Here is a 67,887-nt window from a genome sequence, read left to right on the forward strand (position 1 = left end):
GACACAGGGAGGATTACCACAATCATTGCTACTGCCTATACACAACTATTGGGTGAAGCTTACCATGTAACATTCCTTTGCTGCTGTATGAACTACTCCCATTATCTATTCATGAAAAAGAGACTGTAGTTATTGCAACCAAACGGGTCTGGTCATTGACTTCACCATCTATCTGCTGGCCCCTACATCTGCCCTCCTGCCTTGCACCCTGCCAACTGTTCACCATCAAGGGCACCCAACTACCATAAGGCAGGAACCCCCCAAGGGGCCCAGGGTGTGCCATGAGAGAAGAACGGGTGCGCGCTCCAATCACTGCATGGTCCCAGAGTGTGTTGGAGTGGACAGTTACCGTGGACCACCATCACTCCTCTCAATGTCACACCTACCACTCCCCTTCTTCTACCCCCCCCCCCCCCCCCAGGTCCCTGCACATATGTGTCACAAACCAGTCGTTCTGGCTATTTATCCAAGGCAAGCATGCAAGTTAATGGGGCAGTCAGAACTGATAGAGCGCAAATGTCTATGGCCAACTCTAATCTGCTAATGTCCAGGAGACATACTTAATTAAAGGAACACTCCATTAAGATATCACTGATCTCCAGAGACAGCAGAGAGGAACTTTAGTCTCCATGCTATTTCACTTTTTCAAAAAGTGACAGCTCAAACTTTTTTGCAAAGAACATTGATTGAAATCACCACAGCTGCATCATGTGTATGATAACCAAAGTCCCCCGGAAACCATGATAACAGACGACGAGAGGGAAGTCTGATTTGTGTACTGGCAGGAATGCGGATTTCGCTCTGATGTCATCAAGGAATGTACTTATTTCTGCCCGTAGACAAATTAATGAAACAAGAAGAAAACCCAGAGCAGCAATGACGAGCAGCACCTGCACCTTCATGTCTCATTAGCATCCATACTTCCATCATTTCATTAGTATCTAAGTGCAGAATTATCTGTAACCAGGAGATGAAGCATCCATTAGCCGGACTAATAAGGTGGGCTAGTAAATTATTAGACAGATTAAATGGAGATGTACATGTGTCTACATATCACCTCTGATGCTCTGGTGTGATACCCCCTGCATTTCACACACTGGCCCACATTTACTAACGTGAGTGCACCTAAATTTTGAGGCGAAAGTTTCTGTGACAAAAAGGGGTGTGACTTAAAGGGGTTTTCCAAGTATTTGTTACTGATGACCTATCTCTGGATAGGTCATCAGTTTGCGATTGATGGGGGTCCGAATTTGCGCATTTCTGGCGATCAGCTGTTTCAAAAGGCCATGGTGCCCACCAAAGCACTGCGGCCTCCTCTCAACTTACCCAGTGTCTATCCCTGCACCAGCTTAAGCCACTGTGATAAATCTGGTGCTGGTCTGGACAAGCTGTCTAATTCTATGCCATGTATACTTGTAAATCTGGCCCACTCTTTTTAAAGTGACCCTCTGATTTCACCAATCTTCTCATAGAGACTTGTAGAAGGTAGCACCAGGTCCACAGGACGGGGCACAGGAGCGATATCTCCCTGTCTCAACGTTCCCTCTGATAGGATTCAGGCCTAGTGCCTATAGCCTATCAGAGGCCGGCACAGGTGGCACGATGATGTCATCATTGTGCCGGTTGAGCTGGGCAACATACAGCTCAGGAAGCAGACCAGAAGAAGCCCGTTGGCACACATTATAAAGTGTGGGGAGCACTATGGAGACATTGGTTCTACTGGGGGCACTAAAGGGGGTATTTTTGTACTGGCACACATTATAAGGGTTCATTTTTGTACTGGCACACGTTATAAGGGGGCATTTTTGTACTGGCACAAATAAGTGGGTATTTTTTCACTGGCACACATTACAAGGGGGTATTTTTTTTCTAATGGCACATATTATAAGGGATATTTTCCTGCTGGCACACATTATAGGGGCATTTTACATTACATTGTAGTATTTTTTGTACTAGCACACATTATAAGGGGGTATTTTTTGTATTGGCACACATTTATCTACTGCCGAACATTAAAAAAGGGAATTATTACTACTGGGAGCATTATGGTGGACTTTATTACTACTAGGAAACATGATTACTACTATGGGCACTATAGTTATTATTACTTCTGAGACACAATGGGGGACATTATTAATACTGGGGACACTGTTAACACTAAGTGCCCTCTGGCAGAGAATTTTAACTATTGGTGGGACTTTTGGAAGCACTATTACTGTGGGGGCCACCTGGCACAGTACCAGCTTAGCACAATTCATTTTGGGGGACACTATGTTTACAGCACTATCAATATCAGGGGCGCTACTTGCTGGGTACAGTTATTTTTCAGGGAACTGTGTGGAAATAATTATTTCCAAGGGGCAATGATGAAAAAACCTTAATTGAAAAAAAATTACAGTAGCAAAAAAATCCACGTGTGTCCCACATTTCATATTTCCCTCAGATTTTCAACTAAGGCCTCTTTCACACGAGCGTGACGGATTGGCTCCGGATTCGTTCAGGGTGCGTTCAGTGAAAGTCGCACTATTTTGCAAGCAAGTTCAGTCAGTTTTGTCTGCGATTGCGTTCAGTTGCTCAGTTTTTCCCGCACGGGTGCAATGCGTTTTGATGCGTTTTTCATGCACGTGATAAAAAACTGAAGGTTTACAAACAACATCTCCTAGCAACCATCAGTGAAAAACGCATTGCATCCGCACTTGCTTCCGTTTTTCACTGAAGCCCCATTCACTTCTATGGGGCCAGGGCTGCGTGAAAAACGCAGAATATAGAACATGATGCGTTTTCACGCAACACAGAACTGATGCGTGAAAATAAAAATGCTCATATACACAGACCCATTGAAATGAATGGCTCAGGATTCAGTGCGGGTGCTGTGCGTTCATGTAACTCATTGCACCCGCACGGAAAACCCGCTCGTGTGAAAGGGGCCGAGTGTTTTTCTGCAAAAGCACACCAAAACAAAAGTGCGAAAATGTGTAAAAAAAAATGTGCTGGTTTTAACCCGGACAAAAAAACTTTGCATGCAGCGGTTTTGGAATTCATCCCGGAAAGCGGCCATATCCCATTATAGTCTCTGGGGTCCAGTGGTGTGCAGCACTATCTGGCCATGGCAGATCCAGAGAACTTCAGTCGGCTTTTATTGGCCAGAACAGCCTGCCAAATCCGGGATGCCGCAGATCGCACCGTTAGCTCCCATTTTGAAGAGGGAAGTGTGTTACATTAGTGAGATAGACATCTTTGAAGATGGGAATACCCCTTTACTTTTGTTTATCCTATTTATCTAAATTACTTACAAATGCAATTATTTGTCCTCTTTTTTTTATCACTTTACAAATGTCACTTTTAAATCCAGGCAGTGATCACTTTAACCACTTCACATCCGCCCGTTGGCTATAAACGTCCTATGGGTGGATGTTTATCTCTGAATGGACCTTCTGGATGGCAGCTGCATGCTAATCGTGCAGCTGCCGAGTGGGGGGCCGGCTGTCAGTGACAGCAGGGCAACCCAGAGAGAAGGCAGGGACAGTGCCCAGGTGTCTCTGCCTTCTAGATTGACCGAGCGCTGTGTATACAGAGCAGGAAGCGCTATGCGCTTCCTGTCCCGGCCCGGTGGTTATGTGACCGCCGGTAGCGGAAGAGTTCAGGAGCTGACAGGTCTTCTACAGACCTTGATCAGCCCTGCACTGAGGCTGTACAGTACAGTATACCGCTGTACAGCCTCTCTGGGGGGTGTATTTCCCCTGTAACTGGGGCTGCTATGTAAAAAAAATATATATGAGAGCGCCAAACATCACATAAAGTGCAACACCAAGCGATCAAAAAGGCGTATACCCTCCAAAATAGTAGCGATCAAACCGTCACCTCATCCTGCAAAAAATGAGACCCTAACTAAGGCAATCGGTCAAAGAATAAAAAAGCTATGGCTCTCAGACTATGGAGACACTATGGGGTCATTTATGGGGGGTTTCTACAAAGTGACTTTAGACCTGAACCTGGTCCATAAAAAGTGGGTTTTGGAAATTTTCTTAAAAATTTTATGAATTGCTTCTAAACTTCTTCTAAGCCTTCTGATATCCTAAAAAAAATTAATTATATTTCCAAAATGATGCTAACATAATGGCACATGGGGAATGTTAAGTAATAATTATTTTATGAGGTATCACTTTCTGTTTTAAAAGCAGAGAAATTTAAATTTAGAAAATTTCAAATTTTCCAAAATTTTTGATTATTTTAGAAATAAAGGTGAACTATATTGACTGAAATTTATGACTGTCATGAAGTACAATGTGTCATGAGAAAACAATCTAAGGATGGCTTGGATAGGTAAAAGCGTTCCAAAGTTATTACCACAAAGGCCTTGTTCACACTTCAGTGTTGGGTCAGTGATTTCCATCAGTGATTTGTGAGCTAAAACCAGGTGCAACTCTAAACACAGAACAGGAGCAGATCTTTCCCTTCTACCTCATGTCTGTGGAGGCTCCATTTCTGGTTTTGGCTCACAAATCACTGATGGAAATCACTGACCAAACACTGAAGTGTGAACGAGGCCATAAAGTGACACATGTCAGATTTGCAAAATTAGGTCTGGTCAGGAAGAGGAAAATGGCCCGGATGTGAAGTGGTTAACCTACAAAGAAGCCAAAACCATAACCAGCTAAGCACTTTCTGCAAATATTTTCCTGTATAGTGATGACAACTATTCGCCCTGTTCCTAAAATGCTTTTTAGTGCACCTGATTTTGTTTTTATTGTTGCCTTTTTTTGCGGTCCGCAAATTGTAGATCCGCAAAACACAGATACCGGAAGGGAACGTCCGGCCCATAATAAAACTGTCCCATCCTTGTCCGTAATATGGACCATAATAGGACATGTTGTACTACTTTTTGCGAATGGCCATGTGGACATACAGAACCAGAATGCACATGGAGTACATTATGTTTTTTTTTATTGGGGACCCATTAAAGTCCCCAATAAAAAATAAATAAATATTGCACGGAAACGGGAAAAAAATACGTTAATGTGCACGAGCCTTTAGTCTTTGTAGCATGTAATAGGACACTGTTGCAGTTCTTTGTTGAGAGAAATTGGGGCGAGGTCCCTTTAAGAGTTGCCTGCCTCTCCCTGAGACCTTGCTGCAGCTGTTCCTGGGAAAGTTTCTGATCTCTCACTGTCACTCTCTCTTTTCTGCATTGTGGACACAGACACCTGGATTCCTTCTTCCCCGCTGCAGCCTGACTCCCTCCAGCAAGAGCAGGTAAGTCCCAGGCCCCTTTGATTGTTACCCAGCAGGTGCTTATATATTGCAGAGCAGGGTGTCCAAACTTTTGCAGGCAGCTACCTGTCCCCTGAGCTGCTGCCACCTGTTTCCTGGTCTCCCTGTCTAGCCCTTTGTGCATGGGCTGCTTCCTTCATCGTCCACTCTGTTGTATTGTGTTTCTCTAGTCCGCAGTCACGTTTGTGCTGTTTTTGCTGGTGTTGCGGTCTTGTAGGTGATTATAAAGCTGCATTTGTGCATTCAACTGGCCAGACCTCATTTGATAGATTTAGTACTCTCATTAACCGAATGGATCCTGATGTTGCTGCCTTTGTGCTATGTGGCAGTGTTGACCCCCCCCCCTTTGAACCTACAGTACAGTGATCGGAGTGGTTGTCATGCATATGGATAAATGCAGGGACCATGTCTCTGCACTGGAGATATGTAAGATGAAGTTGTAACAAATGGAGCAAATAATATTCTAAATCTCTTTTGTCAGTCGTCGCATTAGAAACACAGTAGGCAGCCTCTCTCGTGGCCTGAAATGGCCGAGCGAAACAATAGTGCGTTCAGTTGCACATCAGACTTTAAATGGGCGCTTTCTGACGTCAAAAGGGGCCCATGAGGAATCAAAAGCAGTGTCTGACATTGGTGTTGAGCGAACCAGTGTTTATGTTCGGCGTCTAAAGTTCGGGTTATCGAAGAATCCCGTTATGGATTTCGCTACCTTGGACCATAACAGAATTTAGAATCCATAACGCGATTCTTCGATGAACCGAACTTTAGACGCCGAACTTGAACAAGTTCGCTCAACACTATCCATAACTGGTGTTGAGCGAACACTATCCATAACTGTGTTTTAAGTTCGGCGTCTAAAGTTCGGGTTATCGAAGAATCGCGTTATGGATTCCGCTACCACGGACCATAACAGAATTTAGAATCCAAAACGCGATTCTTCGATGAACCGAACTTTAGACGCCGAACTTGAACAAGTTCGCTCAACACTATCCATAACTGGTGTTGAGCGAACTTGTGTTTTATGTTCGGCGTCTAAAGTTCGGGTTTGGGTTATCGAAGTATCCCGTTATGGATTCTAAATTCCGTTATGGTCCATGGTAGCGGAATCCATAACTCGATTCTTCGATAACCCGAACTTTAAACGCCGAACTTAAAACACAAGTTCGCTCAACACTATCTGACATGTTTGGGTGGGAGGGGGTCCTGCTTTAGGAAGATCCTCTCTAGTCTTTATTTAAAGCTCTTATATGGCGCTGACATATTCTTATAGCGCTGAAATTTCCCCCGGGATCAATAAAATGTATCGTATTGTATTCCCCAGGGCTTTACAGACATGATCATCAAGCTGTCCCCAATGGGGCTCACAATTAGTGTTGAGCGAGTCGAATCCGTCGAAGGGGAATTTGATTCACCACAAAGCCGAATTTGCTCTTGCTTTGTTGTAGTGAATCGATTTAATCTGAAATAGTGTAAAAAAAAAAAAACGAAAAAATTTCTCATCCGAAATCACGTGGCGTGGTGACGTCATCTCGGGCCGTGCGAGATTTCCAGCCAGATCTTCAAGCAAGATGGTGGCCGAATAAATGGAGTCCGTAAGTATGATTTAATCTTTTTTTTTTTTTTCTGAAATTTTTTCACTGCATTCTTACTATCAGACGCCGCAGTCATGCATGATCGCAGGCCTCTGAGTGGTGCAATGACGGGGGGGGGGCGGCGCAGTCGCAATTTTTTCTGTTATTGCACCCACTACTTACAAAGAAATGCGCTTCGTGACAAAGTTATTCGTCACAAATGTTTATTTTTTTGTAAAATTTGGTGAAGCAGCCGAATTGAATTTTTAAGAACTTCGCTCATCTCTACTCACAAACTAAGTTCCCTATCAGTATGTCTATACCGCACTATTCCCTATAAGGGCATTTCAAGGAGTTGTCTATACTATCCAATCCCCTCTAAGTGCATTTAGGAAAAAAGCTATTTTAGCCCTCAGAAGGCAAACTGAAAAAAATCCTATAGCGGATAAATACAGCCTGAGACAGTCAACTTTATGTAGGATCTTAAAGGGGTTTTACCATCGCACACAATGGGGGCATATCGCTAGGATATTCACCCTTTGTCTGATAGCGGTGGGACTATCGCCTACAATGAGAATGCAGCTGGAAAATGAACGGAGGGCGCACTGCGCATGCGCAGCCGCCCTCCATTCATTACTATGGGGCCGAGCACGGCTATTTCAGTCTGCCCCATAGAAATTAATTGGAACAGGTGCCGCGCATGCGCGTTGCGCTCCCATTCACTTCTATGGGAGCAGCGCTTGGTGGTGGATGGACCCCGGGAAATCCGGGGTCATCCAGCCACAGCTCTCCCCGGCTCCGTTCTCCTTCTAGGTGCGGGTCCCAGAGGTGGGACTCGCACCTATTAGACAACGGGGGCATATCCTAGCGATATGCCCCCAGTGCATGTAGATTGTAAGCCCTCACGGGCAGGGCCCTCTCTCCTTCTGTACCAGTTTGTAACTCATCTTGTTTATGATTAGTACAATTGTCTGTTATGTATGTGCACCGCTTATCATATGTACAGCGCTATGGAATGAATGGGGCTTTAATAATAAATAATAATAATAAAATTGTATGTGATGGGAATACTCCTTTAAGTCCTAGCTATCTAATAGACTTCCTGGAACATTGAAAGCTTTATATAGCAATTCTATTTACGGCTTCTCCGCAATCCATTGATCTACAGAAGCGAGTAATAACTGGATGTTTGCAAAAAATATATAAATATGTATTTATTTTATTTTTATTAACTCAATCTGTTTCTTTGCAATTGTTTAGACTTTATTTTTTATTTGTTTTCATAGTAAATTTTATTTGCAGCATTGGTTTTACAGGTAATGGGTGTTCAGTTAGAAGGGCGTGTAGTCAGTGTCAGGGTGTTTTTCTTGAACTGACGAGCCAGGATTAACTCTACCGACACTTCCTGTGCAGTAATGTAAACACGTCTGTGCTCTTACTGGATGATTCAGTGTGTTTCTGCTCATGTAGTGGTTTTTATCTTGTGTTTTATTTTATTTTTTTTAGTACTTTTTACATATGAAACAGTCATGATACATTAAAGGGGTTACAGAAAGTTATCTTCTATCATGTCGATCTAACCATTAGATCAGTGGGGAGAGTGGGGTTCCATAGAGCCCCATAGAGGCCCCCTGAAATGGACAGAGTGAGCGGTTGGAAATGTGCACCACAGCTTCATTCATTTCTATGGGAGCACCTTAGATAGCGGAGTACAGCGCTTGGCTAGCTCGCATAGAAATTAACTGAGCGGCAGCGCGCAAGTCCATTTAAGGGGGGCTCCACAGATCTAATCATTTATCCCCTATCCTGTAAAGAGGGGATAACGTTCTCTAACTGAAATACCCCTTTAAAAGTTTATTTTGACACTCTTGCTATAACACAGGCACAAATATGCGCTCACCAGTATATTATGCTTTAACTGGGCTTAAAGGGGCCTGCACCTGGTGCAGAATTTGTTGCAGAAATTTCCATGACTAAAAATTAGTTCCGCTCATTTGAATGGGGCAGCAAACACATGGATTTCTGCAAGTCTCATTAAGGGCTCGTTCACACGACCGTGGTTTTGGTCCGCATCCGAGCCGCAGTTTTGGCGGCTCAGATGCGGACCCGTTAACTTCTATAGGGCTGCAAAAGATGCGGACAGCACTCCGATCCGTGGCCCGGCTAAAGTTATGAGTCCTGTCCTATTCTTATTTTGCAGACAAGAATAGGCATTTGTATAAAGGGCTATCTGTTCCATTCCGCAAATTGCCGACCGCAAAACATGGCATGGTTGTGTGAACATGCCCTAAGGTGAATAAAAATGATGAATGCACCCTAAGGCCACATGCGCACACACAGGCCACGTTTTTTTGTGTGGAAAAACCTCCGCACAGTACAGTACCAGCAAAGTGTATGAGATTACACAAGTCTCGTGTACACTTTGCAGATTTTTCTCTGTGCGGATTTTCCAAATCCCCAACATGTCAATTATAGTCCAGCAATTTATGTCCTGTACCCATGGCATTCTGTTGTGGCCTCATTCACACGACCGTTGTTTTGGCGGCTCGGATGCGGACCTATTCACTTCAATGGGGCCGCAAAAGATGCGGACAGCACTGGCAATATAAATGCCTATTCTTGTCCACGCTTTGTGGACAAGGATAGGCATTTATATTGCCAGCGCCCGTTCTGTTCCGCAAAATTTGCGGACCACAAAAAACGTCACGGACATGTGTATGAGGCCTGTTTCAGAGTAGCTCTGACGCCAGAATTACACCGCTCCATATTGGACATAACTGCTAACTACAGTGCTGCTCCCATTACCTTCAATGGGAGCAGTGCAGCGGTTACCAGCTGTGTGATTCCAGCTCTGACTTCTAGGACAGCTGATCAGCAGCATGGGTGCAGGATGTTGAACACCTGCTGAACAGATATTGATGGCCTATCTGATCAAAATCCTGGAATAAACCATGAAGAGTGCTGTGGATATTTACCCAGCACTGGGGTCGGGTTTTGTGTCAATAAATTGTTTGAGATGAGGAAATCTCCCGACTTTCATGATGTAATATCACTTTATGGCCTTATGCACACGGCCGCAGTTTTGGCGACTCGGATGCGGACCCTTTCACTTCAATGGGGCCGCAAAAGATGCGGATAGCACTCTGTGTGCTGTCCGCATCCGTTGCTCCATTCCGTGGTCCGACAAAAAAATATAACCTGTCCTATTCTTGTCCGCACGGCTATGGTCGAAAGAAAAGAAGCAGTGAAGAGCGTGGAGCTCCCTAAAAACATAGACCCCATAAACATAGACCCAGATAAACTCTATGACGAGGATAAATCCTTGCAGACAAAATGGCACTATTATAATCTTCTTACCAGGGTTTGTGTTGAAACGTGGGCTGCTCCATGATATAGAATGCAGGTGATGGTAAACATTTTCGGGCACTTTATTAAGGAATTCTAACTTAAACAGAACCTAAAATTTTTAAAAAAAATTCTGGCATGTCGGAAGTTTTAACTGGTGGTGGTCCAGGCACTGAGACTAAAATTGCTAAAATGAAGTAGTAAAAGCTCTTGGCTGATCTCACTGAGCACCTTCTTCTCTGATTCACTCAACTTGGCTTTCTTTGGAGAGCAGAGCAAGTAGTATATGGGTTCATGAAAAATCTATATTCTTTCTATGAATCCACGCTAATGCTTACTTACCTCTTTGGTGGCACTCCAGACAAATTGAACAATTTCTGTAGAGTCCTCACAGATTACAGTTGATCGCTTATGGTCCCAGGTGGTGGATACTTTATGATTAGATCAAGGTGACCCGTCTAACAAAATAGGACTGTCTTAGGGCTTTATAAGGACTCGTGCCCACGAGGGTAAGGGCCCCGTTCTCGTGCTGGGACCGCAAATTGCGGTTCGCAATACATGGGCACTGGCCACTTTGCTGATGTGGACCCATTGACTTGAATGGCTCTGCGATCCTCAACATACGGCCAAAGACAGAACGTGTTCTATCTTTTTGCATTGCAGAGGCACAGATGGGAAGCCCACGGAGGCACTTCATAGTGCTTCCGTGGGCATTTCGATCCGTGCCTCCGCTCTGCAAAAGATGGGTGAAGTCCTATCTTCAGTCATGTGGTCGTAGGTTGCGGATTGCAGACTCATTCAAGTCAACGGGTCCACATCAGCACCACAGAGTGCACCCGGACAGTGCCCGTATATTGCAGAATGGCCGTTTACAGGCCGTGATACGGGCACTGAGCCAGTACACTCATGGGCATGAGCCTAACGACTGGCAGATAAGGCTGACGATTGTCGGGAAGGAAGTGATCTGCTACCGGCAAATGATGATTTTTTTGTGAATGCATAAAACATGCGATTACCCCATGAATGTGCATTTGATAGTTCACTGGGTAATCGGCGACACCTTTATGTTGGCCGGTCATCGCTAACAAGTGTTCCTACAAACGCCTGTTAGCAATGATCTGGCCGTCCCTCGGCCAGTGTAACGCAGCCCTTATTGTCTATAATTCCAAGGATAATCTATATTTTTTATTACTTACAAGCTACTGGTCTGCAGAGACATGAAATGAAGCAAAACAATAGCGCTGATGGTCCTGTGGTTTCTTTCCCCCTCCCCCGCCAGTCTCTGTTTGCGCCTCTGTGGCAATGCTGTGATTGGAAGATGTGATCATGTGTCAGTTCTGCAAATCTGTGTGTAAGGCCATAACTGTATTATGCATTTCTGAATCTAAACTAATGGGGTCAGTTGCATGACGGCGAACACACTTCCTCACTGCAAACCTTTTCCTGTGTTCTTTGGCTTTAATTTACTGGTTTTGTTCAACATTTTTTATTTTTTATTTTGTTTTGTTTTCCGCACTTACACTAGTTCCAACTTTACATATGAAAGTTTCACTACTTTTTCTTAGGGCTCATGCACACGAATTTATCTTTTTTCCGTGTCCGTTTTGTTTTGCAGACCGTATATGGAACTATTCATTTCAATAGGTCCGCAAAAAAAAAAAACGGAAGGTACTCCGTGTGCATTCCGTTTCCATATTTCCGTTCTGCAAAAAAATAGAACAAGTCCTATTACTGTCGCATTATGGACAAGGATAGGACTGTTCTATCAGGGGCCAGCTGTTCCGTTCTGCAAAATACGGAATGCACACAGACGTCATCTGTACTTTTTGCGGATCCGTTTTTTTGCGGACCTCAAAATACATATGGTCGTGTGCATGAGGCCTTTTACTGAACCTGAGTTACAGCCTGTATAAAGCCTCATTCACACATCAGTGTTCGGTCAGTGATTTCCATCAGTGATTGGGGCCTCCACAGACATAAGATATAAGGGAAAGATCTGCTCCTGTTCTGTGTTTGTGGAAATCACTGACCGAACACTGACGTGTGAATGAGGAATAATACTTCATAGCTGCATTCACAATTCTCCAGGATTCAGAGGTGAAATCTCCCATCATTCTTTGCTTGTTCTCCTGGGTCTTGTTCTGATGATTTTTTTTTTTTTTTTTCTGAGAATTGGCTGCAGTCTCTTCACCGTAATCTCATATTGGAAACTCTAACTTCCCTCTACATTATAGGAGCCCAACTGACCTGTTAGTGACATCTCTGTCAACAATTATAATGGCTGTTTCCACTGGCAACTAGGAATATTTTTTAAGCTGCATTTTTCTATAGAAAATGAGGCCTTAGGTAATAAGCAAAGTAGAACAGCCTCCACGTCGGGCAGTTTTTTCATATGGATATGCCATACAATAATGCTGCCATATATTACATACTTAATACCACATTACTGTGCCCATATAACATGCAGCATCCCCCCCAAAAAAATCCCTTAGGTTAAATAATGCTGCAGCATAGTCTCCTAATAATACTACAATGTACTGTAATCTTCCCCACCCAAAAAATAATAAATCGGCACCATACAATACTATGCAGTATTGGGTGATTTTAGTTTGCTTCTGGGCTGTCCTTCTTTGAGGACTCACAGGATATCTACAGAACACGTAATAAATGTCCAATAGTAGTAGATCCCAGCTCTGGGGCATGCTTCTGTCTCAAGAATGAGACCCAGTAGTGCCCTGCTTCACTGTAGCACACTTTAAGGAGACCTGCACCTATTGGTGGGCATTTGCCGGTTTTTGGAAGTCTCATAGCAGTGCATGGAGAGAGCCACACATGCATGGCCTGCTCTCTTTTCACTGCAGCATGTGATAAGGAGACAGCTGGGTCTGAGAGACCTGCACCTATGTCCTATTCTGTGGATATGCCATAAATGTCCAGATGGGACAACCCCTTTAAGTGCACTGGGGGAGCACTTTCACTGTGATGTGCTCTCTGTATTGACCTGCCTTACATCCCCTCTGCTCTGAGTTACAGCTTTAGTGGTCTCCTGGTTGGATGATATTGCTATTGGTCAGCACAGAGGAAAAGCAGCTTGTTGCGGAATCTGTCAGAATAAAAGTTCATATTCCTACTACTCCTGATGATAAAAGCTCTACAAAAAGTATATTTGTCCTGCTCTTCCCAGCCTCTATCTCCTGCTGTCAGCAGTTTAGCATGGTGAAAACTGCTGACTTATTCCTTTTAATTTTGTACTAAATAGATAGGAAATTAATGAAATGCACTTTTCTGCCCTGGTCCTCTGACCCATACTTCTGCCATCAGGAATCTCAGGCACCGATACAAGCAAACTGTGTGGACTCCCATCACCTCCCTTCTCACACAATCTAACTCTTCTCACATTTAGAACCTTTCTTTTGGTTTAGGTCCTTTTGCCATACACATTAGATTTTAATTTTTATCAACTTTTATTATGGGGGAAAAAAATAAACTAAGAAACAAATTTACAAATAAATATTGGTATTTAAACCCAAGACCTTCTGTATGGGTAGACAGAAGATTTACCTCTAGCCTATAGCCCTCCCATGTAGAGTACTTGCTTTCTATACTTAGAAAGCTAATTGCTGGTTACTTTATGGGCATAATATGAAATAAATATTTAATTACTGAATGAAAATGTGTTATTTTTGATATTTCTGTTAATTGATCACCATAGATAATGTGTTCACAATATTGTGCAGGTTATTATAATTACAGGCAGAAAGGCAGGGTTTCCACGTTGAGTTTTTTATGTGGATCATAAAGAGAAGGTATAAAGCATAGACGCTATCGCGCCTCCGTATCCACACCTGCTTTTGGCTTCTAAAACTGCATCAGCAAACCTGAACACATAAACCCAGCCTTATACGTCCTCTGATCATGAACCTGATGCTCATGAAGGGATGTTGTGATGGAAATAAAGCTTGTAATAAATAACCTTTTTGTTTAGTTGGTTTGTGAGGCCGATAGAAATGACAGGCTGGGTTTCTATGCTGAGATTTTTTTGATGCTTTGAGGAACAGATCATAAACTGAGATCTCATGTAAAGAAAAGCCTGAGGGACATATTTATAAGCCCCTGCGCTAGCGGTGGATCGCCGAAGTTATGTAGATGCGCCGGCTTCGACATAACTTCGACGGATCCACCGCCGCTTCTAAATGTAAGGGCTCATGCATGTGTGCCGCGCAAATTGTGGTCCCCAATGCACGGGCACCATCCGTGTGGCTGCCGTAGACCGATGCAGATCTATTCAACTTAAATGGGTCCATGATCCGTCCGCACCGCAAAAAAATAGAACATGTATTTTTTTGCGGTGTGGAGGCACGGACAGAGAACCATGGAAGCACTCTGTAGGGCTTCCGTGGGGTACCGTGCCTCCATTCTGCGCCGCACCTTCCAGATTGCGAACCCATTCAAGTGAATGTGTCTGCATCCGTGATGTGGTGCATAAACGGCCGGTGCCCGTATATTGCAGACCCGCTGTTTGCAGGCCTCAATACGGGCACGGACCGACAATGGTCATGTGCATGAGCCCTAATATAGCTTCCTTGCTGTCTCACATATAGACCATTTTCTACCCCTAGACCAGTCGTAGAAAATGATGAATGAGATGGATCTGCCAGCCCTTCCCCGTCCATGCCATGCCCACTTTTTTAGACCTGGCGTGAGCAGGGAAGAAGTCGCAGATGCTGCCGCACCATGGCGTGTGACAGAATCTGCGCCAGATATACGCCACAAAAGTGGCGTATATCTGGTCATAAATGACCCTCAGAATCTTCTCCCCTCTTTGAATCCTATTCTTTGCTTCAAATGCTGAATAAAAAAAAGCAAACCTGCTCACTGAAGGAGCAGTATTAAATCATGAGCCAGAGGTTGCGAGTCACGCGTAGCCTGCTCCTATTCTTATTATAATTATATTTAAAGGAGATTTTGAAATAGATGGCCTATGCTCCGGATAAGTCATCAATATCTGATGGGGGTCCTGGGAGATGGGTCCCTACCAATCGGATGTTGATGGCCTATCCTGAGTATCTATACAGCACCTATCCAGGAGAGATAACTCAACACTCATATTTTGTGTATGGCCAGCTTAAGTTGTCATCCCTGCTGACAGGGTAGAGAATGGCACAGGGATTCCTGGAATCTGTGTCATGCACCGCCCCCTCGGGCCCTGAATTAGTCATTGGGCAGTTTTGCAGGGAGTGTTCCTCTAAAGACCATATTGGATTTCTGAAGACAATTGCACACTGTTGATGAAATGGCTTGTGTCCTGCAATTGTCGGTGTCCCTGACTCTTCTTGGTATACGTTGTTTTTGGGGAGGATACTTTTATTTGAATTTTTTTCTTCTTCTTAGGAGTTAAGTGGAAACAACGTTGAAAGAGCCCTTAGCAGGCAGATATCTTCTGCTAGATGGATGTGTAAGAAGGGTGTGTTTTATTGACCTGATTTGTCCACTTTTGAAGTATTCTGGTGCCACATCAGTGTATTTTAGAGCAGTGTTCCTCAACTCCAGTCCTGAGCCCAACTGCCAGTCATAATTTGAGAATATCCCACAGAATGAATACCCGTGGTAAGTCCAGATGCATTTGACAGTAATTTATATCTCTTACTCAATACTAAGGAAATCCTGAAAAAAACATGACTGGCAAGTGGACCCTGAAGACTGGAGATGAGGAACTCTGTTTTAGAGGGAGAGCACAGTGAAAGCAGTGGCATAACTAGAAATGATTGACCCCACAGCAAATTTTTGAACAAGGCCCCCACCAACAACTTCTTCGCAACCTCCATTTTCCGTGCATTGCTATGTGGGGACAAATTACTATATGGGGCAGTGTGGGGGCAAATTACTATGTGGGGGCAAATTACTATGTGGGGACAGTGTGGGGTAATTTCTATGTGGGGGCAAATTACTATGTGGGGAAAACTATTGTGTGGGGGCAGTGTGGGCAAATTACTATGTGGGGGCAGTGTGGTGGAAATTACTATGTGGGGGCAGTGTAGAGCAAATTACTGTGTGGGGGGCAAACTACTATATGGGGGCAGTTTAGGGGAAATTACTGTGTGGGGGCAAATTACTATGGGGGGATTACTATGTGGGGGCAGTGTGGTGGAAATTACTATATGGGGGTGTTGCTATTCCACCTTTCATATTTGACGGCTCTTTTTGAAATCCAGTTCTACTTTACACCAGTTTGATAAATTACCCCAATTATGTCTATAAGGGTCACTATTTTTTCAGCAGTATAGTTCCTGGGGCATTGGGGAGCACAACGGGCACAGTATTGGGGCTGGCAGGATGACGCTGTGGGGACACCAGGATGAGGAGGTTGATGGAAAAATTGAGAAATCTAACGTGTCTGTGTTACAAACTGTAGAGACGAGATGTGGCTGAAAGAATTTGCCATGGCGGTCTGGGTCAAATGGAGGAGAAGAGGAAAGAGAAGGTCTACATGACAGGAGATGTCACTGGATGTAAGAAGTATGTGGTGCTGTATTCTCCTCCATGTCTTTTTTATTACAATTATATGTATTTTAAATTTGGTGACTACATTTTTCAGTTTAGGACCCAATTTGGGGTATTTTTTTTTAGTCTGAAGATGTCATATGGCCTAAGAAGAGACTGTGGCGCCCATGAAGCACCGCAGCCTCTTCATACAAAAAAAAAAAACTAAAATGGAGGAGGAGGGGGGGGGGGCCAAGTTTGGTAGACAGCCCGGGCCTATCATGCACTTAATCCGCCCCTGGTCCTGACTACCTGGAAATATTTCCCATTGTGGTTCACCGCGCCTTACCATCCACTCCAGAGAGCAGTAACATGTGGTGACACCTCAACGGTGTCTGGGGGATACAACGTGATTTTGGGACCTGCCATAAACCAGGTCACTGCAGAACTTCATTAGTAGTGAACACGCGTCTGCAGCTTTATATGATTTATTATTCTACCTGTATAAAGGCAGATCATATCACCTGAGGCTGCAGAACAAGGGAGGGGACATCTGAGCTATTACCTCATTCTGCGCAGTCACAGCTCTAAGGCCTTAATTCTGGCATCAATCATTTGTAATTATAAGGTTTACGTTTGTTAGCAGAAATCTACAGAATCCGCTTCACGTCTTTCCTAAAGCACAAGAAACCAGTATGCAAAACAGTCTCTTGGGACCGCTACGGTATATGAAGATACACTGCAGCCATATTCAACTCCGATCTCTCCATTCAGAACACATGCATGCTTGTCCAAACCAAGTGTGCATGATTATGAGGAAGTCTAGGGCATTCGGCCCACAGTCTCCTTAACTTAAAGGGTACCTAAACCTTCACACCAAGCACAGAAGGTGCAGCAGGACTTCTCAGAATGATCTACACCATCTGCTCCAGCATGTGGAGTACGGATCCTATATGCCAGTGGTGGTGAACCTATGACTGTAGTCAGGGCTGCCATCAGAAATTTTGGGGCCCCTTACACAGCTCAAGGCCTGGGCCCCCCCTCCTACCCCGCCCCTTTAGAATCCATCCTGACTCCACCTCCCCTCCACCCCCAAGGACCTACCCCCAATTTCATAATTTTTTTACAACTACAAAGACAGTAAAAAGTGATAATCAGTGATTTCAGTAAGGAAATTATTTTTGACCAAATAATATGAAGCCTGCTACCACGACAAGGTAGACTCTTAAGCAGGATCCTCCACTAACACTAACTACACTATCTGTTCTAATCTGCCCTAGCAATCTTCCCCTGGCACATTTAAAAAAAAAAAAAAAAGCACAAGGTTTACTGTTACAGTGTTATGGGGGGGATCTGTGGATGACGTACTGTTATGGGGGGAATCTGTGGAGGACTTACTCTTATGGGGGGAATATGTGGATGACACACTGTTATGGGGGAATCTGTGGATGACACACTGTTATGGAGGAATCTGTGGATGACACACTGTTATGGGGGAATCTGTGGATGACACACTGTTATGGGGGAATCTGTGGATGACACACTGTTATGGGGGAATCTGTGGATGACACACTGTTATGGGGGAATCTGTGGATGACACACTGTTATGGGGGATCTGTGGATGACACACTGTTATGGGGGATCTGTGGATGACACACTGTTATGGGGGAATCTGTGGATGACACACTGTTATGGGGGAATCTGTGGATGACACACTGTTATGGGGGATCTGTGGATGACACACTGTTATGGGGGATCTGTGGGTGACACACTGTTATGGGGGGGTCTGTGGGTGACGCACTGTTATGAGGGATCTGTGGATGACACTCAACCACTCTCAAACCCAACTGGTCAAACTTGTTAAATGGATCCCAAACACAATATGCACAATAACACCCCCCACCCCCTCCAACACTTATTTAACCCCTTCATGGCCTAAACATTTTTTTCAAAGCTGAACACAAAGCTAAATAGGGCTGGGTGGGCTGGCAAGGGAGGGGTTAATAACAATGATGGAGGATCATGGCCCTGTGGGATAATCCAGAAAACAGCTTTGCATTTTACCCCTGAGCAAAGACCACACAACAAGTTGGACATGCAGTACTTTTAGTCCGGCGGCCTTTCGCCATGCACTGCCGTGCTGGGCCGGAGCTCCACCCCCGTCCCCATTATAGTCAATGGGGACGGAGCGGTGGTCCGGCGAAATAACGGCAGGACGGATGTGACAGGGTGAACAGCCTGTCGGATCCGTCCTGCCGCTAGTGTGAAAGTAGCCTTACAATCTCATGGCTTCTGAGCAACAGATCGCGTGGTCTTCACAGTCATCTGTCACTTCTCTTATCTCTCTGCTCCTGTCCCTTAACCTCATCACTGCTGCAACAAAAGCATCAGCCTCAGTGTAAACTGTTCTAGTGACTCGCGGCTCTTTTAACTCAAAGAATCGAATGAGTCTCTAACTAAGTCGGATCTTTCGATTCTTTTAACCTGAGACTCATTCGATTCTTAGACTCCCTGTACTTGTGTCAGTGACTCAGACTCAGAGCTGCTAGTGCTTGCCTTGCCTCAGCTCTGGTTGGTGGGCGGGGAGGGGAGGGGCTGGCAGAAGCAGCTTCCACTCTAGGATCAGATTACACTCCTCCCGAGTCCCTCCCCTCCCTGCTGCCAGCGGCTCTGCTATTGTGTGCTGTGACTCACTGACTCAGCTCTGATTGGTTGGTGGGCGGGGAGGGGAGGGGCTGGAAGAAGCAGCTTCCACTCTAGGATCAGATTACACTCCTCCCGAGTCCCTCCCCTCCCTGCTGCCAGCGGCTCTGCTATTGTGTGCTGTGACTCACTGACTCAGCTCTGATTGGTTGGTGGGCGGGGAGGGGAGGGGCTGGCAGAAGCAGCTTCCACTCTAGGATCAGATTACACTCCTCCCGAGTCCCTCCCTGCTGCCAGCGGCTCTGCTATTGTGTGCTGGGACTCACTGACTCAGACTGAGCTGCTTCACACGGATCGGCTCAGTCAGAGGAATCGACTCCTCCGGTTCAGTGAACTGAATCGATTCAAATGAATGATTCGTTCATGAACTGGACATCACTAGCAAGGAATGATCAATTGCCCCCCTCTAGCGATACAATAAAGTTCAACTCAAGTCACTGACAAATGAGAGGGGGTATCGGCTGGGCCCCTTACTGGGGTATCGGCTGTACCCCCCTGATGGCGGCCCTGACTGTAATATTCGGGTTCAATTGCCGTGTTGGCACTTTGCGATATGTGGTATTTGGGTTACACTTTGGGCACTCGGTCTGTAAAAGGTTCGCCATGCTGCAAGAGCAGAGCTGATGCAAGCAGAATGTGCAGATCGTTCTGTAAAGCGCTGCTGCACCTCCCATGCTTTGCTTTCCTGGGTCCCAGTGCAAAAAGTTGCATCAGAATCTCCCACCTACCATGAGTCATTTATAATATTGGCATCTTATTATCTTTCAGAGGAGTCTAATGTGACTACTACCTCTATGCAACTAAATAAGATGCAACGGACGTATAGGACCTCTGTACACGTGTAGTAAATGCGCAGTCTTTTTCATCCACAGGTGGGTGAGGTGGTTTTTGCCCTTCCCAACCTGTTTATTAAGAAACTAAGAATAGAGATGAGCAAATTTTTGAAAAGCTCAATTCAGCTGATTTGCCCAATTTTTTTTTGCTTCATGACGAATTACTTTGTCACGAGGGGCATTTGTTTGTAAGTAGCGGGTGCAATGACAAGGAGCTGCGATAGTGCCGCTCCCCATCATTTTACCCCTCAGATGCCGCGTTCATACATGATCGCGGCATCTGAGGTGTAAAAACTGTGTCAAATTAACATACAAATTTTTTTGAATCAAACTTACCACCTCAATTTGCTTGCGACAGGCCGGCCGCCACTATCTTGCTTGAAGATCTGGCACGAAATCTTGCCCGGCGCGAGATTACATCATCACGTCGGCCGGCGTGGTGACGTCATACTTCACCGTGCGCAGGATTTTGGATGAGATCTTCAATCAAGATGGCCGCCTATCGCGAGCAAATGGAGGCGGTATGTTTCGATTTTTATTTATTTTTTTACACTATTTCAGGTTCAATCGATTCGCTAACACGAAGCATGAGGAAATTCATCTTTAAGGAGAATCTGATTTATCCTGAAATTTAGATCGATTCGATCATCTCTTACTAAGAAGTGTGTAAAACTAGATCTTTCATGAAGTATCAGCTTAGTCTCCAGTTTTTTTTTTTAAACCTGTCAGACAGTGTGAATGCTCTCCTATTATCATACCCCCACTGCTTCCTATTGAATGCAGCAAGACCTATATAACGGGGACATGTGCAGCAGCCAGGTATCGGTGGATAATAATCTGTATTTGTCATGCCGCCAATTGCAGCGTGCGCAGGGTACTATCACAGGGCCCTTCCAAGGTGTTATAACGCACGTCCCAGATTAGGAATGCCAGAGTGGTGTAATGGCCTATAATGTCTCTATAGCTTGATGTTAGTTGTGTCACGGTGTCTCCTACCTGGGTACGTCCGGACTCCTGGCTCCTGGATCACTTGCAATAAATTTGAGTGTAGTGATAGTAAGAGTAATAGAGTACTTTGCAGAATAAATGATGTCCAGACCTTTAGATAAAGTTCAAACGTTGCTTTACTTGAAATAACTTGCATCCAAACAGTATACAGCTTTGGTCTCTTGGTCTTAGCAGGTTTCGCAATGATTGGCAGGAATGAGTGCTTCTGCTTTAAATGTGGAGCTTGCAACATAAACGTCTACTTGGTAGCTCTGTAACTATGGCAGGATTAACTTCTGCACTTATCTGTACCTTCTGCTGTGTGGGGACAGACTAGCTGAGGAGGAATTGGCTTCTCCTCGGTCTCTGGACTTGGCTCACAGATGGATTCTCAGGGGATGCTTTCTTCCTGGAACTCTGGAGTTTCTGCGTCTTCATCTAGTGGAGCTGAAGGTGCTCTAGCTGGGATATATATGGACATGTCTCAGCCGAGACTATGTCCTTGCTGTCATCCCTAAGAAGGGGTTCTCCTGGACACCATCACACAGCCTTCCCCTAGCAGGGGTGGCTGGCACGCTCTCCCTAACTTCCTTCTCCACCCATACTGCAGGATGTGGGTCCAGCCAACCTCTGCACAGAGGGGGGACTAAGCTGGAATAAACCATTCCAGCTCAGATACACTAAACTGTAACTTGTAGCTGCCAATGAGTTGCTACCACCTACTGATATCTAGGCTAATTACGTGAACAATTGCATTCAACATAGATTTATATGCACATTTGTGGAAGACATGAGCAAAATCATATCTGATGACAGTATAAAGGCTCCTAGGAGATAGTAGAGGCGTGTAGTAACACAACTCTGGGGTGTTACACATGTAAAGTGAAAGAGACCAGGAGAGTCCCCATGGTGCAGAGATGGTTCCACCCCACATCCATGAATAAATTGAAATGTAATTCTATAATGATGTCACTCAGGAGGATGGCCAAGGCAGCACCTATAGTTCTTGCGTATCAGCAGAACTCACAAACTAAGATGTAACTACTTAAAATCAGGGGGGGGGGGGGGGAGGGGTTGTAAGTGTAATTTTTTTTATAATTGTTGCACTTTTATGACATTGTCTGTCTTGAGATGCAGTTGAATTCCTCGAAATCAAGTGAATAGCCATGTCGTTTGCACAAAAAATATATTCCCTATAGCTGGCATCTATGATCTATAAAATATATAATGATACAAATATAATCTCCAACAACAACTTGTACTATTTTCTCTACCGGTTCCTAGGAAACCGTACAATACAGGAAAATAACCTGGCAGAGGGACTTGTGTAGTGCGTAATGTTTGTCTGGGATATATTTATTCAGTCAGCTATGCACCTTTCTGTCTTTGTTGGAAAGAATCTGAAAGACTTTTGCCAGAGGCGGTGCGAGACAAGATCCTGTACTGTACACGTTGTTTCTGACATATTTTAGCGTTGGGATATGTCTTGACATAGATAAGTTTTATTTATTGTCTTAAGGGAATCACATGCTATCCAAAGCCCCATTCACACTTAGGCCCCTTTCACACGGGCGAGTATTCTGCGCGGATGCGATGCGTGAGTTGAACGCATTGCACCCGCACTGAATCCTGACCCATTCATTTCTAGGGGGCTGTTCACATGAGCGGTGATTTTCACGCATCACTTGTGCGTTGCGTGAAAATCGCAGCATGCTCTATTTTGTGCGTTTTTCACGTAATGCAGGCCCCATAAAAATGAATGGGGTTGCGTGAAAATCGCAAACATCCGCAAGCAATTGCGGATGCGGTGCGATTTTCACGCACGGTTGCTAGGAGACGATCGGGATGGAGACCCGACCATTATTATTTTCCCTTATAACATGGTTATAAGGGAAAATAATAGCATTCTGAATACAGAATGCATAGTACAATAGCGCTGGAGGGGTTAAAAAAATAAAAAATAATTTAACTCACCTTAGTCCACTTGATCGCGAAGCCGGCATCTCTTCTGTCTTCATCTTAGCTGTGTGAAGGAACAGGACCTGTGGTGACGTCACTCCGGTCATCACATGATCTTTTACCATGGTGATGGATCATGTGATGACCATAGTGACGTCACCACAGGTCCTGTTCCTCCACACAGCTAAGAGGAAGACAGAAGGAGATGCCGGCTTCGCGATCAAGTGGACTAAGGTGAGTTAAATTATTTTTTATTTTTTTAACCCCTCCAGCGCTATTGTACTAAGCATTCTGTATTCAGAATTCTATTATTTTCCCTTATAACCATGTTATAAGGGAAAATAATACAATCTACAGAATACCGATCCCAAGCCCGAACTTCTGTGAAGAAGTTCGGGTTTGGGTACCAAACATGCGTTAGGCCACTGTTAGGGGCCTAACAGTGGAATCCAGACCTTTTTTGGTGTTTTCCCAGAGGGGCTCGATGTGTGAACATCCGCAATATCTGTCCCGGACTTTACCCAGACTTTTTCTCCCCAGAACCCTAGTTTTAACTGCAGGTTTTTTCCAAGTGAGCACATGTGTGAATACAGCAGTAAATGTTCCAGAAAATGACAGTGGGCCATTAAGGTTCCTGCCCCTTGCCTAGGGACCTGGAACATTTCCTCCTGTAATGAGAACACACCCAACATGGAACATCTCCGGGCTGATAGCTACACGTGTGAAAGGCCAACTCCGGAAAATCTCCAGACTTCATCGTCCGGAAATATTCTGAAGTTTTGATGTGAAAATGGTTTATCTGTATTGATAGAATATGTATCCTACTGGCTGCCCATTGGAACACTGACCATGCAGGGTAAATGTGCACCTTCTGAAAATTCACGTAATAAAATAAATTGTGCAAATTCCACAGTGAAAGTTGAAAACCCAGTCAACTGATCAAAGCCATACGGTCGTGTGCAAGAGGCCCAAGGCAAAGAAGATTTTTGAAACCCAAAAATAAAATGAACGCAAGACAAAAATAATCAATTCCGAAGAACTTCTCATGGAACATGGACAGAAAAAAAAGCAAATACCACATAAAACAAATATTCATCCCCTCCCTTTGCGTTCTGTTTGCACTTTCTGCATACAAATGAAGGTGGAGGTGTTTGGCGTCCTGCTTTATGAAATCTGGAAAACTGCATAAATATGATTATTGTGGATGTACACTGTAATACATGAGGCTCCAGGCGCTGTGGATCTGTTCTCCACACTGTTACTAGTATGTTAATGTTTATTTGGCTGTATACCATTTTTGGGGTCTCGTGCAGATGGCCATATTTCAGCTGTCTACAGTATCAGAGTTGTACAAGGCAGTAATACAGGCCTCACTGAAGTGCTTACTACACGTCCTGCCTAAACCCTACAGAAAAAAATGGTGGCATTCAGCTTTGGATGGAGTTTCATGGAGCTGTTCTACCGTAGAAGTATTGCTAGGATAGAATACCGCGATAAGACATTGTCGCATGGAGGCAGCGCATGGATTCCTATAGTACAAAGCTGCAGGGAATCAATGATCCCTTGGTAGGGCTCTGCCATGCACATGAAACCTTTTTGAGTTGCAAAAGTTGTTTTTATTCATTTCCAGTGTTGCTTAGGGTACTTTCACACTTGCGGTTTTCTTTTCCGGCGCTAAGTTCCATCAAAGGGGTACAATGCAGGAAAAGAACTGATCAGTTTCATCCCCATGAATTCTGAATGGAGAGCAATCCGTTCACGATGCATCAGGATGTCTTCAGTTCAGTATTTTTGACTGATCAGGCAAAAGATAAAACCGTAGCATGCTACAGTTTTATCTCCGGCCAAAAAAACTGAAGACTTGCCTGAATGCATTGGAATGTATTAGTGCTGGATCCGGCATTCAAAATATCGGAATGCCGGATCCGTCCTTCCGGTCTGCGCATGTGCAGACCGAAAAAAAGGTGAAAATTTTTTTATGCTGGATGACACCGGAAAGACGGATCCGGCATTTCAATTCATTTTTCTGACCAGGATCCTGATCAGTCTTACTAATGCCATCAGTTGGCATACGTTTTGCCGGATCCGGTAGGCAGTTCCGGTGACGGAACTGCTTGCCGGATCACTCTGCCACAAGGGTGAAAGTAGCCCAAGTTCTTTATATTTTTGTTGTGGTTGCTGGGGATTGGTCCTCCATTTGGTTAGTATTGATTTCGGGACATAAACATTTAGGCTTTGCAGTAACTTGTGTAGACGCTCAGTGCCTTCACTCCACAGGAAAATAGGGATGGAGCCCAACTGAGGAATTTTCATCTAAATCATGTCTGCATGGTTAATCTGCATCACTGATCAATTGTAACATCTGTAATTTGGGCTGAGTGTGGAAACAGAGATTTATTCCCCGTGAACGCAGCAAAACCCTTTGATGATAGCTTCAGCAGTGCAATTGCTTGCCAGAGATAGTTAGTTAGCAGGACCTGCGACCTCAATCCTCGGCTTAAACAGGCCACACCTCATGTGCACAGCCCCGGGCATCAGTATGCGAGCACAGATATCTAAGCTTCCTTTACTGGTTGCTTCACATCATTGTATACTCAATTGTACGAATTTTGCCAAAACCTGACTAATTCAGTGAGACCAATTTTCTACCTAATGTGTATGGGGGGGACGACTCCTGACTCTCTCCGATGGCAGAGAATAATTGGGCAGTTGGATTTCAACATGCTTAATCCTTTTAGGGTACTACAGAATTGTAAATCGCAACATAATGAAAGTGAAAGAGGTCTGGATTTATTGACTGTCAAGTTGGGTAACTTGCAGGTCGCAACACAACCCCATTCGCTTCCATTATGCTGCAACGTAGAGTACAGTAGCATTGTGATGCTGCAATCTTTGGCACGTGATTGCCAGCATTGCTGGGTAGCCTCACCCGAGGAGCTCTTTGTTGGAAAGTCAAGGCCAGGCTCGCACAACCCACTTGTGGATCTGTTGTGGCACGGTTTTATTAGCCATATAGAGGACTGGGTCTGAAATAAAATAAAAAAAAAAATATATATATATATAGCAAGTATTTTTCTCATAGATAATATATTCATATCAGAGGCTGCTGCAAAAAGGTCAAACAATTTTTTTTTTTACTATTGAAGTTATAGGGAAAATAGATTGAAAATGATGCATCAGATTAGACAAATCCCAACATAGTGTATTTCTTCAGAATCTATCCGCCTTTTATGGTCCCAGCAGCTCCATTTTTCTCATATACTGTATTTGCCTATTTATCTTGATGCCGAAGCCGCTCCAGTCCCTTCTTGTTTTATGTCATCCTAAAACGTACTAGTGCACAAGAAGCTACTGTTTATGATTGTCTGTGAAAAGGCTACAGACGGTAATAAAGCAATCTTATAGCCTGATGACTGCTGAAGCATTGGAGATGGTTTTTGGATTGCTTCGTAGACCTTGGATCCACCCAAGGCCGCGTGAAGTCCATGATTATATGAGCACAGTCCTATAGGCTTCCTATAGGAACTCGCTGCATCATAAATCTCTATTGATGCAGTAAGTTAAGGTCAGAGGAGCCGCCATTCATCCAGAAGATGAAACCTATGCAATCCGATTCCGTAAAAGTTTCATAAAATAGCGTTGCTCCAAGGGGTCAGTATCTCTTTAGCCACAGGTTACATCAGAGCCTGTAGCGGGGCATGTCTTAAAGTACTATTCACAGGACTGGGGATAACTATTGGATCGCTGGGGATCCTACTGCCAATCACAAGACTGGGTACCACATACCCCTTGGAGACCCCAGAAATGAACAGAGTGGAAGGTCTATGCTGTGGATAGGGGTTAACTTTCAATAATCAGAATACCCCTTTTAAACCACCTACACATTACACAAGCACTAGGAAGGACTTTTACCCATTTGAAGACATTTTACACAAACAAAAACAATCACCAAAGGCATTTACCCAGCACCACCTGCTCGGTCCTGCACATTGTACAATGTATTTAGTTTGCTAACCCTAACCCATTGCTACCCCTACATTACAACCTATTTCACGTCCCCTTGTACTTGTCCAGTAGACTGACCTATGTATGTGCTTTTCATACCGGTTTAACTTCATTCCTCCAGAACTTCTACGAGGCCATAAGCAGTGTCGGCTAACACGAGGAGACAAAGAGATATGGGAAACGGAACAAAAATGCAAAGCAGAAATCAACTCTGAGGAGCTAGATCTTCATGAGTATCTGATTCTCACAGTGTAATTAACGTTGACAGCTCAATATGTACCCGGCCAGTGGCAGAGAAGAGGGCATGGGCAGCCCCTTAGGCATCGGCCCACCAGGAAATTTCCCTGTGAGGTCTATGGCCAATCTGCCCTCGGTTTAGGAGGCCCTGTGCATAATGTCCCACTCTCCCCTGCTGTGTTCACCCTCATGGCCCCTATCCTCGCGGTCTTCCAACATTCCTCCAACACTTGTCTCTTGAAGTGTTGGTACAGCATGCACCTGCGTGCCTTCTCTTAAGCCAATGCAGGCTTCTTAAAGATTTTTGCCCATGTTCACATGCTTGAGCAATAAGGTCCTCTAGGTGTTATTTAGTTGTGCTATCCTCATCATGAACCTGGCTTGTATTACCACTGCTGTCTGTCTGCCGACTGACCTGACCTCAACGCGCCCTGATCTCTGCCTCCCTGACCAAGGTTGACACCTGCTGCCTTAGTGCCATGAATCAATGTCTCTTCTGGATGATCTTGTACTCTGTCTCTTGACACTGGCCCATGTGCATTGCACAAATGAAACCAGAGAAACAACACCGTCTTTACTGCTCATTCCTTCTGAAAACAAGATTCATTAGATGATGTGCAGGATTTCAGGTGCAAGTCTGGTTATTTATTTTTGGCTCCTCAGTCACGCCACAATAGGCGTGACTACGGCCAAGATGATTCAGCCAAGACTATATTTGCTCGGGTTCAGTTTTCATCACTGACATCATTACTAATATTGTATCTAGAGAGAGATTCATACAGATCCCACTGAACAGAAAATTAAAGGGGTTTTCTGGGCTCCTAATATTGATCAACTATCCCCTGGATAAGGCCTCATGCACATGGCAGTTCCCCGACCATGCACGTATTGTGGCCCACAACAGCGGGTCTGCAATATATGGGCCCAGGCTGCGTGCACACTTGAATGGGTCCGCATTACAGAAGGTGCGGTGCGGAACGGAGGCACGGAAGCACTACGGAGTGCTTCTGCGGGGTTTCTCTCTATGCCTTCGTACCGCAAAAAAATTGAACTTGTTCTATTTTCTTTTTTACGGTGTGGACGGATCACGGACCCATTCAAATTGAATAGGTCTGGATCTGTCTGCGGCAGCCACACGGATGTTGCCGGTGCATTGAGGAACGCAAATTGCGGTCCCCAATGCACGGAATGGCCGGGCAACTGCCATGTGCATGAGTCCCAAGTCATCCATATCCAGTCAGTGGGGATCTAACACTCGGGACCGGCACCGGAACTAGTACTTTAACTGAGCCGGAAGCACAGCTCCATTTAAAAGTGTAGTTGCCATTCTGGTTACTGCAGTTCAGCTCCCATTGTGAAAAATCCACAACCTATTATAGTACCAGAAAAGTGAGCGTTAAAAAAAATCTCATTTACATGCTGCGGGAAAAATCTGTCATGAAAATTGCCCTGTGATTTATTTATTAAATTTTTTTTAATCCACACCATGTACTGTATATTTATGCTGCAGATGTCACTCAAAAAATTCACCCTTTGCAATCATTGGGGTGAAATCGGAAGCAAAATCCACATGTAATTTACAGTATGAGGATTTAGCAGCAAGATCCAGAGTGGAAATTGAAGAACACTAATGGCTTACATGACGCACAAGGAATTAGTTTCCCCTCTCCGGTGAGCTGTGACTGAATGTCGTATACTTTTCTTAAATCCTTAAATAGCTTTTAGTGTTTTTTTTTTTTTTTTGTTTTTTTCAATGAGACATTTCAGGTGTATTCACATGTAGAAGTTTATGTTGTGCTTTTTTTTTCTTTGCAAAAAAAATGGTAGAATATTGCGGTTTAGGAGTTTTGTAAAAATGGTGTCAAAAAACACCGAGTTGACTGCTGTGATTATTTTTGCCTCTACTGAAATGCTAAAGTATCGGCACGAGATGTGACTACAGTCACTAAAGCTGCGTTCCCAGAGCGACCTGGTACTGAGCAAAAACAGGAGAAGTTTCAGGTGTTTGCTTAGATTTTTGTCCTTAAATGTCAGAGATCAGTTCCTATAGCTCGTATGAAATACTGAGTCGTTGAAAATGGTGTAAAGTGAGACAAATTTATCAAAATGAAGCAGGCGGTATTATATATTGGGTGCACCTTTTTAACATCACCTCCTCATACACTTGTACATTTATGTTGTATGCCCAGTATAGAGAACCTCTCTATTAGACTGGGGGGAAAAAAATCATAATTTTCCTCCTAACTTTTTGAAAATGCCGATGTTTTTGTTAAAGGTGTCAATAATAAACATGCACATGCCATGTACCCTTCAGTCTTGTCGTAGTGGATAGTATGTGCATGAATATGACCATTCACATGAATATTAATGTTGTGACTGTATTCAGTAGCTATGTACCTGTACGTGTGCAGACAGTGATGTGGACGATGATTTGGATAGACGGAGCCTTCTTCTTCTTCTGGCTCTGCCCACTGTATAGTTTCTGGCACTGGTGGATGCCCCAAACAGCTAATTGGTTGGTATGTCGGGTCCTCACCTATCTTATATTGATGACTTAGGCCCCATGCACATGACCGTATCTGTTTTGTGGGCCTCGAATCGCCAATCGGGTGTGTGCATCCTGCAATTTCCTGTTACGCATGTTGTGCCCTATGTTAAAAATGCCTATTGTTGCCACAAAACAGTCAAGCTAGACGCAGAGGGACAACACTCTCTACCCTGCGCTCTTACATTTGGATCTTGTGATAAGAGAACATTTTGTGGATCACAATCACCGTCCACATCATTGTGTACTTAGGGACAATGCTTCTCAAACCATTTAGTGACATATGAAACTGCGGGCATTGATGTGAATGGTAATTTGGATATAAGCAGGGGGCAGATTGGCCATAGACCCTACAGGGAAATTTCCCCGGGGGCGTCCGAGCCCTCTTCACGTCCACCAGCTGTGTACATAACGATCTGGTGCTCTCAGCATTAATGAATGCTAGGAACATCAGGTACTCCTGGCCAGCATCCACAGGTGCCCCTTTGAATACAACTGTATCCCCATCCTCAGGACAGTGATCCAGTTGATGATGAAGTGAAGGAAAATCACTGCAGTTCTCACCTGCACCCTCCCAATGGAGCACGGAAAATCAGGCCTGGACACGGTCAGATACGGACTGCAATAAAACAAATGGAATCCAACTTCACATAGAAAATGCCTTTAATCAACTTCCATAAAATCCAGACATCAAACAGGACAATTGTTATGACGCGTTTCGGGCTATTGCATCTTAGCCCTTCATCAAGACTTTATGGAAGTCGATTAAAGGCATTTTCTATGTGAAGCTGGATTCCATTTGTTTTATTGCAGTCGTACAGTTGAACACTGTGACGCAGATGGCAAAGTTTTATGCTGTTCTGTGGTATTTGGTTCTGCTGGGGCAGTATTTTGTGCTGCACTAAGTTACTGCTGGTCCCTTCCTACTTGTTTTGTCCCATCTTCTGTCAGTCTGGATCTGCCTACAACTAGGGATGAGTCAATCGACTTCGGGTGAAACATTCGAAGTCGGTTTGCATAAAACTTCATTCTAATACTGTAGGGAGCAGGAGCTCCGTACAGTATTAGAATGTATTGGCTCAGATGAGCCGAAGTTATTGCTTTGCGACGTTTCGAACTTTGGTTCGGTTCCAAGGTACTCAAGTTCGGGAAATGTTTTTTTACAGTACAGATTAATTTATGAAGTTATTGCGCAAAGTCTTGCGAGAGTTTGCGAAGCAATAACTATGGCTCATCGGAGCCAATACATTCTAATACTGTACGAAGCTGCTGCTCCGTACAGTATTAGTACAACGTTTTTTGCAAATTGACTTCGGATGTTTCATCTGAAGTCGATTCGCTCATCCCTACCTACAACATAGGGGCCACTATTAATTTTTTTTTCCAGAGCAACTTTAAGTTCCCAGTCCTCCCCTGGATATAAGTGATGTCCTCTATGACAAGCTTAAGATGTAAAAGCGCAGGACAGGAAGGTTATTGTAGGGCAATTGTAGTCGTCAATAAGCAGGCTTAAGACCTGTGAGAACTGATAGGTAAGACCTTTTATATGTTTTATATTTTAATTTAAACACATACATTAATGTAAATAATTATACTCCCTATACATGAAAGGACCAGGCCCTCCAGAAACTGTTGCTGTCTATTGGCCCTGTACCTATCGTCTCATTGATGGGACTCTCGAGTAGCATACAGATAGGGTTTGTCCTTAGAGGCAGTAGAGTAGTTTAGGGCTCTTGTGTTGTACTGCCTTCAGGGGCATAGTTTTAGGGGGTGTTAAGTCAACACCAGGGGCCAAAGTGTGCTTCCCTCTACCCAGGGGTGGATTGGCCAAAGACCCTACAGGGAAATTTCCCAGTGTGGGCCTCTCAAGCCCTCTTGATGGCCGCTGGCCAGGTACATAATAATCTGATGCTCCCTCCTGAACTCCACTGTATTACCATTCTCATGACAGTGATATAGTAGAATACTGTGGCTGGGACAGCAGTATTTTGTGCTGTTCTGTAGTATTTGGTTCTGCTGGGGCAGTATTCTTTGCTGCACTATGGTATTGCAGGCCCCGCCTACTTAAGTTGTCCCCGCCTACTTACTTTGGCCTGTATTCTATCAATTTGGACCCACTTACAACATGGGCCCACTTTTAGTTTTTTTCACAATCCGCCCCTTCCTCTACCACATAAGGATACATCACTGTTATGGTGCATGATAGGTGTGGGCCTTTTTACAAGTTTACCATTGGGGCCCAAGATCTTTAGTCTAAGCCCTGGACTGTCTGATGGGATAGCTGCTCTGTCGCTGCTTCGCTGGTGACCATGTTTGGTTTTCCATTGATTCATCCATTTTTCCATACTACAATGTGGCTGTGTAAAGAAATACTTGGTAATGCCGGTTTAACGTGATTCACTGAAAATATTCAGCAAAATTTCTCCGGAACTTGTATTTTCTTCTTTTATCTCTTAAATGAATGACTATACCTGAATACAGGGAATCTTTGTGGGTGTGTTTGATGAGATTTACCAGCACGCTCTGCTCTCACACCTCGTAATGGAACTTTTTTCATAAATCTCTTTTTATTAATGTTATTTTAAACTTTAAAACCCTGAACGATTTAAACTTTGAACAATTGAACAACTGGATCCTTCAAGCTGTAATGCAGCAACGTCCATAGTCCTTCTCTATTACAATATCTAAATGTATGGGACGTGTATTTTCATGCTGAGATATGAAACAAGGGATTTGATGTTGTGTTCTTCTGCTGCCTATAAGTCTCCTTGTTCCACCATATTAGATTAGATGTGGCCTGTCGGTGGGTAGGCCTTCACAGAAAAATAATCTGTTGTTGTTCTTCTGGTTTTTCAGCAAGCTCTTGAAAACACATGGTCATCTGCAATCCGAGCAATGTATGCAGTGTATGAAGTGGTTGCTATATCATGATTTGCCTGATTCAGGAATAGTTTCTTTCCACAAGTTGTCAAATTGGTCACCTCAGCAATACTAAGTGGAACATTAATACACAACACAGACTGGTACTGATCAAAATAATACTGTCAGCTTGTACTCAGATTAAAAAATAAACTGCTAGTTATTATTATTTTTTCTTTATTTTCTATTACTGCACTGGAGAAGTAGCAAAAATAAGTATTTGGTCAATAACAAAAGTTCATCTGAATACTTTGTTATATACCCTTTGTTGGCAGTGACAGAGGTCAAACGTTTTCTGTAAGTCTTCACCAGGTTCTCACACACTGTCGCTGGTATTTTGGCCCATTCCTCCATGCAGATCTCCTCTGGAGCAGTGATGTTTTGGGGCTGTCGCTGGGCAACATAGACTTTCAACTCCCTCCAAAGGTTTTCTATAGGGTTGAGATCTGGCTAGGCCACTCCAGGACCTTGAAATGCTTCTTACGAAGCCACTCCTTTGTTGCCCGGGCGGTGTGTTTGGGATTATTGTCATGCTGAAAGACACAGCCACGTTTCATCTTCAATGCCCTTGCTGATGGAAGGAGGTTTTCACTCAAAATCTCAGGATACATGGCCCGATTCATTATTTCCTTTACACGGGTCAGTCGTCCTGGTCCCTTTGCAGAAAAACAGCCCCAAAGCATGATGTTTCCACCCCCATGCTTCACAGTAGGTATGGTGTTCTTTGGATGTAACTCAGCATTCTTTCTGCTCCAAACACAACGAGTTGAGTTTTTACCAAAATGTTCTACTTTGGTTTCATCTGAGCATATGACATTCTCTGAATCACCTTCTGGATCATCCAAATGCTCTCTAGCAAACATCAGACGGGCCTGGACATGTTTTGGCTTATGCAGGGGGACACGTCTGGCACTGCAGGATTTGAGTCCCTGGCAGCGTAGTGTGTTACTGATGGTAGCCTTTGTTACTTTGGTCCCAGCTCTCTGCAGGTCATTCACTAGGTCCCCCCGTGTGGTTCTGGGATTTTGCTCACCGTATTTGTGATCATTTTGACCCCACGGGGTGAGATCTTGCGTCGAGCCCCAGATCGAGGGAGATTATCAGTGATCTTGTATGTCTTTCATTTTCTAATACACCCACAGTTGATTTCTTCACCAAGCTGCTTGCCTATTGGAGTGTGACTGTTTGAGGTTGTGGACAGGGGTCTTTTATACTGATAACAAGTTCAAACAGGTGCCATTAATACAGGTAACGAGTGGAGGACAGAGGAGCCTCTTAAAGAAAGAAGAAGTTACAGGTCTGTGAGAGCCAGAAATCTTGCTTGTTTGTAGGTGACCAAATACTTATTTTACTGAGGAATTTACTAATTAATTTATTAGAAATCTTACAATGTGATTTCCTGTATTCTTTCCCCCCGTTCTGTCTCTCATAGCTGAAGTGTACCTATGATGAAAATTACAGGCCTATCTTTTTAAATGAGAGAACTTGCACAATTGGTGGCTGACTAAATAATTTTTTGCCCCACTGTACTGGACATCTCTGTAATGGTATAATCACAATGCCTTTTAATTGAATTGATATACACTGATCAACCATAACATTAAAGCCCCCCGAGTGTCCCTCTTTTGGAGGAACAGTCTCTACGTTTGATCCAAGTCTCTTTGCTCCTATTAAATGTCCCTCTTTTTGATCTGAGGTATAGATTTGCATTATTACATTTGCCATATTGATCTAGAAAGTGCTTGTCAGGTTCCTATATGTATATTAGAGCCCGTCTTGCATATTATTTCATTATTTGATGGAATTTTTGATTTGATAAATTTCTGTATCCAGATAATGTTCGCAATGTTGTGTAAAAGAAAACTATTGGAGTGTATAGTTATGTAGAAAAATGGGATCTTTCACACAATGAACCATAGGTGTACCTCTTTGAGTGTCCAAAAAGTTGGGAGGTTTAAAACCATCTTAATACTGTGTGCTACTCGGATACGCAGCCCCGTGCCCAGCAAGCAATGATGGCCTATGTGTTCTGACGCCATTCTATAATGGCCAGCAGTGACTTCTCAACAATTTGTGCCCCAGGAGTTTTTTTGTGGGATCGGAATAGAAACGGACTAGCCCTCACCCCTCCGTGTGGATCAGTGATCCTTAGGTGTCTACCGTCGGTTCACATTTTGTCATTCCTTGGACCACTTTTGGTAGGCCCTAACTCTCTAGCTGTTTTGGAGATGCCCTGACCCAATTGTCTAGGGCAGTGTTTTTTTTAACTACTGTCCTCATGATCCCCCAGCATGTCATGTTTTCAGGATTTTCTTAGTACTGAGCTGGTGATATTCTTATTGTGAATGCATCAGGACTTCCCACAGGTAATCATTCTGTGGGACATTCTCAAATCCTGAGGCCTGAGGACTGAAGTTGAGAAACTCCGATCTAGAGAAAAGAAGATGAGGCTTGCCCATGTGCTGGGAAGTAGTGCTGCCAGCAGAGGACTGGGCAGTCATCAATAGTTTAATATAAAGTTGACGACACACACAAAAAGTTATACTGCAGAAGTATTGAATTTTATTAGTCACAATTATATGTAGACAATATCCAGATAGCATCCAGGTTAGTATGGAAAAATAACAGAAATTATGACAGAAAATTGATGTTTTGGTCCACAAGGAATTTAGATAGAGTTGTGTCATCCTGGAGCCCCGTGATCTAATTCTGCTCACACTGCCGAGAGTTTTCTTACGGTATGTAAGTGGAACTGCCAACCGGGAAATCAGGAGAGGAGAGACACTCGTGTTTGCTCCTGCCTCAGATATTGTAATTACTGTATCTGTTGTGTATGCTGGACTAGGTCAGGAGAGATATGGCTTGTAAATGTAGATTAAAATATTTCACTCACTGCGTGCAAATATGCAAAATATATCCTGGACTTCCCCATTTGTTTACCTCACTTGGCCAATGCCAGTATAAACCTGCATGTTTAATATAATTTTATTTCCTATTTTCTGGCCTAGGCTGTTTGACTGGGGACTATAGCCGTGTTATATGCTGAGAATCGAGGAGCAACCATGACACAAAATCCAGAAATGGTAAATCTGTCCTTCCTATCTGAGACGGAAAAGGATTTTATCCTGCAAGTCCTACAGAGAGATGAAGAACTGCGGAAAGCGGAAGATCGGCGGATTAGGTGAGGGAAGCATAAGGTTGCGATGATCGTATTTTTTTTCCTCTGCATTGTCTGAGTGACAAGCGATATGGCTGCCATTCCAGTTCTCACAGAGGTTTTTACTTGGCTTTGAATTCAAAACTAGCGACAACACCTTTGGAATTTGTAATAATAATCATGTTGGTTGTCGCCCAAACTTCTGAGAAATAGTAAAACAAAGAAATAGCTGAATTCCATTTTTATTGGTGTTGGTTTTGTTAAATTAAATGGGTAAAGCAATGATATACTTACTGTAGAAGCAGAACACGCCGCTGCTATCAGAACTCGCCACTGCTATCAGAACTCGCCGCTGCTATCAGAACACGCCGCTGCTATCAGAACACGCCGCTGCTATCAGAACACGCCGCTGCTATCAGACCACGCCGCTGCTATCAGACCACGCCGCTGCTATCAGACCACGCCGCTGCTATCAGACCACGCCATCAGACCACGCCGCTGCTATCAGACCACGCCGCTGCTATCAGACCACGCCACTGCTATCAGACCACGCCACTGCTATCAGAACACACCATTGCTATGGCTCCTGGGATGGGAGCAAGTCTGATGGGAAACATTTCCTGCTTCTTCCCTGCCTCCACTAGGGGGAGCTCACTGCGGTGTCGCCGCTTCCAATGAAGTCAATACCAGCAGTAAACCTGCTCCCCGTAGTGGTGACTGAATATTGTCAGAATATTATCATTTTAAAATTGGTGCAGTCCTTCTTGGGCTTTAATTTGGGGCCATATGATTTCTGCATCTCCCTCAAGGGTAAGTCTATATATACTTAGAGAATAGAGAAGTATCCACTGACCATATTGCCAACAAGATTCTGGTGTATCTGCAATACTTGACCCGCTGAATTATTTCTTTTTTGTTTGATAGGAGACTAAAGAATGAACTACTAGATATAAGAAGAAAAGGTGCAAAAAGGGGAAGTCAGCGCTACAGTGATCGAACCTGTGCGCGCTGTCAACAGAATGTGGGGCGTGTGGTCCCTAAAACAAACACTTGTCGGAGCTGCAACCACCTGGTCTGCAAAGACTGCAGGATGGAGACCTTAACTGGGGGATGGAAGTGCAACGTCTGCATCAAGGAGGCGTGAGTTGCACATGTATTCTTGTGTTTTTTAATATTCTGCAATCTTTCAGAGTGTATTCACCTGTAGCGACTGAGGTGTTGCAGAAACCACATGCCTTTTTACCATGCAGTTTTCAATGCAGTTATAGTATGTACACATGATACATGTCGGGGTACTTTCACACTTGCGGCAGAGTATTTCGGCAATCCGGGCGCAAACTGATGCCATTTCTCAGACTGATCCGGATGCGGATCCATCTGACAAATGCATTGAAATACTGGATCCGTCTCTGCGGTGTCATCCGGAAAAACGGATCCGTATAAATTTTTGGGGAATTTTTAAAGGTCTGCCCCGGATCCGTTTTGCATTCCGGAAAGTGTTCAGTATTTTTGGCTGGAGAGAAAATTGCAGCATGCTGCGGTATTTTCTCCGTCCAAAAAACGTAAGAGGGACTGAACTGATGCATCCTGAACGGAATGCTCTCCATTCAGAATGCATTAGGATAAGGCCTCATGCACATGACCGTTGTTTGCTTCCGCGTCCGTTCCGCCGATTTTAGCGTTTAGAGGTGCGGACCTATTCATTTCTATGGAGCCGCTGAAAATGCGGATAGTGCACCGTTTGCCGTCCGTGATCCGTGGTTCCAGTCCGTCCAAAAAATATAACCTGTCCTATTATTTCCGCGGAAAACGGTTTGCGGACCCATTCAAATCAATGGGACCGCAAAAAAAAAACGCGGAGGCACACAAGATTGTCATCCGCGTCCGTTTTATTCCTATCATTTGCATGGCAAACCTGTCTTAGACTTTTTTTTACCTTCCTTTATGTCTGGTGGTCCTCCAAAAATAAAGGAAGACACACGGAAACAAAAACGGAAACGAATCACGGAACAACGGAACCCCATTTTCCGGAACGGAACACAACAACGGCAGTGTGCATGAGGCCTAAAACCGATCAGTTTTTTTTTCCGGTACTGAGCTCCTGTGACGGAACTCAATACCGGAAAACAAAAACGCTAGTGTAAAAGTACCCTTAAATGTGTTTTACTTGTAAAAATCTAAATCGCATAAAAATTGGAGCATATTGTGTATGATTTTTTTGATCACTGCTTGTTTAATTTTTTTGGGAAGGTGAAGCACTGAAAAAAACCCGGCAAATCAGCCATTTAGATATTTTTTTTTATGGTACAGTATTCACCACATGGGATAAAAACTTTCGTATTTTGGGGCGCATCGATGCCTAGCCTATGATTTATTTATTTTTTAATACAGGGCAAGAGGGGTAATTAGAATTTTTATATTCAATATATGTGATCGACTCTAATCTCTTCTCCCATAGACTCCAATGATTTACATTGCAGCCAATGGGAGATTATGGGGGACATTTATCAAGACTGGTCTAAAGTAGAACTGCCCTGGTTGCCCATAGCAACCAATCAGATTCAACCTTTCATTTTTTACAGCTGCTTTGGAAAATGAAAGGTAGACTCTGATTGGTTGCTATGGGCAACTAAGCCAGTTCTACTTTACACCAGTTTGATAAATGACCCCATTGTTCGCGTGGAGCCCTGGCATGAGCAGGCTTCTATGAGAACATTGCTGTAGCAGGCCTCTGATCGTTCAGAAGGCCCGAGGCTGGCATAGCCAAACAGCTCCCTTGATCCTTTTAACTTGATCAATTTAACCGGACAGAAGTTTCATCACACATGATTTGATTTGTTAGAAGTGTCACTTGACAATAAGTGTCCTCTGAATTTGACCTGTTAGCGATGAGCTGTAATCTTTGAGGAAAACTGGAAATAATCCTGTTATTTCCCTGCAGTGCCTCCACAGGGGAAATGAGGCATTACACAGTGCCCATTTATATCAATCAGGTCTTCCATAGAGAGATGTTTTTTGTAACAGAGGAAACTGAACAGATCCCCCCCTCCATATTACATTGGAATTCCGTTAGGGTGCATGAAAATTTGTTTTCTATACAGGGCAACCCCTTTAACTTGACCATCTCCACGAGAACAGTGTTGGGTGAACCCTTGTTTGACTGATTGTTCTTTCCACTGACCTCCCCATAGAGATATACACCCAGGTTAGGATGTTTATTTCAGTGGGTGGATGGAAACCATCTGTTGCCAGGGACCCCTGACAGCCTCTAACAGGGGCGTAGCTAAAGGCTCGTGGGGCCCGGTGCAAGGGTTCAGCTTGGGCCCCCGTTCCCTCAGTGCTTTGTGGCCAGGGGCCGGGAAGCACATAGCCCTCCTGCAGCCTGAGGCAAACATTTCTGACCAAACCCCTTCCCTCAAGCTAGAGGTGTAACTTGAAGATTCTGGGCCCCAGTGCGAAATCTATAACAGAGCCAGCCCACCTTATATTATACCAGTGTCTTCTTATAAGCACAAGGGTCTTTGGGCCCCCTACAGGACTGGGTATGTTGAAATCCAATATTCCCCTATCCTTCTTTTCCTAACATTTGCCATTTTTGCGCCCATACGTCAGGATCCACCAGCATTTATAAACCTGATAATCCAGCACTTGTTTTCAGCACAAAATTGCCATATAATAGGGGTGCACAAAACCAGTTAGTAAATTCCTCTTTTGTAGAGGCCGAGCTTGTGTTCATATTTTTGGTTCTTTTTTCCTGAAGCTTCTCTAGTCTTTTACATACATTTCCATGACCAGTCAATAATCCATCAAATCTGATTATCAGACACCTGTTATGCCCCATTTATTCTGGATTGAACTGTACTTTTAAAGGGGTTTCTGATGCATGCTGCGGATAAGACTGTGACTCTGGCTTTCATCCCTCTGAAGCTCTGGAGGTTTTTCCTCTGATCCAGAAAGTCCGGTGCTAATATCCTGTCAATGTTTTCAGGGAGCTGAAGAAATCTACAGGAGATTGGTTTTATGATCAGCGGATCAATCGTTTCGCTAACCGACTCGGAAGTGATTTAGTGAGGATATCGCTACGTCGTAAACCTCCAGGTAGAATATTTCTGTTCTGTATGAAATGGTCTGAAGACAAAATCCCCCAAACAAAAGTACCGGTAAATATATTTTTCCTCTGCTGAAAGACGGGTGCACCTTCATGGATGGCCTGTGGCTTGATCCTGACATAATTATATAGGTTTATATAAAGTAATCTAATTTTATTAAAATAAATTATTCTCAATAACATTGGGTATATTGACATCAAATATAAAGATCTAATAAAAAGATCAACATGTTGCTGTTGACTGATCTGCTTTATAGTGTACCACATTTATTGCTTTAGGTCAATAAGGATGTCTTTTTATCAATGGACTGTAAGCTGCACTCAGTATTTGGCGTAATACTACCATATGTCACCAAATAAAGCTCTTAAAGGTGTTGTCCATTGACAAAAACGTATCCCCTATTCACGGGATAGGGGATAAGCGTCTGATCGCTGGGGGCTCCTCTGACCATCAGAACAGGGGCTTGTGTTAACCTTTTCAATGAAACAGCAGACACGCATATGTGTGTCCGCCGTTATTCCCGGAGATCGCCAAGCACTTGTACTCAACTATATCCGGCAACCTCATAGAGTTGAATGGAGCAGCGGCTGTGCTTGTGTGTCTGCCACTCCATTCAAACGAGGTACATGGGCCCCTGTTTTAGTGATCGAAAAGGGCGCCAGTGGTCAGACACTAATTCCCATCCTGTGGGTAGGAATAAGCTGTTGGGACTTAGGACAACCTCTTCAATGTTGGGGTTTCTGTTTAGAGAGGAGAAGCAGCCAGTTCTTCCATCTGTGTTAGCAAATATTTGTATTCCACTTAAAAGAAATATCCTGGAGCATCTTTTCCTGAACCACAAAAGTTTTGTGTTGAATTATACAGTGACAAAGCATAGGAACACCAACCGCTCACCAGGAGAATCAATGGTGAAGCTTCAGTTTTAAAGGACTTATCCCATCAGGGCAGCCTTTGTCCATATACCATGGAGACCATATGGAGGACCAAGGAAGGTGGTCTACCTCTCAAAACCCCAATATATGAACTGGTGAAGGGAGATTCTGTAATGCCCAGCTGTCATTCTGGCAGACTAGCCTGGGTGGCTTCAATCTGGAGCGAGGCAGTCCTGTTAGGACAAATGGGTATGAGACACTTAGCTCCTATTAGCTCCTGGTGAATCACAAGGTTGAGCAGTGGGTTAACATACAACATGTAGTTGTAACTTAGGTGCACTGTAGAAGTAAAAAAAATAATTTTGATCCTTACATGAAGTTTTATATTCTCAATAATCTTTGTGTTTACAGTCAACAAACGGGAGACAACTGCACAGACATTACTGGAACATTCACAGCAGACAATTGATCAGAAGCCAAGGAAAGGACAAAGAAGTCCGCAGGACAGGCCGAAGATTTCTGGGTAAATGTGGAGTAACAACATTGGTTTATTACCACTAGGGATGAGGGAATCGATTATAACATATCAATTTGTCTCATTAGCAAGAGTTCTTAAGCTGTGAGACTGTTCCCGCAGGTGAAGAATCTCCCAACCTACCTGTTGATTGACAGGGGCAGGACATCTTGCCTGGCTCTGACGATCTGGTGCCTGCACCGCTGCTTTCAGTAGCAGTACAAGCACAAAGGGCTCTACTTCTGCTTCAGGAGCAGCAACTTTTCATGTAACGCTACCCAGAAGTGTAGCGGCATATGCTCAGTTGGTGCTCCAGAAGCGGAAGTAGAGCTTCTGCGCTCGCATCGCTACTCAGAGCAGTGGCGCAAGTGCCAGATGGTCAGGGCCAGGTGGGATGTCTGGCTCTGTTAATCAACAGGCAGGTGGGCGCTTTTTCAGCCCTTGATGAGATGAATCGATTCGCTCATCCCCCAAGTACAAAAATACCACATTGGGAGCCCTCCAAATTTGGTTTCAGCAGAGCAATAACTGGGCTACCCTTCCCCCGGGGCAAAGGTTCAGATAACTGCACTTACGCTGTATCTATATAACCTGACCAAAGGAGAGTTGCTTGTTGACACCTCCTGGCATCTAGCACCTTGTGATCTGGTATATTACCCCAGCTACTCCCCTGTTTTTAAAGTTGTTTTTTTTTGTTGTTGTATTGTAGTGGCGTGACTGGATCTCCAGACCTAAGGGACCAGAGAAGCGACACTGAATCCACAGAGCAGATGAGCCTCAATAGTTATAAGATGGACTCCAAAAAAAGCACACCCACCTTGTCCAGGTGACTATGTCCTATATTGGTGTTGGAGGCTGTAGTAACAACTTGCTGTGCCAAAATAAGTGTCACAAATCCTGTGTCGAATCAGAGGGTTGTTTAATATCAAGTTTTTTCCATAAATTATATGGATATTAGAAGTCACCGGGGACAGGGTTGTATGATGGATTTCGGGAATGAGGGACATCTGTATTATACATTAACATAGTTTATAAGGGTGAAAAAAAGACATCTGTCCAGCCATTTCAGCCTGTTATCCTGCAAGTTGATCTAGAGGAAGGCAAAAAAACAATAGAAGACAATTTTCCTGACTTTAGAGGAAAAAAGTTCCTTCATGACTCCATTCAGGCTGAATAAGTCCCTGGATCAATGACCCCTCTCTAGTAGCTATAGCCTGTAATATTATTACACTCCAGAAATACATCCAGGCCCCTCCTGAATTCCTTTATTATACTCACCATCACCACCTCCTCAGGCAGAGAGCTCCATAGTCTCAATGCTATTAAAAGCTCTGGAATCACTGATCATGAATGTTGTAGTCATCCAGGACCCAAATACCAGCTGATATGTTCTGTCTCACAAATCAAATATTGCTCTGTCTTGGCAAATTCAACTTTGGGATGAATTATTTACACAATACACAATATTTGGGATTATTTACACAAAGGGCAGTAATATTTCACTAGTTGCTAATGTCTTTTGCGTATTAGTCATTATAATCAGATGGAATGAAGGACAACACTTACTGCAAACCCCACCTACAGGTGCCGTATTCCTTTAGGACCTTTTATTTTATTTTTTTGCTAGAATTTGTCTTGATTCAATTATTTTAGCCAGATGGACCAAGAAAAAAATATGATTGTTTCAGGCAGGTATGGTTTATGGAGTGCAAACTGGGCAATTTTCCAAGGCCTGAATTTCCCTCAAGGACTGAAAACTAAGTGTGACGCATACAAGCCTTCAGTGCTCTGGACCACCAGGGACTCTACCTACCTCCTCAAGATAGGCCATCAGTAGACCGGCAGGGGTCCAGCACATTGCAACCCATCGCCCAAAGTTGGTTCGGGAGCTACAGAGAACCATCAACACTATAGTGGAGGGAGCTCATTATTATAGCGCTGCTCCCACTGAAGTGAATGGGAGCAGCGCCATAGTAGCTCCGTCTACTACAATGTTGATGGTCCTGTGCAGCTGCTGCGCCAACTTCTACCAACTGAGCTAGATAGAACTGTTAATCATTGGGTTGGGTGAGTGCTAGACGGGCAGACTGGCTATAGACCCTACAGGGAAATTTACCATTAGCCCGAAGCCCAGAGGGTCACCTGAGGCCTCCACATGTCTGCCAGCTGGGAACATAAAGATCTGATGCTCTAAGCATTAAAAAATACTAATAGGTACTTAAGCACCTAGCCAAAAACCGCAGGTGTCCTTCTGAACTCAACTGCATCCTCAGGACAGTGATATAGTTGAATACTGTGGCGAAGGCGGCAGTATTTTGGGCTGCACTGTGGTATTTGATTCTACTGGGGTGGTATTTTGTTCTGCACTACAGTATTGCAAGCCCTACCTATTAGTGTTGTCCCTGCCTATTTGGTTGACCACCTTCTGTCAATTTGGACTCGCCTACAACATGGGGCCCCTTTTTTTGTTTTTGTTTTTCCAGGGCAATTTTAAGTTCTCAGTCTGTTCATGGTGCTAGACTCCTGCCAATCATCTAGTTTTGGCCTATCCTGAGAAAAGATCATCACTTTAAAAGGGCTGGTCAACCCCTTTAAACTCCATCACTATTTTACAGCTGTATTATTTGGACACCGAATGGAATTATTCTGTGAGCACTGTATGGAAGCATTATCTGTTATTGCAAATTTTGTACCATCCCTGCTTTTGGGTATTTGGGGATGTTGAGGAACTACGAGGAGTAGAAAAATAGGGAATTTACCATTTTGTTTTCTGATTTATATGTTTTAAGGAGGAATTCTGTAGATGGAAAAAAAAACTACGGACCCAGTGGGGCTAAAGTGGACACCCTGACTGTTCCTGTACGGACAAGAGATTATCACCACTCAGACTCAGAAGGGGTAAGTTTCTTTATCGAGTATCATTTTTGAATCCTACATTCTGTCATAATTAGTTCCTTCTTATTTCTTTCTAGCGATTCAAAATTCCGTTTTTTTTCTGATAGAGCACTCCAAAAACTCAGGTCATACAGTTTTGGTCTTTGTCTCCTGGAACTTTGATCTGGAGACTATGGTCTCCAGTGGTGGCCAGGCCTATGTGGACAGACCGCTCTGCACATTAAAAATCGTTTGAGTGTTGCGATTGTCTGACATGTATCTAATGTACAACCGTGTACTCATGTAAATACAATAGTCCAAGGGATCCAGGATCTTCTCCATCCACTCGTAGGGTAAAATATGCCTTTTACTTTTCATATGTTATCTTCAATATTAGGAACCACGTTTAGGCAACCGTAGTGCGGGTTCTGCAGACGAGAGTGATGCTATTTTCAAGAAGAATCCCAGAAGACTCCTAAAACCATCAGGTACAGCAATAAATATCACCTTCCTTCTTACGATAATCACAAATATGGTGTGATGATAAAACTCACGGCATTCTGTTTAATGGTTATTCAGACTACAGTAAGTCTGTGATAGATTTACGCCCAGAAGAAAAGCCAGAAGAAGGCAACATGATGGGTGATCGCAGCAAGTCTGTTCCTGGACTCAACGCTGAGATGGTACGTATTTTACCTATTGTTGAATGGATTGACTAACGCATATGGCTGTTGTACGGTTCCATAATATGGCTAAGATCTAAGCACCTACAGTACATATGCAGATTTTGAAAAAGACAAGAATTATGGCATGTTCTATTACAGGCTTTGTAAAGCTAGTGTCACACAAATGTTTTACGAGTGTTTTAGCTGTTTTGCAGGGTGTTTTTGCAGCCACTTTTTGCAGCCTGTTTTTTTTTTTATAAAAAAGCTCCATGGAAATATTAACCACAGCATAAACATGGATTTTATTTTTATTTTTTTGTGAATGCGTTTTTGACTGTTGAGTAGTGTTTTTTTGGCTCAATTGGATTTTTTTAAAATTGTGGCATGCTTTCAGTAAGCCATTTTCACCCTCATTGTCTGGCATTTTTTGTTCCAAAGACATCCATTGTTTTGTTTTTTGCCACATTTGAAAAAATGCAATTGCCAGTTGTATTTTTAATGGTATTTTTGCATGACATTTTTTTAACTATGCATCTTTTGCATGCTGCTCTACAGAGGCAGTGACATTACAGAAGTATACGGTACATACTTTCCTATATAAAACCACTAGTCATGCTAAAAAACATCTGTGCACCTACACAGCAGGTCAAAAAATACACAGCAAAAGCACTGCAAATGAGGTACAAAAATGCTGCACAAGTCGGGCATTTTTGGCTATTTTTTTGGGACAAAACAATACAATAACAAAAGCTGTGTGGCAGCCCCCTTATGGGGATATTCATCCCAAGAAGAAATGCTTTTGAGTAGATGGGGGCAGAGAGTCGTATGAAGGCATCCAGATGGCGTGAGGTAGACTAACTTCAGGGGATCCTTGTGTTATAGGCACTGTGCACATACAGTAACTGTGCTGTGTGCCTAAAACCATAAAGAGATTGTCTGGTTTATGATGACTCGTCGTCGCGTACCTCCGCCAATAAGCTGTTTGAAAGTAACTTCAAGCTTGTGCGTGCGCTGTGTGCTCTTCAGTGTTTATCTTCATACTCTTTACATTGTAGCGGTTGTGCAGGATAATTACAGCTTTTCGTTCCTTTCTTTAGAATGGGAGAGGAAGCGATAATTACCCGACACTGCCGCTAAAATGTAGACGGAATGCAGGCGATAATGGAAGAGGGCGCAGCACTCGCCGCTGATCAGTGGGAGTGACGGGAGTCTAACCCTCACCAATCTGATACTGATGACCTTCCATGAGGATAGCTCATCAATATTATGAAACCAGACAACCCCTTTAAGTAAAAAATTCAGGCTGACACAGAGTGCTATAAGAATAATAATTTAACAGATTGTCCAATACTTTGCCCCTAGGAAGAGGAAGATGAAGATATTGATAACTTGGTGGAAATACATCGCTTGACCACAGCTAGGAGTAGCTTGCGCAGTGGAACTTCCACGGTAAATCTCTACTACTTAATAATTTTATGGAGTCAACACATGATCTCCATCCGTGTATTTTTATAAACACTATGTATTATTTTATTATATTAATTTAGTTTTATAAACATGATTTATTATTTTGTGTTTGATCATCAGTGGTCCAATTACTGGGGCCCCCTATCAATAGAACAGAGGCCTTTTAAATTTATAGGTCTGCTGGAGATACCTGAAAACTTGTACTCCACTATCTCTGTCAGCCCCATTGATGATCGCTGCCCTAGACAAACAGGGCCTCTGTTCTCCTGACCAGACACTTATCCTCTAACCCAGGCATGCTCAACCTGCGGCCCTCCAGCTGTTGTAAAACTACAACTCCCACGATGCCCTGCTGTAGGCTGATAGCTGTAGGCTGTTCGGGCATGCTGGGAGTTGTAGTTTTGGAACAGCTGGAGGGCCGCAGGTTGAGCATGCCTGCTCTAACCTATCGATAGCAGATACGTGTTTGAAATGGGGCAACCCATTTAACACCATTAGATTCTTTCAGATATGACCCATGGGGAAGCTATCAAAACCTAGCTAAGGAAAAGTGTAAGAGTTGCCTATGACAGGCAATCCAGTGGCTGCTAAATGGATTCTCAAAAATTAAAGGTGGAATCCAACTGGTTTTGATGGCCACCTATGAGACGTCCCCTTTCATTAACAAGCACTTTTGTGTTCCTCTGACAGAGCACACTTGGGAGTATGATGAGCATTTATAGTGAAGCTGGAGATTTTGGAAACGTGATTGTAACAGGAGAAATCATGTTCTCTATGAAATATGATGGCAAAACACAGATTCTGAGCATTGTTGTGAAGGAGTGCCGGAATCTGGCCTATGGGGATGACGTGAAGCGGAGATCCAATCCGTGAGTAATGCCTGTTTTTCTCTACTTTAGTCTCCATACTCCTAGTTCATAGATGCTTAGAAAAGAAAAAAATCTGATTTTTGGGGAGAATCTAACAAAAACTTACATTTTCAATCTGCTCTTACTAAGTACCAGGTCACCACATAGTTTCCAGCAGTGTAACTACCATAGTGGCAGACCAAGTGACTGCTACAGGGCCCAGGGCAAGAGGGGGCCCAGTAGGGATCATCCCCTCTTCTACTGGTGGTGAAAACTTGGTCAGGTCTCTACCCTCTAAATAAACAACTTTTAGAAAACGAGGCAGTGGAAAAATGGCCCAAGGGTCATTGAAAGGGGTTTAGGCAGAAACCCTTCTGTCCTGTGTGGGGGGCCTGGTTTGATCCTTGCTATGGGGCCCTTACTTCTCTGTGCACGTCACTGCCTGTTTCCTGAAGAATACGGTGTTCTTCATCAATACACTGCATTATTCAATCAGTCATTATATTTTACAGATATGTAAAGTCCTATCTTCTGCCGGATAAATCTCGACAAGGAAAACGCAAGACAACAATTAAGCGTAATACTATAAACCCATTATATGTGGAGACCTTGCAGGTGGGCAAATGTGTTCTATCTGAAGAAATATAATGGTAGCAGCAATAGATATTATCTGCAGACATTAAATAATCATTGTGTTCATGGTTCTTCTTTTCTAGTACATAGTCCCAGAGTCCATTCTTCTTAGTAGAACTCTACAACTCTCTGTGTGGCATCATGATCGCTTTGGAAGGAATACATTTCTTGGGGAGGTCAATGTTCCACTGGATTCCTGGAACTTTGACAGTATGATGGACGAGTGTCTTCCTCTTCACGGAAAGGTGAGATTCGTATGATGTTCTGCTGTTATCAGATCCAGGGGCGTAAATATAGGGGAAGCAGGGGAAGTGGCTTCTTTGGGGCCCTGACCTCGAAGGGGCCCATCCAGGAGGAGGAGGACTAAAAGATTTTGGCCCCCTCAACAGTATTACACAATGAAATGATATACAGTGACAGTATAGACAGTGTAGAAAAAGAATGGAACAGCTGCCGGGCCTGGTCTGAGAGAGCGATCTTTACTAGCCACGGGAATGGGGGCGGCATGAAAGGAAGGGGTTGTGAAAAAATTACTGAGGTAGGGGGGCCCCATTTAAAAATATGCTGTGGGGCCCAGTCATTTCTAGTTACGCCGCTGATCAGATCTATCATCCAACATCTGGATTAAGACTAGACCTGTGATTATAAATGTCTTTAGAATACAGTTCCTCATAGATGACTGTAAACTTTTGGATTTTTAATAGTAGGACGATGAAGTTTTCTTATGTAATTGAGCATTGAGTCTGCACAATCGGAACCCTGCCTCACGGCTGCCTTTAGTTTATCATGGTCAGATGTGAGGCTGATAGACCTCTTTGTCATCAAAATCTCTTCATGGCCATCATATTCAAGTTGCATACCCATATGTGTTTATCTTGTGTCAGCAAAAAACTGAACATAACCAATTGACCAAGATCATTTTGCTGCTGCTCTTTTTTATTTTTTAGTTCAATCCTGCAAACACTGGGTGGCAATCTGCTAATGACTATTGCAAAAGTCTTCCTTGTTATAACTTTTCCAATCTGTCTCCCTCTAATCCTATTTCCTCAAATTTTCTTTCAGGGCGCAGCTGAGGCAACCACTTATAAAGGGGAGTTGATTGTGTCTTTAAAGTACATCCCACCATCCAAGTCCACAGGTGGAAGCGAGAGGAGGAAAAGTGAGTTGTCTGTGAAGGTTCTCATTTATCCAGGTCATGGTATATCTGTAAAGAATAAATCAAGGCAACTGGACGTACTGTAGATTTCTTGAAAACGTTTCACTCGTTCTTCCAACGAGCTTTCTCAATTCTGAGTGACTGTACAAAAATTCTCTGGGAATAAATATGTAACTGAATTAACATCTGGTAATTTTACCCAGCATGGGGTCAGAGGTGGGTATAATTTCTGGGTATAATTACCAGATGTTAATTCAGTTACATATTTATTCCCAGAGAATTCTTGTACAGTCCCTCAGAATTGAGAAAGTTCGTTGGAAGAACAAGTGAAACGTTTTCAAGAAATCTACAGTAAGTCCAGTTGCCTTGATTTTTTTTCTTTACAGAAAAGTGAGTTATCACAAAATAATTCATGTCACTGCGCTTACAATGGGGGATAGGTATGATGTGAGATGAATCCTCTGTTGATGTATGATTATGCCTTTTAGTATTGAGAAATGTGACTCAAAATCCAAAGGCAACTTAACTGAACCTACCATGAAGGGTAGACATCTGAGACCTACTCGTTATGCTGCTTTTTTCATCTATTTCATTTCTTGTCATGTTCATTTTTTTTCCAGGCAAAGCAGAAGAAGGAGGGGAACTTCAGGTTTGGATTAAAGAGGCCAAAAACCTGACTGCTGTAAAACCAGGCGGGACATCGGACAGCTTTGTCAAGGGGTGAGAAACTGTAGTTTCTTAAGGCTGATTTACACGGCCAGATGAAGCAGGCAATTGTTGGGATGGAAGCGTTCCTTTCTGACACACGCATGCTCGTCAGTGGAGGTGACACACTACATTTACATGCAGTGATCCCCTCCAGTGTATGGGGATGAATGATGGCTACTGCTAGTGCTTCATCTCCATACAGATTCACTGTTTCTGTTGCACGATTTACGTGTTTGCATGGACAAATGTTTCGCTCATTCATCGGGTGATCAGCAGCACCGTCACACAGGCAGATTATTATTCCTCCTCGCTATTCTGCCCAACAATCAGGCAGTGTAAACAAGCCTCAAGTCCTTTTAGACATTTTGTCCACTAGCCTATGTTAATCTTTACAACGGCCTTCCACTCGCTGACGTTCCGGGAGCTTTGTCACTTTTGGGGACTGTCAATCAATGTGCCCTTCATGATTGGGAAAGACCTAGCCATTGTTAAAGATTAAAATGTTGCATTTTCCTGTATGTTGTTGACACGCTACAGTGATTTAGTGCTGTCCTACACAGCCTGTGCTTGCCTCATTATTGAAGGACTAGAGATGCCCCTACTCTGTCCAACATGTGAATGGGGGTCACCTCCCTCTCCCTTGATAAAATGGGGAAAGAAGGCTCGGGTAGCTGGTTTCTCAAAATGCTGGATAATTCATTGCAATAAAGGATAAGATGCTGGATGAGATGTCTGGAAACGGTTTAGTCCCTTCTCCCTATTAAAATAAACTCCTTGCAAACTCTTCACTGCTCACACCGTATACTTGGGGGGTTGCCATTGTTAGACCCATTAAACATTTTTTGCTTTTGCATTTTCTCTTTCTGTTCTTCATAGTTATCTGTTGCCAATCAAAAGCAGGAACACCAAGCGTAAAACACCAGTTATGAAGAAGAGTCTGAACCCACACTACAATCACACATTTGTGTATAATGGGATTAAGCCTGAAGATTTGCAGAACACATGTCTCGAACTGACCGTCTGGGACCGAGAGCCACTGTCTAGCAATGATTTTCTGGGAGGAGTAAGACTGGGCCCTGGGACAGGTGAGCTCCGTAATCTTTTTGACTTGTATTTGGTCTTAAAGAGGACCCGTCACTTCTCCCGACAATGTGTCTGTTTTAGTAAATAATTGAATGCCACATGAAATAATATTTCTGGAGCAACTAATCTTATAACTGTGCATTGTGGTGGTGTTCTGTTCTTCCTATTAGAAGTATTTTGATAAATTGACAAGTGGGAGTTACTATTTCCCATATACAGTATACCACACCAGCACTGATTGGACATTGGATAGCGGGACACCCCCAACTGGTAACACGAGTCTAATAGAAATAACAGAGGAATGGTACAACATAGGCCTCATGCACACGACCGTTGTGTGCATCCGTGGCCGTTGTGCCGTTTTCCGTTTTTTTTCGCGGACCCATTGACTTTCAATGGGTCCGTAGAAAAATCGGAAAATGCACCGTTTTGCAGCCGAGGCCGTGATCCGTGTATCCTGTCCGTCAAAAAAATATGACCTGTCCTATTTTTTTGACGGACAACGGTTCACGGACCCATTCAAGTCAATGGGTCCGTGAAAGAACACGGATGCACACAAGATTGGCATCCGTGTCCGTGATCCGTGGCCGTAGGTTGCTTTCATACAGACGGATCCGAAGATCCGTCTGCATAAAAGCTTTTTCTGATCTAAGTTTTCACTTCGTGAAAACTCATTTCCGACAGTATATTCTAACACAGAAGCGTTCCCATGGTGATGGGGACGCTTCTAGTTAGAATACACTGCAAACTTGGTACAAGACTGCCCCCTGCTGCCTGGCACCACCCGATCTCTTACAGGGGGATATGATAGCACAATTAACCTCTTCAGGTGCGGCACCTCAAGGGGTTAATTGTACTATCATATTCTCCTGTAAGAGATCAGGGCTGCCAGGCAGCAGGGGACAGACCCCCCCCTCCCCAGTTTGAATATCGTTGGTGGCACAGTGTGTGCCCATCGCCCCCCCCCCTTCCTCCCTCTATAGTTAAAAATCGTTGGTGGCACAGTGTGTGCCCATCGCCCCCCCCTTCCTCCCTCTATAGTTAAAAATCGTTGGTGGCACAGTGTGTGCCCATGGCCCCCCCCCCCTTCCTCCCTCTATAGTTAAAAATCGTTGGTGGCACAGTGTGTGCCCATCGCCCCCCCCCCTTCCTCCCTCTATAGTTAAAAATCATACTTACCTGCTTGCTGCTGCGATGTCTGTGACCGGCCGGGAGCTCCTCCTACTGGTAAGTGACAGTTCTTTAGCAATGCGCCGCACAGACCTTTCACTTACCAGTAGGTGGAGCTCCCGGCCGGTCACAGACATCGCAGCAGCAGGCAGGTAAGTATGAATCTTCTACAATTGTACTATTGCTAAGTAACCATGGCAACCAGGGATGCAGTAGCTTCCTGGTTGCCATGGTTACCGATCGGAGCCCCAGCGATTAAACTGGGACTCCGATCGGAACTCCGCTGCCACCAATGATGGGGGGGGGGGGAGATGGAGGGGGCGATGGTGGGCGCACACTGTGCCACCAACGATTTTTAACTATAGAGGGAGGAAGGGGGGGGGGGGCGATGGGCACACACTGTGCCACCAACGATTTTTAACTATAGAGGGAGGAAGGGGGGGCGATGGGCACACACTGTGCCACCAACGATTTTTAACTATAGAGGGAGGAAGGGGGGGGCGATGGGCACACACTGTGCCACCAACGATATTCAAACTGGGGAGGGGGGGGTCTGCCCCCTGCTGCCTGGCAGCCCTGATCTCTTACAGGAGAATATGATAGTACAATTAACCCCTTGAGGTGCCGCACCTGAAGAGGTTAATTGTGCTATCATATCCCCCTGTAAGAGATCGGGTGGTGCCAGGCAGCAGGGGGCAGTCTTGTACCAAGTTTGCAGTGTATTCTAACCTGAAGCGTCCCCATCACCATGGGAACGCCTCTGTGTTAGAATATACTGTCGGAAATGAGTTTCACGAAGTAGCTCATATCCGACAGTATATTCTAACGTAGAGGCGTTCCCATGGTGATGGGGACGCTTCAAGTTATGTTCGGGTGTCCGCCTGGCCGTGCGGAGGCAAGCGGATCCGTCCAGACTTATAATGTAAGTCAATGGGGACGGATCCGTTTGAAGATGACACACTGTGGCTCAATTTTCAAACGGATCCGTCCCCCATTGACTTTCAATGTAAAGTCTGGACGGATCCGTCTGAGGCTACTTTCACACTTTGTTTTAACAATATAATGCAGACGGATCCGCTCTGAACGGAGCCACCGTCTGCATTATGAACACAAGTGTGAAAGTAAAGGGACTCCTGACTTTACATTGAAAGTTAATGGGGACGGATCCGTTTGCAATTGCACCATATTGTGTCAACTTCAAACGGATCCGTCCCCATTGACTTGCATTGTAATTCAGGACGGATCCGTTTGGCTCCGCACGGCCAGGCGGACGCCAAAACGACTTTTTTTTCATGTCCGTGGATCCTCCAAAAATCAAGGAAGACCCACGGACGAAAAAACGGTCACGGATCACGGACCCACGGACCCCGTTTTTGCGGACCGTTAAAAAAAACGGTCGTGTGCATGAGGCCATAGTCATATGAAAATATGTTACAAAAATATTCTTTAACCACAGCTATATATTTACAGTTTCATGATTTTCACTGTGAATTTAACCCCTCAAAATTTAGGCTGACCCATATATATTAACTCTCCATATACGAGACCATAATTCCATACTTTGTAGGATCTGGTGGATTAGGCAGCTCCTTTCTTGAGTTCGTGTTGCAGACTCCTTGAAGTTCAGATCATGTTGCCCCAATTTTGAGCCAAAGCTAACCGTTTCTGAAATAATTCCAATACGTGTTAATTATCAAGTTTAAAAATTAGATTGATTCACACATGGTGTTAATTATATGTCACAGACAAATCGGCCACAGATTTTATGTAGTTTTGGATGCGGAATTGTTGCACATTTCACCCTTTGCAATGTAATGTCAAATCCACGAGAGACGGCAGATTTATCCAGAGCATAAAATTGGCTACATCTTAGTCCTGGTTCACATTTTCGTGTCCGTTTGACATCCATGGTCTGTGTTGAAGCTGTGAAGATGTATGTGAAGGATCCGTGTTTGGTCTGTGTGTTCTTTTTGGCCCTTTTGTGCGTCGTCCGAATTCCACAGACACTGCTCAGCTGAAAATGAATTGTCAGAGCATCTCCTACTGGTTGTAAGTGAAAAATGGACCATCCATGTTGTGTCAGTGGTTTTTCCTGGACCCATAGAGTTCAATGGGTGTGTTGTGACGGCATCACGGACCAAAGTAGGACATGCCCATGGGTCAGTGAAAAAATACTAAACTGTGAATAAGCACATTGTCCGTGGAAAATGCATATAGCACACGTCAGTGAAAAATAGAAATGTGCCTTATCCACTAAAGATATTCCTAAGCATTAGTAAAGCCGGCCATGGACTCCTCAAAGCTTTTTTTCCAAAATAGACAAAAGATCCACGCTCAGATGTAAGTGAGAGAAAGGGGGCACAAAGCAGCATCTTTAAGTACTCTTGACATTGGCTTATTTGTCTTATTTACTCTTCTTGTGTTTGAGATGGTATCTTGGCTTACGGCTTATGTACGGTATATAGTAAATTTTTATTTTCCTTTCGCATTTTAGGCTTATACAATGGACAAAATGTAGACTGGATGGACTCTACCGGAGAAGAGCTTAGTCTCTGGACTAAGATGAGACAGTATCCTGGATCCTGGGCAGAAGGGTCCTTACAGCTCCGACCAACAATGGCCAAGGCAAAGTAGTAAAAAAAAAACATCTTCAAGGAACTTGCTAGAGTCCATTTCCCATCAGTTTTATAAGACTCTATATTTTAATATCACTGGAACAACTGTATTTTATGGAGCCAATAATAATTGTATATTCTGTTGATTATTTATTGCAGTGTCATATTTGATTTTAACTTATAATGGTGGAAACGTTATTTGAAGCACATCAAGACATTTAGAATTAGGTAAAAAAGTTATATTGCATTAAGGTCTCTTAGACTTTAGCAACTGACACTATAAAGGTGTTGACCCAACTGGACAATCCTTTCATGGAATGAAGCATGCCCGGCGATCAGCTGATGTCTGGATTCTAGAACACATGGCACGACAAATATAGTATTACACAGGGCTGTTTACCAAATTACCATATGATACATGGACACATCAAATCGGCCGCAGCTCTACGCTTTGGCTCATATAGGTGGACGCTGGGCATCGGGCCCCATATGACCTCTCCCTGTATGCCATAATAGGCCATATCGATGGCTTATGATGAGACAACCATACTAGAAGTACTTCACCAGCCTTTGACACTCGGATCACTTCTTTAATGTTGTTTCAATCCCTTCGTCATGTTATACCCTATCAGGTTGTGCACAGGACAGAACACGATGGGGCAGTTTTAATCTTCAATTTTATTAAGACCAGTCCAAAAACTAGACTGTTGAGGTGAATTGTGCCAAATGTATTAAAAGGTGCACACTTCTTAAGGGAGTGGCTGGCAGGAGGAACAAGGGTGCACAGAGCGGCTTGGACCTGCCCTTGGTGCACTTAAAGGGGTTGTCCAGGTTCAGAGCTGAACCCGGACATACCCTTATTTTCACCCCGGCAGCCCTCCTGAGCCTGGCATCGGAGCATCTCGTGCTCCGATGCGCTCCCGTGGCCTGCGCTAGATCGCGCAGGGCACGGGCTCTTGTGTTTTTCAATAACACACTGCCGGGCGGTAACTTCCGCCCAGCAGTGTGTTCGGTGACGTCACCGGCTCTGAGGGGCGGGCTTTAGCTCTGCCCTAGCCGTTTTACTGGCTAGGGCAGAGCCAAATCCCGCCCATCAGTGCCGGTGACGTCACCGGGGTTCCTGTCAGCCCCATGGAGAGCCCCGGTACGTCACCGGAACTCAGAAAAATGCCTTTGCCCTGCGCAATTTAGCGCAGGGCAAAGGAGAGCATCGGAGCATGAACTGCTCCGATGCTCATGTCAGGGGGGCTGCTGGGTCGAAAATGGAGGTATGTCCGGGTTCAGCTCTGAACCCAGACAACCCCTTTAACTGCGTATGTGCATATCGATTTAAAGTGGGGGGTTTTCACCCTCAAGAATAAAGCAAGGAATTGCTAAGCAAACGGTATCATTACATTCAGCTAACCTAGCCCTAAAATGCATTGTGTCTCCTGTAACAGCGAGTTTGCTCGTGACAGATTCCATTTAAAGGTATTTTGGAAAACTCCACCTCTTGGGCAGACCCGTGAATAGAATACTTACCTGCTTCTCGGTGCTGGCACCCAACTCCTTCCCTCCCCGGCCTTGGCTGCTCCACTGCACTCCCCCAAAAAACCCTCTTGGCAGACCCCTTTAATATATATGGGCCAACATATAACTTTTGCCTGGACTATTCTACTAAACATACCGTACCAGTTTACGTATCCTATACTGAAGGACTTCTATTTCATGCTTAACTGTTACTACCAGAGCACTAGCATATTGACAAGTTCTTCGAATGTGACAAAAAGAAAACTGAAAAAAGTAATTAATCAGTTCTGTACATAAAGTCAGGAGAAACTTCTGATAAAGTCTTTTAATGTGTAATGTTCAGTTATTCAGTTTGGGTGTATTAATAAAAGTATCTTCCAAAGATTTTTTGATTTGTTTTTGTCTGAATTATCATAACCTTCCTCCACCTTCTAAATTGAAAACAAAAGTCATAAGTCCACTCAGCGTAGCTCCCAATTTCCGCTTATGGAGCCATACTTGTTCTAAGGTTAGGTTCACACAGAGTTTTTGGAGAAGATTTTGAGGCAGATTTTCCTGCAGGTTTTTCAGCCAAAGCGAGAAGTGGATTCAAAAGGAATTAGAAATATAAAGGAAGGATTTATACTTGTACATCCTGCTGGATCCACTTCTGGCTTTGGCCGAAAAACCTGCAGGAAAATCTGCCTCAAAACCTCCTCCAAAAACTGGACACTAAGGCCTCTTTCACATGACCGTATGGCTTTTTCAGTGTTTTGCGGGCCGTTTTTTCCGGATCCGATGTTCAATTTTTTGTTTCAGTTTCGGTTAAGTTTTTCCGTTCAGTTTTTCCGTATGGCATATACAGTATACAGTAATTACATATAAAAAATTGGGCTGGGCATAACATTTTCAATAGATGGTTCCGCAAAAAACTTGATACGGAAGACATACAGATGCATGTGTTTTTTATTTTTTTGCGGACCCATTGACTTGAATGGAGCCATGGAACGTGATTTGCGGGCAATAATAGGACATGTTCTATCTTTCCAAGGAATAGAAATACAGAAACCGAATGCATACGGAGTACATTCCGTTTTTTTTTTTGCGGAACCATTGAAATGAATGGTTCCATATACGGAACGCATTTCTATGGGGTTGTTCACATGAGCGGTGATTTTCACACATCACTTGTGTGTTGCGTGAAAATCTCAGCATGCTCCTCTTTGTGCATTTTTCACGAAGAAGTGAATGGGGTTGCGTGAAAATCGCAAGCATCCGCAAGCAAGTGCGGATGCGGTGCAATTTTCACGCACGGTTGCTAGGAGACGATCGGGATGGAGACCTGATCATTATTATTTTCCCTTATAACATGGTTATAAGGGAAAAAGCATTCTGAATACAGAATGCATAGTAAAATAGCGCTGGAGGGGTTAATTTTTTTTTTTAAATTTAACTCTCCTTAGTCCACTTGATCGCGCTGCCCGGCATCTCGTCTGTCTCCTCATGTGACGGACCTCCTCACGTGACGGACCTGTGGTGACGTCACTCCGGTCATCACATGGTCCGTCACATGATCTTTTACCATGGTGATTGATCATGTGATGACCGGAGTGACGTCACCACAGGTCCTGTTCCTGCAATGAATGCTCACCACAGGTCCTGTTGAGCAAAGGAGACAGAAGAGATGCCGGGCTACGCGATCAAGTGGACTAAGGAGAGTTAAATTATTTTTTATTTATTTTTTTAACCCCTCCAGCGCTATTTTACTATGCATTCTGTATTCAGAATGCTATTATTTTCCCTTATAACCATGTTATAAGGGAAAATAATACAATCTACAGAACACCGATCCCAAGCCCGAACTTCTGTGAAGAAGTTCGGGTTTGGGTACCAAACACGCGCGATTTTTCTCGCGAGTGCAAAACGCATTCACTCGTGCGGAAAAATCGCGGGTGTTTCCGCAACGCACCCGCACATTTTCCCGCAACGCCCGTCTGAAAGAGGCCTTAGGCCACTTTCACACGAGCGAGTTTTCCGTCCGGGTGCGATTCATGAAGCAAACGCATAGCATACGGACTGAATCCTGACCCATTCATTGCAGTCATGAGTTATGCATTCAGGAAAAATCCCAGCATGTTCTATATTCTGAGTTTTTCACACGGCTCTGCTTCCATCTAAGTGAATGGGGCTGCAGTGAAAAACGCATTGCATCCGGATGCAATGCAATGCATTTTTCACTAGGAGATTAAAAAAAAAAAGCATCCAAAACTGATTGCACCCACACGGAAAAAACTAAAACGCTGAACGCAATCGCAGACCAGACCGACTGAACTTGCGTACAAAACCATCCGTTTTTTCCTGAATAGATCCTGACACAATCCGTATTGCTTGTGTGAAAGAGGCCTTACAGTTCTTAGAGTAAGAATCGCTGCGGCTGGACGCCATGTCTGAGTTGTAACCAGAGCCACACATTTCCTGTTATCGTTTAGATACCTCTATCAACTTTACCAACATTTGCTATATCAGAATTGTTCTTCTGACCAAAACCTTATATAATAAAGTAATTGTAAAAATTCATAAATTTCTGCAATCCCTTTCCACATCGCCTATTAGAGAATGGCTCCCACGCTGACAGACGAGGCATAGCCATCTATTACATGGATAGCCATTTCAATTAACACATGTCATACTCCATTTCCCCTGTGGCAGATATTGCAGGGGAGATGACTAGCCTATAGCAACTGACCCCTGTAATGGTCAAATTTCTCCACATGTTCATCATTCAACATGTATTCTAGTGGGCAGTGACCCTGTAGGATTTCAGAAATAAATTTTTATATGGATAGTCACTTTATATAATATGGATAGTCGCAAAGAAAACAGACAAAAATTAAGGTAAACTAAACTAGAGATAAAAATAAAACACAAACTAAACACTAGTGCAGGGGCAGACTGCGAACTTTAAGTGGCCCTGGAAAAAATACTAAAAGTGGCCCCGTTTTGTAGTCCAATCCAAATAGCTGGAAGGCAGGGCCAACACAAGTAGACAGGGCCAGCAAAACCATATTGTGGCACATTACACCTCCCAACAGGGTCAAATACCACAGTCCATCACAAAATACTGCTAGCAGAACAAGATACATCCCCAAAAACTTCCACTGGTCGGCCGTGAGGAGGACTCGGGTGGCCCCTTGGGCATCGGCCCACCGGGAAATTTCCCTGTAAGGTCTTTGGCCAATCTGACCCTGCACTAGTGGCCAGTCTGTGGGTTAGGGTGGGTTCTCACATAGGTTTTTGTCGCCGTTTTTTTGAGCCAAAGCAAGATGTGGGTTGTAAAAGAATGAAAGATCTAAAGCAGGCATGCTCAACCCGCGGCCCTCCAGCTGTTGCAAAACTACAACTCCCAGCATGCCCGAACAGCCTACAGCTATCGGCCTACAGCAGGGCATTGTGGGAGTTGTAGTTTTACAACAGCTTGAGGGCCGCAGGTTGAGCATGCCTGCCCTAAAGGATAGATTTATACTTATTCCCGCTGGATCCACTTCTGGTTTTGGCTTCAAAAACTGCCCCAAAAACCTATGTGTGAACCCATCCTTATACTGGTGTTCTCTTCTTGCTCATGACTAGAAAGCAGTGGCGAATAGTTGTATTTGGTATCTGTTGTGTAGTGAAGGTGCAGCATACGGGTAGGCTACCCGACACTGCTAGATTTGAGTGTGTAGTTCCCTTTAAGCCAGTCAGGCCGGTTACCGGCAATCCTTATAACAGCCAGCAGAGGGAGCCCCCAGTTCAGTATAAATAGGCTAGGGCCTAGCTCAGGAAGGGAGAAGTTTCCAGACTCAGTGCAGAGAGGATTCCCTCCTGAGTCCTTATGCATAGAAGTCAGAAGGGCATAGCTAAACAGCCTGAAGACAAAGAATACCACAGAGGCCGATCAGATAAAGCAAGAGGTACTCAAGACAACAGAGGAGGTACTATATAAAGACAGCTTCAAGGGTACGCCAGCTATAGGGCATTAGACCTTGGAGAGAAAGTCACATGTAGCAGGACCAGTCAGGAATAGTGTGCAAACCGCCTGTACTGCATCTCCTGTAATCAACACTCTGTATAATGCCTTGCTAAGACCGGCCATTCTGTACTCCCAAGAACCAGCTGTATCCACTGATATTCAGTAAAAGTTCCAGTTTTTGTTGGCTATCCTATGCTTGCTTCATTCTTCTACAATACCATACACGGCGTGTCACCGTTTAATTGACACTGGCGTCGCGAACTGTTAAATACCTGCCTGTTCCAGTATTTGCCCCAATTGAAGACGACAGTGGATCCCAGGTTAGTGGTCAATCTGCACTACAAAGCCCAGCATACACTACTGACCCCCTGGGACACTGCATCGCTCTTTTTGGCGTCACGAACAGGATCCGCATACTTCTACAGTGCAGAGAAGTGTGAACTGTGTGCTTTAACTATTCCACCACCGTATTACAAAGACTGTACCCTTTATTTCCAAGCCGGTGGATTGAAATTGTGCCTGGGAGGAATCAGAGACGCTGTACTGTGTTGCGCTACCCCCAGAGAGAAAATCGTACTTGTGGACTGTGATTTATTGGACTTTGCAACACCCTGCTTGCTGTCAGGGAATCGTGATCAAGATGGCCACCGGCCGCCTGGAGTAAAGTTTCCCGCGCTGCTGAGGACCTCCGTGGGCGGATCCCTTCAAAGACACAGAGAATCCCGCCCTCTTCATCATCGCACCGCCGCGGCCCTGCTTTTCCTGCGTCAGCAACGTCACCGCGTACACAGGACGTCCGGAGTCTCACGAGATTTGGCCTGCGCGAACCCGGCGATACCGGTAAGAACTTGTATCCGGAGGGAAGGGGATTGTTCCGGCCCCTTTAGTCACCAGCGGCCACCTCGTAATAAGTTAACATGTCAGATCCGGGAGTTGCCGAGCGGCCGGACCCGGGAGAGCTTGCGGCTCCTAATCATCCTATAGCCCCCAGCATGATGCCCTTTACCATGCCTTACTATTTTGGGGCCCCATGGTTTCCCCGCTATAACGGAGAGGCCCATACCCTAAGGGACTTTAAGGAAAAGTTGCTGGCCTTATTCAAGCTATACCCCATAAATGCCGATCAGCAAATGGAAATCTTGCTAGCGCAACTGGAGGGGGCTGCCCGCAGAGAGGTATTATCCTGGCCTGCTGCGGAACGGAGTACTCTAGAGCAGATATTCACCCGCCTCAGGGCCACTTTTGAAACGAGGACTGCCTCAGAGATAAAGATGCACTTCTTTGGCAAGAAACAGAGGCCCGGTGAGTCCCTCCGTGACTATGCCCTATCACTTCAGGAGGCTTTGGGGGCTGTAATTCAGATAGATCCCAAGGAAGCTGATAACCAGGATCAGACCCTGAGGGAACAATTTATTACCGGAGTGGCTAGTGAGCAAATAAGGACCCAATTAAAGATGCTGTCCGCCCAACACCCTAACAGTACCTTTCTGGACTTTAAAGAACTGGCTATAAAAATTCTGGGGTCAGCAGTATCTACAGAGTTGAACACCCCACCTGAGTTATCAGCCTGCAGGTCAAAACCGTTTATCATTAACCGAGCTGAGGCCGGTCAAGCTGTTCAGGCTACAGCTACCGATACTATCGCCATGCTGACAGAGCAAGTAAATCACCTCACTAAAAGCCTAGAGAGAGTGTGCAGAAAAATGGAGGAATGGGAAAAACCTATGATGTCAGAAGAAGAGTTCCTGTCACCCTCTAAGCCGTTCCCACCTCCATACCAAGAGACTCACCCCAGGGATCCTGGGAGGCGCAATAGGGGTCGCAAGCGGCCCGTGTGTGCATACTGCAAAAAGATGGGACACACAGAATCCACTTGCTGGCAGTTAAACGGGCAACCCCTGAGGCTGAGGACCACCCCTCGGGAGGTAGAACACTAGGTCCAAAAGATCCAAATTGGATGCCACGGTATGTAGGATCCCATCCTAAAATCAATGTGGAGATTAACGGGGTCCCCTTTGAAGCCCTATTAGATACTGGGTCTCAGGTCACTACTATTCAGCTGCCCGCCTTTGAAAGATTCTGGGACACCAACCAATTGACCCAGCCGCCTGAATCCTGGGTAGAGATTGTCGCCAGCAATGGCAAACCGGTAAAGATCCATGGATACTGGGAACCCACCCTGCAGGTGGGAGAAGTAACCTTACCTCAACAGGGGGTGATAGTAGTACAGGCCGGCAACAGAGGAGGACATCCTGTCATTCTAGGCACCAATGTCTTCAAAAACTGTTATGCAGAAATACTTGCCGTATTACACCAGACTCTGCCCACCGCTTCCTCTGCATCCAAGAGGGTGATTCAAAAGACTATCACTGTGTTAAGTGCCCAGCAGAGGTTTGCTAATGGGAAAGGAGAAATTTGTACTGCCAGGATTCGTGATAATAAGCCTGTGACTTTGCCTCCTAATTCCCAAACTCTCTTATGGTGTCGTGCTGTCCTGGGAGTCCAAGGCCAAGATTATCCAGCCCTGGTGGAACCAATCCAGATGGAGAACTACCCTTACGTGAGAGCTGCCAAGTGCCTGGTGAACGTCTCCCAAGGTAAAGTACCTGTCCGTCTGATTAACCTGAGTGATCATCCTGTTGCGCTTACTAAGCATGACCCTGTTGCCCAGCTTTCTCAGGTGTTCTTCCAAGACATCATCCGTCTTCCAGTGACAGAAAAGCCGCCAGCTGTAGTCAGCGGATGTCCGCCGGTGCCCCAGTCACAAGTGCCCTGGTGGGAAGAGCTCCATGTCGGGGACGAGGCTACCCCCCAACGTCAACAAGAGGGGATACTACAGCTTGTCAAAGAGCACCACCAGGCCTTCAGTAAACATGCTACTGATTATGGAGAGGTTAGTGCCATACAACACACCATACCTACTGGCTCTCATCCTCCTATCAAGGAGAGATACAGACCCTTACCGCCTACTTCCTATCAGACTGTAAAGGAAATGATCCAAGAGATGAAAGACTCTAATGTAATCCGGGACAGTCGTAGCCCGTGGGCGGCACCCCTGGTCCTTGTAAAGAAGAAGGATGGTGGTATCCGTTTCTGCGTGGACTATAGAAAAATTAATCAAATAACCCACAAAGACGCGTACCCACTGCCCCGCATTGAGGAGTCACTAACTGCTCTGGGCTCCGCTGCCTATTTCTCCACGTTGGACTTGACCAGTGGCTACTGGCAAGTACCCATGGCCCCGGCAGATAGGGAAAAGACGGCTTTCACCACTCCCATGGGCCTGTTCGAATTCAATTGTATGCCGTTCGGGTTATGTAATGCCCCAGGAACTTTCCAGAGACTAATGGAGCGGTGCTTGGGTCACAAAAACTTTGAAACAGTGCTGCTGTATCTAGATGACGTCATTGTGTACTCAAAAACATATGAAGACCATCTGAAACACTTAGCAGAGGTATTTGAAATCCTTATCAAATATGGTCTGAAGGTAAAGCCATCCAAGTGCCACTTGCTCAAACCTGCGGTAAAATACCTGGGGCATGTGGTAAGCGGAGAGGGCATACAACCTGACCCTGATAAGTTAGCGGCTGTCCGTAACTGGCCGGTCCCCACTACCGTCAAAGAGGTGAGGGGTTTCCTTGGTTTTGCCGGCTACTATAGACGTTTTATCCCCCATTTTGCTCAAATAGCCGATCCTATCCAGGAACTCTTGAGGGGGCAGCCCAAGAAAAGTCCTAGAACTCCAGTGCCCATTGAGTGGAATGAAGAAAGAGAGATAGCGTTCCAGTTGTTAAAAAAAAAAACTGACTGAGCCTCCCGTGTTAGGTTATCCAGACTACAGCAAGCCCTTCCATCTGTATACTGATGCTAGCAAGCGAGGCCTGGGGGCTGTGTTAGCCCAGATCCAAGAGGGAAAAGAAAGAGTGATAGCTTATGCAAGCCGCTCCTTGAAAGGAGCTGAGAAAAATGACCAGAATTATAGTTCCTTCAAACTAGAGTTCCTGGCATTAGTGTGGGCAGTGACGGAGAAATTCAAAGATTATCTAGCCGCTACCCCCTTCATTGCATTCACTGATAATAACCCTCTGGCACATCTAAATACAGCTAAATTGGGGGCTTTGGAGCAAAGATGGGCCTCTCGCCTCGCCAACTATGATTTCTCTGTAAAATATCGTGCTGGACGTACTAATGACAATGCTGATGCTTTATCCAGGCTTCCCACAGAGACAGCTCCTGATGATGTGCGAGATGCTTGGGAAGATGTAGAAATGCCGGCCTTCTACCATAAATTTGCTCAACAGGATCAGGCTCGGGCTACCAGTAACAGAGCTGCAGTTCCTTCACCCTCCAGTAGGCCTGAACTCAAAGAAGAAAGGTGGGTGAAACTACAGTCTGAAAGTAGAGTGCTGGGTGAATTGTTGGACTTCATCACCAGTGGCAGAACCCCTGAGAGGATTCGGCGTAAGAGTACAGATCCTGAGCTCATCAAACTGTGGAGACAGCGCCATCAGCTCTTCATACAAAAGGGCCTGTTGCTGCGGAGAAGCCTAGACCCAGTGTCCAACGAGAGGGTGCATCAGATTCTCATACCCCGACGAGATGCAGGTATGGTGTTGGAGATGTACCACAATCAATCCGGTCACTTTGGGGTCCAAAAGACTGAGGCAAATATCCGCCAGCGGTTTTACTGGGTGGGCATGCGAGAAGACATGGAGAAGTGGTGTCGAGAGTGTGTAGCCTGTACCTTGAAACGAGGTGAACACCATGATCAGAGGGCACCACTGAGACCCATTGTAAGTACTCGTCCTCTTGAACTTGTCGCCATCGACCATGTGAAGCTGGAACCTAGTCGCTCAGGGTATGTGTACGCTATGACTATTATTGACCATTTCACTAAGTTTGTTGTAGCGGTGCCTGTGAGAGACCAGACGGCCAAGACTACAGCCGAACTGTTCTGGAAACACTTCCTCCTGCCCTACGGTTGTCCAGAAAAGATCCTCACCGATCAAGGTCCTGCTTTTGAGTCCCATCTGTTCCATGAACTGTGCCGCCTGCACAACTGTAAGAAGATCCGGACGACGGCCTACCATCCGCAAGGTAATGGATTGTGTGAAAAAATGAATCAGACCTTGATAGAGATGCTGAGGACCGTGCCTCCTGAAACCAGGGGAGATTGGCCTAATCTGTTGCCACAGCTCATGTTCACATACAATCATACCATACACTGTTCCACCGGGTATAGAAACATAGAAACATAGAATGTGTCGGCAGATAAGAACCATTTGGCCCATCTAGTCTGCCCAATATATCTGAATCCTATGAATAGCCCCGGCCCTATCTTATATGAAGGATGGCCTTATGCCTATCCCATGCATGCTTAAACTCCTTCACTGTATTTGCAGCTACCACTTCTGCAGGAAGGCTATTCCATGCATCCACTACCCTCTCAGTAAAGTAATACTTCCTTATATTACTTTTAAACCTTTGCCCCTCTAATTTAAAACTGTGTCCTCTTGTGGTAGTTATTCTTCTTTTAAATATGCTCTCCTCCTTTACCGAGTTGATTCCCTTTATGTATTTAAAAGTTTCTATCATATCCCCTCGGTCTCTTCTTTCTTCCAAGCTATACATATTAAGGTCTTTTAACCTTTCCTGGTAAGTTTTATCCTGCAATCCATGTACTAGTTTAGTAGCTCTTCTCTGAACTCTCTCTAGAGTATCTATATCCTTCTGGAGATATGGCCTCCAGTACTGCGCACAATACTCCAAGTGAGGTCTCACCAGTGTTCTGTACAGCGGCATAAGCACTTCACTCTTTCTACTGCTTATACCTCTCCCTATACATCCAAGCATTCTGCTGGCATTTCGTGCTGCTTTATTACATTGTCTTCCCACCTTTAAGTCTTCTGAAATAATTACTCCTAAATCCCTTTCCTCAGATACTGAGGTCAGGACTGTGTCGAATATTCTATATTCTGCCCTTGGGTTTTTACGCCCCAGGTGCATTATCTTGCACTTATCCACATTAAATTTCAGTTGCCAGAGTTCTGACCATTCTTCTAGTTTTCCTAAGTCCTTTTCCATTTGGCGTTTCCCTCCAGGAACATCAACCCTGTTACATATCTTTGTGTCATCAGCAAAAAGACAAACCTTACCATCGAGGCCTTTTGCAATGTCACTTATGAAGATATTAAACAAAATTGGTCCCAGTACAGATCCCTGTGGAATCCCACTGGTAACATGACCTTGTTTTGAATATTCTCCATTGACTACAACCCTCTGTTGTCTGTCACTCAGCCACTGCCTAATCCACTCAACAATATGGGAGTCCATGCTCAATGACTGCAGTTTATTGATAAGTCTTCTATGTGGGACAGTGTCAAAAGCCTTACTAAAATCTAGATATGCGATGTCTACTGCACCTCCACCGTCTATTATTTTAGTCACCCAGTCAAAAAAATCTATAAGATTTGTTTGACATGATCTCCCTGAAGTAAACCCATGCTGTTTTTCATCTTGCAATCCATGGGATTTTAGATGTTCCACAATCCTATCCTTTAATAGGGTTTCCATTAATTTGCCTACTATTGATGTCAGACTCACTGGTCTATAGTTGCTCGATTCCTCCCTACTACCTTTCTTGTGAATGGGCACGACATTTGCCAATTTCCAATCTTCCGGGACGACTCCTGTTACTAATGATTGGTTAAATAAATCTGTTAACGGTTTTGCCAGCTCACCACTAAGCTCTTTTAATAATTTTGGGTGTATCTCATCAGGCCCCTGTGACTTATGTGTCTTCACTTTAGACAGCAAACTTAGAACATCTTCCTCTGTAAAGACACATGCATCAAACGATTTATTAGTCATCCTTTCTAGTGGAGGTCCTTCTTCTTTTTCTTTTGTAAAAACTGAACAGAAGTATTCATTAAGGCAGTCGGCTAGCCCTTTATTCTCTTCTACATACCTTCCGTCCTTTATTTTTAATTTAGTTATTCCTTGTTTTAATTTCCTTTTTTCATTTATATATCTGAAGAATGTCTTATCCCCTTTTTTCATAGACTGAGCTAGTTTTTCTTCTGCCTGAGCTTTAGAAGTTCTTATAACTTGCTTGGCCTCTTTCTGCCTAATCTTGTAGATTTCCTTATCTTCATTGCTCTGGGTTTTTTTATAATTACAAAATGCTAGCTTTTTATTTTTAATGATTTGGGCCACTTCTGCCGAGTACCACAGTGGTCTCTTCCTTTTTTTGCTTTTACTGACAAGTCTAATGCAATTTTCTGTTGCCTTCAATAATGCACCTTTTAAGTAGTCCCATTTCTCCTGGACTCCATGTAATCCGTTCCAGTCTGATAAGGACTCATTTATGACTAATTTCATTTTTGAAAAGTCTGTTTTTCTAAAATCTAAAACTTTTGTTTTTGTGTGGTGGGACTCTTTCACAGTTCTTATATTAAACCACACTGACTGGTGATCACTAGATCCCAAGGTTTCGCCTACAATGACATCATATACCGAATCCCCATTTGTGAATATCAAATCCAAAATGGCCTCCCTCCGGGTTGGCTCCTCAACCATTTGTTGTAGGGATAACCCCAGTAGGGAATTTAGAATATCTGTACTCCTGGTAGAACTTGCTATTTTGGTTTTCCAGTTTATATCTG

General features: G+C 44.2%; 1 protein-coding gene across 1 annotated transcript; it reads left to right on the forward strand.

Annotated features, from left to right (window-relative positions):
- The first annotated feature begins 5,126 nt into the window (after window positions 1–5,126).
- SYTL4 (synaptotagmin like 4) lies at window positions 5,127–55,537 on the forward strand. Its single transcript, XM_044275113.1, has 17 exons — window positions 5,127–5,253; window positions 35,864–36,036; window positions 36,937–37,152; window positions 40,001–40,110; window positions 41,405–41,516; window positions 42,217–42,333; window positions 44,297–44,405; window positions 44,779–44,869; window positions 44,961–45,064; window positions 46,409–46,495; window positions 47,204–47,382; window positions 47,874–47,976; window positions 48,078–48,239; window positions 49,057–49,153; window positions 49,771–49,870; window positions 50,735–50,943; window positions 54,606–55,537. Exons 2-17 carry the CDS (start codon window positions 35,918–35,920, stop codon window positions 54,743–54,745), a joined length of 2,055 nt encoding a protein of 684 aa, XP_044131048.1. The 5' UTR covers window positions 5,127–5,253; window positions 35,864–35,917; the 3' UTR covers window positions 54,746–55,537.
- The last annotated feature ends 12,350 nt before the right edge of the window (window positions 55,538–67,887 follow it).

The sequence above is a fragment of the Bufo gargarizans genome, unplaced genomic scaffold (genome assembly GCF_014858855.1).
Source record: "Bufo gargarizans isolate SCDJY-AF-19 unplaced genomic scaffold, ASM1485885v1 original_scaffold_889_pilon, whole genome shotgun sequence".
In the NCBI taxonomy this organism is placed as follows: Eukaryota; Metazoa; Chordata; class Amphibia; order Anura; family Bufonidae; genus Bufo; species Bufo gargarizans.

Excerpts from the sequence above, each read along its gene's own strand:
- SYTL4 (XM_044275113.1), top strand. The coding sequence starts at position 35,918 with ATGACACAAAATCCAGAAATGGTAAATCTGTCCTTCCTATCTGAGACG. Across the intron at positions 44,870-44,960 it reads AAGACTCCTAAAACCATCAG|ACTACAGTAAGTCTGTGATA; the intron begins GTACAGCAATAA and ends ATGGTTATTCAG. Across the intron at positions 49,871-50,734 it reads TCGGACAGCTTTGTCAAGGG|TTATCTGTTGCCAATCAAAA; the intron begins GTGAGAAACTGT and ends TGTTCTTCATAG.